Source organism: Lampetra planeri, chromosome 1 (assembly GCF_965212315.1).
Source record: "Lampetra planeri chromosome 1, kcLamPlan1.2.h2, whole genome shotgun sequence".
In the NCBI taxonomy this organism is placed as follows: domain Eukaryota; kingdom Metazoa; phylum Chordata; class Hyperoartia; order Petromyzontiformes; family Petromyzontidae; genus Lampetra; species Lampetra planeri.
In genome coordinates this window covers 32,494,141-32,558,414 of record NC_136107.1, presented here as the reverse complement: position 1 = coordinate 32,558,414, position 64,274 = coordinate 32,494,141, and the positions used below count along the sequence as shown (strand labels likewise).

Here is a 64,274-nt window from a genome sequence, read left to right as displayed (position 1 = left end):
TTATATTTGGTCAAACATTTAATTAACTCGCCCCTAATGTGATGGCTGGAACTGCTTCTCTTTGGCGGGACGTGTGATGTTAGCTGGTATTGATGATGTTGCTACTCGCAACTGCTTTTCCAGGTTTGCTCCTAGATTCATTGAATTTCGAGTCCCGCCTGCGGTTGCCTTGGCAGGGCCACTCCAAATGATTTCGCGGGCCCATACGGCCCGCGGGCCGGACGTTCCCCACCCCTGGGCTCAACTGTGGATATTTGGTGCGTGCGTTAAACTGCCAATGGGCAATTTGCCAATACAAAAAAACACATTGATGTCATGCCCCGAGGCTCGCCTGTTGTTGTGATGTTGTTCACGGGCGCGAGTCTCCTCAATGCGGCTTCACCTTCCCAGCTGAGCCGGCTCTGACCACGGGCGATCCACAGTTCTGCAATGACCTCTGACCCAGCAGGCCGTTTGAGAGTACAAATGAATGAACTTCATGGCGGTACCCCGGGGTTCCATAGTACTCCTGCTCTCGTATAATGTCCGTGATGCAGTCATTTTTAGTCTGTTGATGGTCGGCGATGCGGCAATCGACTCATCTCGACGAGCTCGACACCATGCACGTTTCAAAGTGTTTTTCGATAAGGCAATTTTAATGCTAATGTTTAGCGTTTCGACATCGCGGAGTGGCACTGTTGTCGGATTGATTGTTACCCCAGTCGCGGAGTTAAGTACACCCCTGGGAAAAATAGTGTCCCAGAAATAAAATATTTAATTGCCTCGGCCATTTTGTATTATTTGGTACCCCGGGGTACCGCCATAAGGATCAAACAACGAATACAATCCCCTGCCCCTCAACACATTCATTCCCAACCCCGTGGCCTTCAAAGGTAACGTATACATATATATTTATAGCATAGGCGATGTTTCAGGCAACGGCCCTTCATCGTGCACAGATGAACGTTTTACAAGTACAGTATTTACCGTGCAATGGCTTGCAATGTTATGACGCTATAAAATTCGCGTTATTTTTAAAGCGATTCAGCTGCAACAGTTGCGCAAGTGATGGCGCCCAGGGACCCAGCTTCAAACGGAACGTGCGGGTGGCGTTTGCGCCTAAAACACTTTGCTTTGAAACCCGGCGACCTTGGCACGAGTGGCCACGTACGGTGCGAAAAAAGTTCAATAAACAGACGACCCGAGATCGATTTGTGGCCACGGCTAAGATCAGTTGGCGAGTGACGTGAACCGGTACTTAGCCACGTGCTTTCAAACAACCCGACTGACTGACAAAGCATCCCAGCAGTGGCTTTGCCGATGGATGTAATTATTTACGATTGTGCATGCATTTGAATGGCACTCACGGATTAAAAGCAAATTAAATGGCCGCATTAGGGCGTACGTGTGTGTGTGTTTAAGTGCGATCATTTAGGAATGATTGCGTTCTGACATCACAGTCAACCTCCCGATGCAGGATGTGAACTTGTAATCTGTGCGAGTTGACGTGGCGTAGCGTGGCTGGCCTGATCCGCGGTACAGGGAATGGAAATAGGCTCCCCTCCCCGATCCGTGTTGCTGTTCGTAGCCCAGGGTCAAGGTCCCTCTGGCTCGTGAGCCTCGGGGCAGTTGCACCGCCTGCACACTCGATAGCTTCGCCACTGGTGAGTTGAAGTGGGGGGGGGGAAATTACAACCCAGTCGGGACAAGTGTAACAATGTATCTGTGACTAATGCGCATACCGTCATGTGGACATACACAGAACATCATCATCCATGCGTCATCACCACCATAATCATCCAGGGATGTCTGCCATTAACGTTCGTGACGTCACTCCACATCGAACAGCCCCCCCCCTCATTAATATTCATGAGCAGGTGACGTCCTCCAAATAGATATCCCCACCCCTCATGAATAATCATGTTCAAGTGACGCCACTCCACATCAAACAGCCCCCCTCATGAATAATCATGAGCAGGTGACGTCACTCCACATGGAGCACCCTCCCCCCTCATTAATAATCATGAGCAGGTGACGTCACTCCACATGGGGGGCGAGGCGCCTCCTCCCCCCTCCTCGGCGTCAACTCACAACCCTCACTACAAAGGCAGATCCCTCACGTCACGCGATCTCCGTAACGCTGTCGAGACATTAAAGTAAAAAGGACGTCATGATGAACAAGGGATTATAACCTTAAAAGGAATAGGTCTGTGTCACCGCGCCCTTACAAATTGCACACGCATTGATGCAATGAATATCACGTCGCGGTCTGCTTTTCGCTTGCAAGTTTCAGATTTACTGCAAAACACCCGTCCTTGGACGGGCAAAAGGCTCGTTATTAATATTCCTCATCATCATCAATGCAAAACATCATGCATGCTTCATTATCACGATGATCGTCATGAATTCACAAGTCATTATCCAGGCATCAAGTCCAGTGCGTTAATAATCGCATGCATCATTACTGCATAATATTAATCACCCATGCACAATCATCGTTATGCAAAGGTTACTCATGCAAAAACGAGAGCTAATGAGCCTCGGTGGATTTTCACCCAATTAAATAAGGTCTTTGCAGTGGTGTTAAGGTTCATGACCTTTAGTATAAAAAAATCCAAAGGTCAGACGTTACCATTTCACAGATCACATTAGCTGGGGCCAGAGTATGATCCCTCTTATAAAATCGCAACTTAATAAAAATTAAATATTGGAGGAAAATCGTGAAGCCAAATTGCTTTTACAATACAAAGGCACCGGGTTCCACAATGCCCCATGGTATTCTAAAGCCATATTGTCAGCAATCAGCCTTGCATGGCACAAATATAATGTACAGCTGTGATAAAGGAAACAGGTAGAGAGATTTCGATTTAAAGCTTTCGTGACTGCAGGGATTCATCTTCTTGGTTCTTTCGGTAAAGTCACGTAGAAGGGAAATAATAAAATAAAAATAATAAAAGATAATAGAATACAATTCTCACGACGCTGTCTTTCCGACAGACCTGTTCTTCACCTGCGGACGGCTGCTTGCGTTGTGGCCGAAACGTCGTGAGAATTGTATTTTATTATGTTTTATTTTTATTATTTTATTATTTCCCTTCTACGTGACTTTACCGAAAGAAGCAAGAAGAGGTAGAGAGATGTGCAGTACTTGCTCATGCCACTTATGGCAGACGGGCCTCCACTCGAGTGAGCTCTAGAGAGCTGCTTCAGAGGGCATATAACCATGGCAGAACATCTTGGAATAAGTGGACGTACCTACACTTTACCCCACCACGCAACACCTGCTGATTGACTGTGGTGTATCCCGACCACGAAGGTGGCCAGGAAGTAAACAAACTCGCTGATGATTTTAAGCGGCGCGCCGGGAGGTAGACTCGAACTGGTGGCATCTGGGTTGCAAGTCCGGTGTGTGAACCATTTCACGACGGCAGTGTCGGATGACGAAGGAGCTATATTTGTGAATTGTTGGCGCCCTACAATTTTCTTTGTGGGCCTTGCGGCTTTTGTGTCGGGTGTTAGGTTGAGTCATACAAAGCTTGTTCGGCATTCATGAATACATTAATGCCTCCACCCACCTAAACACAAAGCCGAGAGACAGACTCTGCTCTTATGTACACACATATCTCACTTGATTTTTTTTGCGCAATAAAAACCATGCAGACGCCGATTAAGAAAAAGTTATTTTGTTTCGACAGATGCAGAGCATATCAATGCATTAATTTAAACTAACAAAAAATCGTTAACTTTTCTGTACACATATCAAATGAGATAAAAACGCATCAACCTTGCAATTACAGCAAACGTGACTTTTTTTTATCGACGGACCAAAGTAAAAAAAGAAAGCTCAGCTGTTCACGTGGTCGTGTGGGGTGGTGCTCATCTCTTGGCAGGCCCAAGCGAGTGTTGGAAATTCCACATTCACATGTCGTGGCTCAACGAAAGCAATACACACAGCCTCCACGGCCCAACTCACCCTGAATGTGGGCAACATCGTCAGATCTTGGATTTCAGAAGCTAATCAGGGTTAACCCTTATTCTTTGGGTCTTTCGGTAAAGTCACGTAGATGATTAAAAGAAAATAACAAAAAACTATGTTTCGATCACAACACAAGTGGTCGTCATCTGGACGATGGCTTGTGTTATGAGCGAAACGTCGTAGTTTTTTGTTCTTTTATTTGAACCATCTACGTGACTTTATCAAAGGACCCAAAGAATATGAATTCCTGCAGTCACGAAAGCTTTAAGTCAAGGATTAGCCCTTGTTAGTACTTCGAAGGGAGACTCGGGGAATACCAGGTGTTGTAGGCTTGAGCCAGGAAGTCGCCATCAGATGGTAGTACAACAATGGTTTCTTGAACCTGGCGGAGTTTTGAGTGTTATCCCCTCATACGTTTGGATTTTTTCCAGTTACTCCAATTTCTTCCCACAAGGCAAATATTCATGTTGTAACACGCACAGCTTGTATTCGTAGTATATGTTGAACTTCTTTCGCACCATACGTAGCCAACCGTGCTGATCGGAGGTACAGAGAGAGGCCAACATTCACTCAAAGAGATAGATAATTATTAAGAGAAGGCAGCATGAACCAGAGGAGCTAACAATTGCCCAAGCTCTGCAATACTATACTGGGATATTGGGCCTACTCCATGATTAGTGTTTTATACATTTGAGAGGATACAGGAGTATGAAAATGGGGGGAGGGGTAACACTCAATTCCCATACTGATGGAATACAGATGGAAGTTAATCCGCTTTCTGTGCTGCCACATCCTGGCGAGTCAGTATACTGTGTGACCTTGAGACTCATTCACCAACCCTCATCGCCACAGGGCTGGATTGCAGGCGTGCATAGCCACCAACGCCAAGCATACATCAAACACTGAATAATGGCAACATTCCAATGCATGACTCTTCTGAAAAAAAGAAGTATTGAGGTTCAATGATGGGTTACACCAATTAAATACATTTTGTCCACTGCCCCATCTCACCAGTTGGTAGACTTTTTCACATCATCTAAGCACCCCTTTTGCTTTATAATCCCATACAGAACCTCTATTACCCAACACACCACACTTGCCCTTTGACACAGAGTCATGGGGGTCATTCGAAGCAGAATCATTGCCATCCCATACAGAACCCTTATACTAATCTGATATAAAACCCTGAATGTGCCCAAATAAAGATCACTTAAATGAATTCATACAAAATCCACATCTCGTGTGATACAAAACCATTGCTAAATTCGGTACACACCTGAACACATCAACTGTATAACCATTATCTCATTCAATATAGAACTCGCATGAATTAGAACCCTTGATGCAACGATGACAGTACCTGATAAATCCAAAATATAACCTTATTCTTATCCGATACAGACACCCTGACACACTCAATATAAAATCCTTGTCCCATTACGGCAATTCAAGTTTGACCGTTCAGTTTTTGGATCATCCCACTCGGACAGAGCCCTCCTTTGATACCTCAACAATTCAGTTCCCGAAGCAGATCGCAGGAATTGAATTGCGGCGAAATTTCAGACAGCGCTGAACAATACCCCGGTACAACAAGAACACACATCGGAGAATCTCAACACATTTTTTCAAAAACTCATTTTGTGATAATTACCTTTAAAAAAAATGTACACGCCATCAATTGTCATGAATTAATCATTCGCAATGGGCTGGGGGTAAACGCTTAACAAATTCACAATTAGTTGTAACCTATATTACCGTAGCTCAAACGCACGGGGCATTGCCGACAGAGTTACTATCCAAAGGTAATTGTGGCAGATCACGGATTTCAACAGAAGTATAGCTTTTGGTAAGCCGAAGAACACCAGACTATACAAAAATAAATCGTCTGTTTGAACATTTTGGAGATAAAGCACCAACTGGCTGAAGAAATGATTACACGTTAAACAAACTGCCAAGGACAGCACCATGTGCAGGGCGTGCGGTGTGTTTGCATGTTAAACAAGACTTTTGGCCCTGCCAGTTCTGCATTTGTTTCATGCGGGAAGGCGCCACGGTTTTGTTGAAATGGATGCCCGCTGTTATGCGACAGCTGCATTCGCATTCCTCGGTTTATGGGAGAACTCTATAAATGTGTGTGAAATGCAGCAGTTTGTAAAACGCAGTGTGCACAGCTTCAAGGCTTCTCAATTCGACGAGTCTCCCAGCTGCAATGAGTGTGGGGTGGCACTTGTATTTTGTTAACGGCCCCGATGGCAATGTTATCTCTCTCTCGCCAGATATGCACGAGGTCGTGGGTTCGATTCGGACCCCGACGCCTGTATATTTAGAGTTTGAATGTATTTCTCCTGGTCCTCCGGTTTTTCCTTCCACATTTAGAAACATGAGTTTAGAACGAACGTTCAGAGTATTTTGGCTGCTATAAATTTCCACGTGATAAGCCACTTCGCTGAGATATCATTTGTGGCCAGGTCGCTTCTGAAAAAGAGCGATATACCTGTGGGCCTTACCTGGTAAAATAAATAATAAAAAATTGCCAAAAAAACACAAACAACTTCAATATTCCTATGGCCAATGCCAGAACGTCTATAGGACAACTACAGTCTGCTTCCCACAAAGTGGAACACATTCATTTTATCAAATTATGGGCGGAGCTGACCGTGACCTTGCTTTTAACGTGCACATTTCTAAATGCTGGTCGAAAACTCTGACCTCAGCGCAACACAGATGGCTTCAACAGTCATGTATTCGGACAGAAACAAGCTATTATTGACAAACCTATGATCTCAAAATATCCAGACCGACCATTCCAAGGTTATAGGATGATACAGTTTTAGCTGCTCACAACCGCCAATCACAAAGGGAATGCTTTAAAAATGTTCGTGCAAAAACGGATGGCCTTTGCTAACGTCAAAGATTAAAACGCAGAACTTTGCTCCCGATAGTATCACAAATGTAGTTGCATTGTTTTTCAGTGAAATAAATGGCCGTAAAATTTCATCATCGTCATATTAAAACATAAACAGTTGTCTCCGCATGTTTAGTGGGATTAAACAATTGTCTGCATGCACAGAATGATTAATTTCCCCCCAAGTTAGACATTTGTCTCTGGTACAGTCATTGGTGCAGTTCACCACAGTGTGGATCGGCTGTCATTCACACGTTAGGGGCACACTGAGATTCAGAGCTTCGGAGAGATGGGAACTTGGCAGTCCTTGCAAATCCAGGCTTCACACAGCAATCCCAAAAACTTTAGACCACCCCGCCCCCCCCCCAGTGTCTATGAAGCAAAGTCATCACCATCAGCTTCGTTACCACCACCACCGTCACCATCTTCCATCACCTCCACGGAACATTGGATTCAACCACACCCTGCATCAAAACACAGCAAAGACAAGAAACACAATTACGAGTGCTGTAGCATCGGTTGCTGTGGTGTATAGGTGAGCATGCTGGACTCGTAATCCAGAGGTCCCGGCAGGACAGCTGACACATTGGTGCATGATTCTTAAATCTCCGTGGCACTATCCGCCCAGCAGCGTAAATAGTTAGTTTACGGGCAGGTCCGTGTGTAGTGGGGTGGATGAGAAGGCCACAACACCTTCTGGTGCTTTCCACCAGCAGTAGTGTGAACGAGAACTTGCAGGGCTGCACCACGTTCAGTCTTTGTTGAGTTGGCTATATTCGCCTGTTATGGTCAGCATCATGTAGTCACACTTTTTATGATTTTGAGCAGAGTAATTTATTACTGTGCCATGGATTGGCGGCGCAGTGATTATAACGCACTGCACGATCAACGTTGTTGTGGACATCATAAATAACAAAAAGATAAGTAGCAATATGTGTATCCTATATATACTTTTGTCCAGATAAAAGATAAAAAAGTATTTTTTTTACAAATAGTAGTCCCACGGTTCTTTGGGAGTGCATCATTTCAGCAGAATGTATTAAAAACAATCAAACTGGCCCAGTGTCTCATCAGCAGTCACGCTTTGCTTTAATACATTCTGCTGAGATGCCAGATGTTATAGACAATGTCACTCTCTTCAAGACATGGGTCTAATTTGATGTAAAATTATGTTACACCAAACGTATGATTTTTAGTATATTGTGCTATGTTATGTAATTTTGTGTCAAACTGGGACCCATATATTAAAGAGTGACTATGCCTCTAACGACAACATCTGGTATTTCATCACCATTGATTCAAGCGAGCCCAACGCTGCTGCTGAGACACAGTATGTCGTGACCGGTCCAGAGTTTGCAAGGTTTGAATGCGGCCGAAATTCACATGAATGTAGACAGACCATATAAAGTAGACGTTTTGTCTGCTTATCCGTTGTATAAAGTGTGAGTTACAATTGCTGGCCACCGCTAACATCGGTGAACAATGACTTAACCCGTTGCAACCTCCACTTCCCCACCACCCCCACATACCCAACACTTTCACCAACCAAAATGACAGCACGGTGAAGTATGGTCACACAACTCCCATGCCTGGCAAAGACTTGAATCAGCGGCGAATTGATAAAGGGCTCTGAAATATTATCTCCATTCTTGTACTATTGTCGATATTGCATTTTCTAAAAGAATGTTCATGTAAGCTTTAGCATAATTTGCTGTTGGGATTAGTGATCTTTACAAGTTAATGTATGGCAGGTATGGCACACGAGGGGGTGGTGTAGGCAGTGAGATGCAGACCAGGCCACCTTCATCTCTCCATTGCCAACGTGAAACATCTGGCACCAGGTGCTCATTTTAGTTTGAGTCACACTAATGGAGGCTCAGACCAAGTACAGGGGGGGGAGGGGAACAACCTCACTGGTTTTGCAATAGATTGTGGCCAGGAAATGAACCCACTTCCTGGAGATTGTGGGTTACTGTCCTGATGCATGCGAATCTTTAAAATGTACAAACCCATAAAATCATTCATATTTACAAACACATGGAAAACCAAACATACATATAAACCTATGCACAAATACCAACAAAAACAAAGATCCCCCCAGAAAACTTTTAACAGCCGATTGGGGTAAGTGATGTTCAAGAACACCGACTATAAGGTCAGCACAGTATATGAGGGGGTGGATAGCCAGCACTACGCCGAGCCGCCTTTGTCTCCCTCGTGGCAATGTTTACACATCACACAGGGCATCTTTTAAGGCTCAAGGCCCAGTTCAGATAATCGTCACCGATTTTGTCTGAGAGCAAAAACTGAACTCGGGTTGCCAGGTTCATCGCACAGAGCGTGCTGACCAGATAATCGTCACCGATTTTGTCTGAGAGCAAAAACTGAACTCGGGTTGCCAGGTTCATCGCACAGAGCGTGCTGACCACCGAGTCATCGCTCCCCCCACGTAAGAAGAACCCCCACATCTCACACACACAACCCACACAACCCACACGCATACGTAAAAAAAAACCACAAACACGTATGCTGATAAGAACACAACTGCAGTACAGTAGAATGGAAACAATACAAATAATAAAATAAAACATAATAAAATAATTCTCACGACGTTTCGGCCACAACGCAAGCAGCCGTCCTCAGGCGAAGACCAGGTCTGTCGGGGAGACAGCGTCTGAATGTCTCCCCGACAGACCTGGTCTTCACCTGATGACGGCTGCTTGCGTTGTGGCCGAAACGTCGTGAGAATTATTTTATTATGTTTTATTTTATTATTTTTATTGTTTCCATTCTACGTGACTTTACCGAAAGAACCAAGAAGATGAATCCCTGCAGTCACGAAAGCTTTAAATCGAAATGCAGTACAGTAATTCACAAAAACAGGATACTTTTTTTTTTATCCTGTGTGGTTAGGCGCTTTTGTGCCAATTCACTTTCCCCGGCATTTGTATGGGCCGTCACATTTCTGCGCAGCGATTCCACTCACTAAAATTTGATTCTTTACCGTCTCATTTTTTTGCCATCTCATTTGTATTGCTTCTGAACTTCCTCTTTCTCTGTTCATTCCATTAGCCCTGAACGCAAGCTTCGAGTGTAATTCCCACGTAATAATAATTCTAACTATGCATGATTCTCTGCATGAAACATAAGCATCCGTTTTAACAATTGAATCGATGCATCATCGCACGCCTACTGTGTAGGAACCATGTAGACTGCTCTACTGCACACACTACAGATGTGTTTCCAATCTTTGGATTCATCTGAAATATCCAAAAATCGGGCATTAGATCAAATACATTCAAATGATCGGGAAACATTTTGGTTTCGGATGGATCTGAAAATGTCACAGAAAGTGCCGTTTTTTCAGTGGCATCACGCCAACACTTTTCACGTCAAAATTGCCATCAGTGTTGCTTAAACTGTTTAAATTTAAAAAATCCAGTATACACAATTATTGTTTCACTGATGTAATTGTAAGCATAATAAGTTGTCAATACTTAATACTCTATTCAACACTAAAGTCCGAAATTTTGCCTAAACATAAAATATATAAAATAAAATATTTGATCCTAAGCTCATCTCTAGCACGTACAGAGTTGGCTTAACATCTGTATGCGGAGGCGGTTTGCTTTACAACAGCACTGTCGCAGCCCTGCAGGTACCATCCTGAGATGTAGCCAAATGTGGACCTTAAACTGGTGTAAAGTCTACTCCCCTCTGGCTATTTCCAACAACGCGATAAGATAGCAGTGTCTCATTTATAAGCCGAACTCATTCAATGGGATATTTCACTCCACCAACTTACTTCCCACATGGCAATAATGTTTTAGTTATAGCGCCATAAGTTTATAAATATCATGGTCGAATGCAGTAAAGCAAGCCGGCTGATGATTTGACTACACATACATTTTCATTTTATTTATTTGTGTGTTTGTTCTCAGGGAAACTGTAATCTCACACGGAAAAAAAATTGTAAGAGAATTGCCAAAACATGGCAATTCAGACCCTCTTGCAGAAAACCCATGAGATTTGGGCAATGGCAGAGCCAGGATTTTTAGGTAGGGGGGGGCAACCCCTCCAGCAATGAAAATAGATAGGAGTTGTTAGTAAGTAAGGACTTGTCCCTTGCTTTTTATTCGATGCGTGTGCGGCATCGCGCTCGCTGAAGGTGAATGTCTTTAGGGAAGTCGTGTACTGTATACGCAACTGCGCACAATTCTGAGTCAGTTATAACTGCTTTGCCGTTACTTATTGCCAATTATGGACTCAGACTATTGTCCTATCATCTCAGAGTCCCTGGCACGTAATAATATGCTACACAGTGGCAGTGGGAGTCGCAAAATGCCGATGTATTACTAATAAACCCCAATGATCCGATCGAAATTAGGGATTTTGATCGGATCATTGGGGGGGGGGGGGGGGCACGTGCCACCCCACCCCCTCCACGGGCCCCGCCAGTGGATTTGGGAAAGACTTTTCTGGATGAATAAAGGGACGTTTCATTTTTAATACCCGTGGGTCACATGACACTTGGCAGGGCATTCACTTGACCCTCATCCAAAATCCACCACGCCCCTGATGCTCACCATTCACAAATCATTAACTCACTTGACCCTCACCACTCACCAGTATAAAACGGTGGGGAGCCTTTTGAGATTCAATGATTCCGACTGCATAAACCCCCATCCCCCAACCACGCAGGATTTTGAAGACGCATACTGGGCCTAATAAGCAGCACCTGGGACAATACGCCCAATTATCACGGCAAATGTTAATTTAGTGGTCGTTCGCATTAATTACGTATCATACTCTCTCAGATGACACCTGATTAAGTGAACGTGCTGAAGCCCGATGACAGTGATGAGGTATGTAGATCTTGAATGACCTTTAACCCACATAAAACCAATTGTAGCAGAATTGGTTCACAACGGCAGTATTGTTGAGTTTTTAGAAAGTCTGTAACACTATTACCATTATTCCATTTTGTTTTACGTTACAGTTGGGATTAGTTGTAAAAGGACGGAAAAGAAATCCAATAAAATCATGAGCCACCTCATTCCGCCAATATCTTTCCCTCCTCGTAATAAGAATGGAACTATATGACCATATGTCTCTATCGAGCCGATAGGGTGACATGTGCAATTTCACAGGCGTTTTGCTAGTCATGTAATGACTGTGCAGCACTCACTCATCACAACGTAGATATGTCCACAAAGGTGCTCGGTGCTCCAGAGCCCCTGGGAGTGATGGGGCGAATTTGAAAACTGACTCCTCTCTTCTTGGAGCTTGGCGCGATCATGGGCTTCATCTCCATGGACGAGGCTGCTCCAGCAGGTGATGCTGCAGCTGCTGACGACGACGACGACGACACTGCCGATGCTGCCCCCGGTACTGCAGAGTATTTTAACAATCGGGCACTCTGAGTGCCGCGAGTGCCACGAGTGCGAGCCTGCGGAGGATTTTGCCGGCCGGCCATCGACGACGGCAACGTCGAGGCCCCGTGAGCCCTTTCCGCCGCTCCCCTCTGGCTGCCGAATCGGTTCGACAGCCGCCGCGACACGGTTCGCGCGAGCCGCTCAAAGCCGCCAGGCTTGCGATCGTCATCGAACTCCGAGAGGGGCACCTCGATGTTGCCCGTGTACCAGAAGATCCACCACACGAGGCTCAGGAAGACCAGGATGGCGCCGCAGTAGATGAGCAGGTCGAAGTAGATCACATCGCCGAAGAGGCCCCACGTGAGCAGCGCCACGCCGGCCACGTCGAAGCTGATGGCGAGCACGAAGGCGTAAGCACAGCGGCCGATGCCTCGCTTGGGCACCGCCATGCCAGGCTGTGGGCACAACGAGACACGCAACTCGGTCAGGGAGCGAGTGGGAATGGGTAGGTGTGCGGGTGAGAGGGTGAAGTGGGTTTGGGCGAGTTGGTGCGTGTGGATGGGTGGGAAGTGGTCGTAAACGGTCAGTGCACTGCACTACGAAACCGGCGACCCGGGTTCAATTCCCGCTCAAGGCCAATAATTACGACAAATATCTGAACCAATTGTGGCCATCCCTTAGCTCAGGGGCGGGGAACCTTTTTTTCTGCCAAGGGCCATTTGGATATGTATAACATCATTCGCGGGCCATACAAAATTATCAACTTAAAAGTTAGCCCGTTATATTTGGTCAAACATTTAATTAACTCGCCCCTAATGTGATGGCTGGAATTGCTTCTCTTGGGCGAGGCGTGTGATGTTATCTGGTATTGATGATGTTGCTACTCGCAACTGCTTTTCCAGGTTTGCTCCGAGATTTATTGAATTTCGAGTCCCGCCTGCGGTTGCCTTGGCAGGGCCACACCAAATTATTTCGCGGGGCTCATACGGCCCGCGGGCCGGACGTTTCCCACCCCTGCCTTAGCTCGACTGTATGGTGTGTAAGCATCAGCACTGGGGAGACAAAGGTGGCCAGGCGTGTTGTTGGACTTCCATCCCTTTGTGTGCTGTGCAGCACCTTAATAGGTGCTCGCTAACGGCCCTTGACCCCAACAGTCTGTTAAAGCCTATCTCGGAGATCATTTTCTTTGTGTCTGAGAGTTGGAAGATAGTTGCGTGGGGTATGCAGGTGTATGTGCAGGTGGTTGGGTATGTGCGTTGGCAGGTGTGTTGGTTAGCACGGAGGCGTTTTTAGTGATGAGAGTTGGCAGTACTGTGTGCATCCATTGTGCACACCACACCATTCTGTTTCGCCGTTTTGGTCTTAAAATAGGGGCTCGCTAACAGTAATTTTCCCAGCAGACTAAAAAGCTAAACGGAGTGACCTTTGTGATCAGTCTGTGTGCGCCGTGTATTGTCATCGTCAGCTATGATCCATCTACTGCTGGATGAGAGGTCATTCCCAAGCCGTCGTCGGTGTCTGTCACCCTCCAGCCAGTGACACGTCTCACCAAAGCCCCCTTTGTTTCCCTCGACAGTCAACATACTCCCTTTAACCCACCACTCACCCACCAATTACCAACCACACTGCAGGGCACCTCACTTGTCTCTCTGCTTCTTCTCTGGCACGGTTCCACTGTTTGAATTCCCTCCTCCATCATCATCTCTTTCACCTAAAGCCCTTACTACAACAACCTCGCTCAAATCAAGAAACGTGGTACACTCCTATCTCTTACAGCGTTGTTGACTGTGCTAGTTGTTTGTTGCTGACCATTTAAACTCATTGGGTCTTGGGGCCTGTACTCAGCTGCTATGTAAAAAAAGCATAATAACTCTAATTTTATTCAACATACTCCCTTTAACCTGTCCATGTTTCATCATCAACGCGTCCCTCGTTCTGACTCTCAGTGTCATCCCCCCACCGTGCTTGCTTGCACACTTTCAAGACTTTGCACCATTATTCTACATCATTGTACTCCAAGCTTCTGTCATCTGTGCCATGGCAGGTAATACCGTACGCGTTTATAAACACGCTCTCACAAACCGAGGCGGAAATAGAGAATTTAAAAACACCATTGTCTACATAGTTATAAACAAGAACTTGTTTTTCATAAAAATGGAAGTTATATAAATAAACGTAATCATATGACAAGGGGTCAGACAAGGCGACTCTTTCGATAAAGTTACTCAAAGCGAGAATTATAAGATGTTTAAAAAAAACATAATTATAATTGGAGAAATACTTATTAACCACTTCAGATTTTCCGACAACAATGTTATTATGAAGTCCAACGGGGAATAAACCGCAGGAAATGCTTGAAGTTGATAAGAGAAAGCTGAAAAAGCTGGACTCAAGGGGTAGATGTCAGAAAACTAAAATTGCGTTCGACCAGCTGAGCTAAACAATGATCTGATGGAGGGATACAACAGCTAACAACAGATAAACCTATCACATGGTATAAGCATTTCACAGACTATGTTTACCTGGCGTAGTTATTAGCGTCAAACCAACACCAAAAATCTGAACTTGATAATAGTAAACAACATTAAATCTTTGATCTTGATTTGAAGCTTTCGTCACTGCAGGAATCCATACTCTGGTTATTTCGGTAAAGTCACGTAGTCAGGCGAGACAACTACACCAAGAGAACTGCTGAAGCAGCAGTTGAGTAGTTTTCTTGCTGTAGTTTGTCTCACCTGATGACGATTGCTTGTGTTGCGATCGAAACGTCGTGATCTATTTATTTTTCTACCTACGTGACTTTACCGAAAGAACCAAAGAGTATTAATTATTTGGTATGGTCAAGTACAGATTTTTTTAACGCTTCTTGTTTTTCCAACAACCGCATTTAACGACGACACAGTAATGCTGTGCGTACACGTGTTTAAATAGGTGCAGCGTATGTGTGAAAGGGGTACGTGTCTTACACATGTAGTACATTTATGGGAAAGTGCGTCTTGTTGGTATATTTGTATACAAAGGTGTCTCCATGCATGAAGAAGGTACGTGTGAAAGTTCCGATGGCGATAAATACTATAAACCTTTAAATGCACGTTGGCGTGGAGTGTGCACATGCATTTGAATATATATTTTTAAATCCAGTTAAGTTTACTTTAGTTCATTCCGTTTAGCCAGGTTAAGAAACTCAAGAGCACGTTCAACAGGTAATAGTGCACGTGTAGAGGCAAGAATTTGCATGTGGGTACATATCAATCTATGTATTATGCAAGTAAGTATGTCCAAGTAGGTTAGTGACTGTATGCATATATGTGGCTTTGTTCTGAAACACATTAAAACATGTGTGATTACACTACGTGTATAATTCACCATCACTGTCATCAATGAGTACTGCATCAGCATACATGCTTGCGTGCATCTACATAGGCGTGTATATGCATGTGTGTGCACACACCTGCCCAAGTACAGACCACGAGGCCCAGTTGAAACGGTGGCAGGAAACAGTCGACAATCAATCCCCCAAACTCGAAAACCACACGTGGCACTCACTCACGAACTCACCTACCCACTGCAAGTAACGCAACACAAGTTAAACTATCCAACCACTCCTCTGTATGGATAACATTCCATAAACTTGTTCTAGGGCAGCGTAGACGTTATCTATGTAGCATGAGCCACACCGATCGGGGTGAGCTATCGGACGGGAGTTGACGATTGTGTAACTTCGAGGGGGCTGAGAAGCAAACAAGGCGTGGTGCTGACACCTGGGCTGCTTGTCTGAACCCGCACAGGTAAGAGGAGGGGGCGTGGTCAGAGCGACGAAACCACGCCCTGCTAATTAGCATTAGCCAATGGAGTAGGGGGAGTATCACCCCCCCCTCAACACTCTACCTGTACCCACCCACTTATCTGGGCGAGTCCAAGTTGATTGGCGGTTGGGGGGGGTGTGGACTGGCCCAAGTTTCAAATATTCGTGCCTCTCCGGTAACGGAAAATGTCCGGCTTTCCTCAAATAATTAAACAATACTCGATAAAGTTACATTAGGTTTAACATTACAGTATACAATTGTTGACAATAAACAATGTTGTATTGCACTTTAATAACTGAAACCATATACTGTAAGGGGCCGTCCATAAATGACGTCACGCGATTTTGGACGATTTTTGACCCCCCCCCTCGTCACACGGCGTCACAAAAAGTCAGGCCCCCCCCCCCCTAAAATATGACGTCACAAAGCTCTGTTCCCCCCCCCTAAAATATGACGTCACAAAGCTCTGTTCCCCCCCTAAACCATATTTCCATTTTGAAAATAAAACATGCTCCAAATCGCTTTAAACTATTGTCATTGTAGTGCGTATTTAATGTGGTGCTGTACTCTGATGTTGTAGGAGTGTTATTATAACAATTAGTGTTGTTATAACAATTATAGATTTATTTAAAATTGCGCATTTTGATGTCATATCACATTTCTCAACCCCCCCCCCCCTCGTCACACATCATCACAAATGTCTGACCCCCCCCCCCCCTTAGGTGTGTGACATCATTTATGGACGGCCCCTAGGTTGCACTCACCACTGTTATTATACTTTACAGAAGACACTCACCGTTCACATAAATCCTCACCTAAAACTCACGGCGGTAAGTCCTCTATTTACGTTGGGGATGCGTTCCTGGAAAACACGACGGTGAGGCGAAAACAACGTAACTGGAATGTACAGACGCCTGTAATTCGCGAATACCACGCACCACTCACAGCGGCTGACACTCAACTCTCCAGACACCCCACATGATCCATAATATAGTTATTTTGTTGGGTTATGTCGCGTAAATATATCAATGTGTCGTTAAACCCTCCACCACCCGACACAGCCAACTAGTAAGGGTTGTCACGTAAACAGAACGTGCCAATTCGTCACTAGTACAGCACTAGCCGGTGTGTCGGAGAGCAAATTGACAACATTTACAATCTGAGTACGACGTTTTGCCAATAATTACAACTAGCTTCGTCAGGCGACAGCCAGATTTGGGGAGAAATGTTCCTTTTTCGTTCCTTAGAGGAATAGATGTGATGACATCACTTGTGAGCCCTTCACATGCGAATTGGGGGGTGATTAATTAATGCAGAAACATTTTAATGGCTTTCCATTACCGGTTGGGTTATTCATATGGTAACACTATGCAACACGATTTTTGTTCCTGGGTAGTAAGTGTTATTTTCTAATTGCTTATGCCTCAAAGGTATAGAAAATGGCTATTATTCCCGACAAACTTTGCTTTTGTGACCAGGACTTTACGTGAGGGAATGACACAAATGCAAACCGCGTTTTCTCATTGAAAATAGGTACATTTCAAAATATCACTGTCCTGGTCACAAAAGCAAAGTTTGTGGGGAATAATAGCCATTTCGTGAACTTTTGAGGCATAAGCAATTTGAAAGTAACACTTACTACCCAGGAACAAAATTTTTTTTTTTTTAATCCTTTATATTAAGTTCGCTTGCTTGCTTACGACCGTGCAAATCTTTCGGTCGTTTTTTAACCCACTTCCCGTGATCCAATCGAGCTGACATTTTCCACACAGACTCGTTGTGCGTGACAATTAATGTTCGTGAAAATTTTTTTCCTACATTTTACACTTTTTACGACAAAAATATTATATTTAATTACCAATTGCTTAATGGTGCAATGCAATCATCTGACCCATAGGTGGCAGCCATCTCAAGCCAGAGGACGAGAGGACTCTAGCCGCCACGCATATAAAGGATTTATAGTGAAAAACTTTGTTTTTACGGGTTATACTTGTTACACAGTAATTATAAAATCAACGTACATTACGCATGCACTACGTGTTAAACCTCACGAAATACCAAACACGATACATTCAGCTCATACACACTCACACTCAACACACACTGTATACACACTCACCACAGACTCACCATTCATTACACCCATCACGATACACTTCAAAACTCACACTATCCACCACTCGCCACCATCAGCTATGCCTACTTAAGACCGAGGCGTGTTCCTTCGTGATTCGAGCAAAGCTAGGCATGTTTCCCGAAGACAAGTATCTATGGTATTGTAGGTTTGATGTATTTATGGCCACCGCACACAACACCAGTAGTCAATGCATGCCAGCGACATTACTGGGCCTGGGCCACACCGACTGCGTTCACTCGGCATTTAACACATTCCTGCGGAGGGAGCTGGTAGGAACGTTGGGCTGCTCGGTCAATGGCCAGGGTCAACGGCGGCGTGGTGTATTCCGCAAATATGCCCGACTGTGAGGGCGGGCACAAGTCGGCGTGAGTAGGTTAAACGTTGAGTTTTATAAGGGCACCACGGGGTGACCAGCCCCTCCCCACCCAGCCCCATCCCTCCCAGCCCCTCCCCACCCTCCCCTCCCCTCCCCACCCAGCCTCATCCTCCCCACCCAGCCCCTCCCCACCCTCCCATCCCCACCCAGCCCTTCCCTGCACGACGGACAGACACAATAATCCCCTGTGGGCTGGTGTAACCAGGAGGTTCCTACCAGTAACAAAACATAAAAGTTCCTGACCAATTTAACAATGCTGCCGCTCATTTGAACACCACCTCCTGGCCGTATCACGCACGGCCTACTTCTCCCTAATAGCTGCTCGCTGACACCAGCACATCACTCGGAACGTGAAACGGATCGCAGTCACCCGTGACCTCCCATTCCCACAACTTGTTTCACCCATAGTTCACAACAACGCGGGAAGGCAACCGTGCAATTCCTCGCTCGTGCCACTGCTGACGGAAGGGGGCCCTCTCCACTTGAGCAATCTCTACAGGGGCCACGTGCAGCATCGGGTATTGGAGCCTACTGCTGGCTCTCGAAGTCCCGATCGATCGTGGTTGAAGCCATGTATACTGCTGCACGGGCAGAGATGATGGCGGGATTTGAGAAACTTAGCCAAGACTGTATTTATATATGAAACATTTCAAGCGCCACGCAGGGAAAATCGTAATGGCAACTGCGGGATCAATTCAAGTCCAGTGTGAGCCAACCATGAGCACGTTGTCATGAAAATAATATACCGTATTAATCTGTCCACCACAGAGACCCTGCTCAAATTAGAACACGAAGACACAGTATGCCCAGATGTTACAAACTTGACATTCTACGACAAGAAAACTAACCGATTTCTCAATCTTTAAAGCAACTGGCGGCGTGAGAAATGCGCGCAGTGAATTAAAACGCTGCACGCTACCTTCACATGTCCTCGTCCAGTGTTCGTCGGCGGTTCTTATCGACGCCTCGTCTTTCGCCAAGACGTCTCGGGTTTGCGGTCATGTTCACGTTGCTCGTGTTCGCTCGCCGCTTTCTTTCACCCTCTCCGCCCCGTGGTAAACTCCCCAAGCCCGGCATGGCCCCCCCACCCGCTCCTTATCGGAGAGTTGCGCATTTCCCACCGTTTCGCAAGAAAACGCAAGTTCCGTTCTCCTTTTTTGGTTGTGAACATCACGCGGAGTGGTGACCGAACAAAACTGAAAAAAATTTAAAACCGGGAACAGCTGAATCGGTGGTGAAGCGCCGCACGTGCAGCAGAGGTTGCAACCGGGTACCCGATACCCGTACCCTACCCGATACCCGTACCCTACCCGATACCCGTACCCTACCCGATACCCGATACCCGTACCCTACCCGATACCCGTACCCTACCCGATACCCGTACCCTACCCGATACCCGGCCAGGTACGGGTACGGGTAGCCGTTTGCGACCCTGATGCGGCCGGGTACGGGTACGGAATCAAAACCCGTTTGCGACCTCTGACGTGCAGATCCACGGCTCGGGGTCAACGTGGCAGGGGGGTGAGGGGCATCACGACACAAGTGGCCGGTCGACATGTCGGGTCGGTTCACCGACGAAGGCTGTGGAATCAGATGTTGGTTGGCGCGTCGAGTCGTGTATTTGTTCGGGAGACTACTTGTAGGTTGGATCGTTTAGGGCTAGGGACAAGTTTTATGGGGTAGGGAAAGCTTTTTGTCGGGTAGTTAGTTATACTGGTAGGAACCGCTTGGTTACACCAGCCCACAGGGGATTATTGTGTCCCTCCGTCGTGCAGGGAGGGGAGGTTGGGGAGGGTGGGGCTGGGTGGGGAGGGTGGGCTGGGTGGGGAGAGGCTGGTCACCCCGTGGTGTCCTTATAAAACTCAACGTTTAACCTACTCACGCCGGCTTGTGCCCGCCCTCACAGTCGGGCATATTTGCGGAATACACCACGCCGCCGTTGACCCTGGCCATTGACCGAGCAACCCAACGTTCCTACCAGCTCCCTCCGCAGGAATGTGTTTGTTAAGGTCAGTGGGAGGGCTAATACAGGACTAGGTGATTAGCAGCTCCGATGAGCACGGTTGGCAACGTGAAGTGTGGACGAAATTCCAGTTCTATACACATGTAGAGGAGTAGAGGAGAGTGGTGGCGTCATGTGCGCTGTCCGGTGCGATGACGTCACGGGACGTGGGGTCACGCGCGCTGGACAGCGCACATGACGACACAGCTCCTCGAGGGTAAAGGGGGGACCCCGTGACGTAAGCGGGCTCGTAGCTGGAGTCAAGGGTCGAGAGAGGGTGAAACGGGGAGCCAGGGGCAAGAGGGTAGGGACAGCGGAGATAGCACAGCGCCAGGGATGAACGTGTCTGTGCTCCTCAGTCGGCCGTGTTGGCTGATCCCACGACCGGCGCAGAGGAGACGGCACGGGGCAGCCAGCTGTGATCGGGACACAGTGAGACCCCTAACCCCTGGGAAGCGGTTCACCCCCCCCCCCCCCCCGTGTGTTGTGTAGCCCTTAATACACGGCGAAAGCCCTTAACCTCACCTCCGTCTCTGAATGAGTCGTCGCCAACTTCTCTATAGATACATTAGGAATGGGGGGGGGGGGGTAGCGTTTGGCTGGCAGGATGTGCTGTGGCCAAACTGCGTTCATGGGAAAGTCTGACCAATTCCTTTTTAAGGGCAAGTTTGTGCGTGGGAGAAAACCAATTCGTGAGATCATCACATTTCAAGGACTGTAGAGAGATGGGTGCAACGAACTCTCTTTACTGCCACTTTATAACCCAGTGGGTTTGGAAGTTCTTCAAATCTTCGTCTGAGCCACCAACCATTTGCTTCCCAAAAAGTGCTCGGTCACAGGTGTGCACCACAATTGAAAATGTGAAGGTTCAAATCCCAGAGAGGTTGACAATCCACCACGGTTTGGTACTTGTCACTTTGCGAAACAAAGTCAACAAATCATGTCCCGAGCATCAACTTCACCCTGCCAAAGGAATGTAGAATGTCCACCATTTCAAACGAGGCAGGTTAACAAATGTAATACCAATGTGAGTTTTATTAGTTCTTGTTCGTAATGATTTACAAAACAAAAGTTTAGATAAGCAATACAAAACTGTGATCTTTTTCTGCAAACAGTACTATCCTCAAGGACACCTTAATGGAGTCTCAAGACTTTCAGGAGTGTCCTGTTCGGCTAATGTTTTCCTTACAAGGTATCGATGCATATGCAGTGGGCGGAAATCAGAACGCCCGGAAATAAACGCACGCACTCAAGAACATAACGCTGAATAAAATGTACAGGTTAGTAGGCCTGTTGCCTACTTGCTGTACCGCTTGATGGAAACTCGTAGTCCAGTCAGCCAGGGGGATTTCTCTGCGTGCTACACAAACCTCATCACTTCTACAGCGTTAGATAGTAGGCATGCAACTAATACTCCAGGCAAGCGACAAACGTACGGGGCATTTTACACTTAAAAAAAATACTAATTACGTTGCATTTGAATTGAATGAATGCGAATATGCAGATATTTTAGTGCACAGCTTGAGTTTCGCGTGACTGAAAAACAAGATGCATGCTGGATGGTTAAGGGCAGGTCAACGTAATCCTCGGGGCTCTGAAGGGCTGTTCAGTTGTGCACCGCTCAACTCGTGGCATCGGCAAACACCAATGACTCCTGAGGAGTCCCGAGGATGAAACTCGTCGAGTTGCCAGTTTCACTGCTGCTTGTAGGGATGGCCACATTTTCTCTACTCCTTGAGTTGGTCGTATGAACAAAATGGCAACACATTCAGTTCCTTGAGCTCGTGGTCTGGATAAGGCCGAGGTACATGCACAACTGCACACTTGCTTGTCAAATCTGTTTCCTGTCAGAAATCATTGTTCCTTTATTTTTTCTCATAATTACAGATCTGAATTAAACTACACTATCGCGTTTAATTTTACCTTCACCGATAATTGCAGGGTTTTTTCCCTTGTTTTTATATCGTAAGACCACCATACATTAACATTAAAGACTGGACCATAATCTATTGATGTTCCTCGTGATTTCAAAGTGAAATAGCATTTTCACCCCTTTAAAATACATTTGACTAACAAGGTGTCCAATTTTCAGAGTAACATTACTCAGATCCAAAACCTTAACGTCAACACTTGGCATCTGCAAATATTAAGATGGTATATTAAAACACTTGCGGCCACCACAGCAGGGATTATACATTTTGCTCTGCCCATGTAAACACGGCATTTCCACAAACAGCTCAAGGCCCTAAGGGCAATGCGCAATATCCAAATGTTGATTTGAGCAGAGAGACGCTACATCTTAACTTGAAGATGAACTACATTTATGCGGCAGATACAATTACAAAGATGTGGTCAGATGGCTCAGGGGTTCAAGCAATGGGCTGCCAGAGCCAAATTCGAACCCAGGGTTCAGCAGGCTTTGGATTAAAGTAGGTGATGAAGTTAAGAGGGTTTATGGTTCGATTCTGGTCGGCAATGACTGCATGGAAATTTTTTTATATTCGGGTGTTTTTTTTTATTTGGTTAAATATGCAGTGCCCCCTAGCGTGTGGAGGAAATGTGTCACTTCCGAAGGGCATTCTGACACGGGGTAATGCACACCCGTGAGAGTTCCAAATGGATTCCATGTGTATAATGCACATGGAGCAACAAGATTCAACAAGGTAACCATTTTAGAACGGTTAAGGCCACAACCTTGGTGGTCTAACCCATTAGACACAGGGTATGGTGATGAAACATAGCATAAAAGACATGATGGGAGGACCAATTCGATGAAACTAAGGTCCCGATTGTGGATTTTGCAGTATAGCAATCACTTTTCTGTCTGACGAGTTTCTCATCATTTACAGCCAAGTGCGAGAATTGGTTTAGGGAGACACCCAATACCAACAACTTTGCACTGGCAGATCAGAGCCAGTCCAGCACGGGGGGCCCTTACTGCACGGGTAGTTTTCCACAGCCACAACCAAACCAGGCTATGTTGGCCTCACATGTGCATCTGGCTTAGGGCCAAGCAGGGCCAGGGGGTACGGTTAATGACACTTTTTACTACATCAGTCAATACAACTCAAACACAGCCGTCATCATCTACACGAGTCTTGGTACACTTATATTATGCATATAACGTCAGCGGCACAGTTCAGTTTTCAAAGTGAAAATAAAACAACCTGGTGCCTCCCGAACCGCGGCGGGCTGACTCGGCACGACCCGGGCGCGGCAAGGATCTACACCCCTAACTCCAGAGCTGTGCTCTCGGCACTATCGCCTACGCCGCCCTCCCTCCCCGCGCCGAGCCGCCCACTCCCCCACGGCCACGCCATCCTCCAGGCCCGAGCCCACGTCGCTGCCGCACTCGCTCCCCGTCTCGGATGCCGACGCGTCGCTGGCCCTCGACCTCCTCCCTCCGCCTCGTTTCTTCTCGTTCAGGACGATGATGGCCTCGTTAGCGGCGAGAGCCGCCTTGCGGCGCGGCGTGCGAGCCGGGAGTTCCATCACGACATCGTCCTCCTCCTGTGCAGGGCCACTACTCGCAGCATTCCCGGACTCCACTGCCTGCCCCGTGCGGGGCGCCGTGCTCACGCTCCCCTCTCCGACCGTTATTACCGTCGACGAGGAAAGATCAGGGCGTAGTGCGGCAACGGATCGCTTTGCGGGAGTCTTGGCACGGGTGACTTTTGCCGTTTTAGCCGGTGTCTTCGATGTCGTTTCTTCAGAATCAGACAACTCGATTACAACTCGAGCTTTACAAATGTCCACATCAACTGCAGAAACTCCCTCCTTGTCGTTACCTCTCGCAGCCTCCGGCTTGGAAGGTGTCTTTGTTTTCTTTTGTTTCGGTGTTTTATTCGGTGTCTTTGTGGACGTAATTTCTTCAGTATCGGTCAACTCGATGACTTGTGGAACCTCACCGTGGTCGGCACCAGCCGCAGAAACCCCCTCTTCGAACCCATTGCTCCCTTTGGCAACAGTGGGCATTGAAGGGGTCTTCGGTTGTTTTTGTTTGGGCGTTTTAGCTGGAGTCTTCACAGACTTCGTCGCCGGCGTTTCAGACAAGGGGGCCATGACGGGAATTGCATCGACGCCCATCGATTCTGGAATGTTCTCTTCCTCTTGAACGTCATCAGATGCCGGCTTTGAAGGGGTCTTCGCTCTCTTCTGTGTTGGCGTCTTAGCCGGCGTCTTCACGGTGGACTTCCCAGGGGTTGCAGATAAGACATTAATCACAGGAGATGCAGGGACATTGCTCGCTGTCACAATGTCCTCTTTCTCTGCCTCCTGCTTCGTGTCAGCAGTTGGCTTTTGGGGAGTCTTGACGCCTTTTCGTTTCGGTGTCTTCACCAAAACCTTCTCAGCAAGGCCACAGAGTGGTTGGGCAGGAGACGCGCATCCTTCCACCACGATGGCAGAGACTTTCTTTTTCTCCCTCTTCGCAGCGCTGTCACACTGCGCGGAAGATGGGGTCTGCTCTTCCTTCTGTGTCTTTTTCTTGGTGGGGGTCTTCAGCGGAGTGTTCTTCCGAATCTCTGACAAGAAGCTGACAACGGCCGCTTCTTCTTCCATGTCCGCCGTCACCTCTGCGTCATCTTCTGTCACCTGAGCAGCTGGCGCCTCCGTAGTCGGAGTAGAATTTTTCTTTTTCCTGCGGTTGCGTTTCGCCTTCTTAGACGGAGTCTCCTCGGGGGTCTTTGCCAGGGTCCCGATTAAAGTTTCAACGGCCGCCGCCACCACCGCCACCTCATCTTCCTCCACAGCTTTAACTTCCTTCTCTACGCAAACGCTAGACTCCTTGGCCTCAGCTCGTTTCTTCTTCTTGGCCGACGACTTTGTCGAAGCCTCCGTCATGGGGAACTCTCCCAGCTCCTCCTCGGCCTGCAGCACAAACACGAGAGAGAGATCTGGGTCAATTCTCTGCTAAAAGTCTCCCCCCCCCCACCACCCATGCCTGTGTGGGGCATGCAGGTTATTTGATGATATGTCACTGCAAGTGATCAGGCTGGTGGAAGCAGGGAGCAAGGAAAGTTATCACCAAGTACAAAAACATGTACAGTAAAACCTTCGATTGCGAGTAACTTGGTCTGCGAGTGTTTTGCAAGAAGAGCAAATTTTTTAAATAAATATTAATTTGATAAACGAGCGCGGTCTTGCAATACGAGTAGTACGTGTATACGCTTCGTCTGCCGAGCGTCACATGATCACAACTGCGAGTGCTTTGGATTACAAACACGTTTTCGGAGCGAATTATGCTCGCAATCCAAGGTTTTCCTGTATTTTACTGCACTGCCCCCTGCTGACCATGTCGAGGCCTGCAAACCCTGCAATGGCCAAGCGGTGGCCAATTCGCCGCGTATTGGTTCAAGGTTTGAATTCCAGCTGCCGACCTGGTTATTTTACTGCAGGTGTTTAAACCGCAACAAAACAGTACGGCGCCATCGGCTTCATTCATATTACGTCATTTGTTAAAGTAGGCCATTGCGTGCTGGAGTCATGGTCAAAATTTGGCAGTAAAAAAACAATGAACGACAAATTCTGAAATTGGGATTATACACAGCAATCATCGCCACCTACTGCAAACATAACTTGGAAGGATCCTCCTCAAAAAGTCTTGGGACTTAAGCGTTTGCTTTCCTCGATAAATATTATTTAATGATGCGATATAAAAACAGCATTATTACTCTTGTGATTGCGATCTTACGAGATGCTCAATAAGAGCGACGGTCGACACATCTGAACAGGGGAACGTTTGTGGCCGGATAAATTTCCACCACTTTCTTAAGACTACCTACCAATGGAAGTGAGCACTGCCCCAATCCCCATTTGAACATTAACTCATTTGACTCGACAACAATTCCATGTTTCAAAGGGCCCTTTTAGAGAGCAGAGGGTTACATGCACAAATGTAGTGTGCGAGCACGTACATCCCTTGCTCACGCCCACTGCTATAGGAGTGCCTCCCACAGCCGCTTCGTTCGTGGGGGATGAATGACCATACTTTGGCAGGAATGCTAGTCGAGTTAAAAGGAGGGCACAGGACCGATTCAGTTATCTAATCGCCACCCGTGTTAGCCGTGGCCGGGAATCAAACTCGGGTATATACGGGTGTAGAGAGTAGCACGCCAGCCACAACGCCACCACCGCAGTTCCAAACCAGAGAGGAAGCCACAGCAAAATTACCACGCACCTGCAGCTTGGCCTTCTTGGCCGGTGAGACTTCGCCGGGAGACGTCAGCTTCTTGCGCTTTTTCTTTTTCTTCTTCTCCTCCCCGTTTGTCTTCTCCTGCAATCGAAGCCGGGGGGGGGGGGGGGGTCTGTTAACGCGGCGTTCACGTTGGCGGTTCGCATCGACTCGCTGCAGTGCCGACAAGCGTAGGACTTTCACCCCGGCACCGCACCAGTTAAACACATTTTTTTAGGCTTTGTGTCAAATCAAGTCGGTTTTGTTAAACCAGGTGGTGGTGATAACTCACATGACGAGGATAGTCTCATTCATCACCAAACTGATGGAAGCTAAAATTAAGTTCAGCAATGAAATGTTCATGAAAACAAAAAAAGACGATAGCAGAACGAATTTTAATTGTTGCACAAACACATCTGAATATTAAATTCCCTGCAGCGCTATTCAGCTCGGGCAGATTACCTCCTGATTGATCGCGGAACGAATTCTAAAACTAAGCTACAGAGACATGAAACAGATATAGCTCGACTATAATGCTCATGTCAAATTGCAATCGTAAGTGATGTTATCATAGTAGCATCAAATTGTGAAATATCGTCAAAATATACACATCATGGCTACTAACTAGGGGGTACAATAAACTCTCAAACCACAGGTCTTTTAACTCTTTTTCAACTTCAAACAAGTGTGGGGTGGTGCTCACATCTGAGCCAGCAGTGGCAATTCCTCATTATCAAGGAAGGAGCCAGTCCCCCTCCCCCCCCAACCATAATATTCTGCTAGAATTGCATCATCCGTCGACTGGGACGCAAACTAGCAAGTCGAGGACCCTAGCTCCTGCAAACTACGTCGGAATCAGAACTCCTACTGGAGGGATCTGATGAGCTATGAAGCTCTTTTCACAGATTTCCAGTACGGGCCACGGGGTCAGAATGTGACAACAACAATATAAAAACACGATAGGAGTGCAAAGCCTAGGAAAGGTAAACAAATCAAAGAAAGTCCATTGACCAATTCACTTATTTTTCAGAAGAGACCCGACCACAAATGACAGCTCAACAAAGTGGCTAATCGTGTTGAAATGTCGAGCAGCAAAACACTCCAAGCAATTGCCTCGTCAGCGGTAGACTTGAAGAGGTCCTTGCGGTTGAGCACGGTGGCAATGGCGTCGAGGCTCGATGTGTACACCGGGAGGGCCACGGACACTTGCGTCTTCACGTGCAGAACCTTCACGTTGCCCCATCCCTGGAGGGTGTCGCATGCGCGCACACACAGACAAAAGATCACCCATATAGCCTAAACAGACTGTTGGGGCAAGTGCTATTAACGAGTACCTATGAAGGCCGGGAACGCCTTTGTCTTCCCAGTGGTGATGTTTATACACCGCACCAGGTACTCATTTGAGGCCGAGTCGACCTAGGGGAGCCTCAGGAACGGTTCAAATAAACGTCACCGTTGTCGGCCGTGAACGGGAATCGAACTCAAGGGAGTATGCCAAGGGAGTGGTAACGTACTTATCCCTATAATGTGTGTGGACCCAAGGTCATTTGAAAAAGGGACCTCAGAGGTAGCTTCTGTTGGTCGTTCTCTACCACCAAGGGCTGCAGCGCCCTATGAGATTCCCTAATGGATCCTTTGATTCTCATGGAACGACGGTCGTTTGATCAGGTTACAATTGGGAAAGAAATTACTGAGAAACAATAAAAAAACGGCACGGAAACTATTGCCGTTGATGGCTGCCTCCCACCCCCTCTCTTGCCCGGGTGCATCATGGTCTGTGGGAAAAGGACTCACCCCTGGACACTTTTTGGCCATCGTGGAGGCAACAGTCATGATGTTTTCCACGATACCGTTCAACTCCATGTTCGTGTTGCCCACCAACACCGTACTGAGAGACAAACATCACCAACAATATGCATCAACATCCGCAATCAACAACGTCGTCATTGTGAATCAAAATCACCATCACAATTATCGTCGTCCATCGCGGTTATAAACATCGTCGTCCATCTTGTCGCGCCTCCGATTAGCACGGTTGGCCAAGCACAGTGCGAAAGTCCAACATACATACAAACATACAATCTTCACCAATCGTCATCATCCATCACAATTACGGTCATCACCAATCATCATCGCAGTGTGCAAACTACTGCACCACCAGTGCCATCGCACACGCAGGCAAACGCACGAACACGTACTTGCAGTTCCCCTTGCTGGAGACATGCAGGGCGGTCCCCGAGATGAACCTGCCCAACTCTCGGTCTAGATGCTTGTGCAGCAAATTCACAGAAAGGGGGGCCCTTGATACGGACGCGGACAAGGCACATGCACACACAACAACCCCGATTAGCGAGCCGAGCGCGGGGACAGACGCCCGTAATGGATCGTTACGAGATCAAAATGTATTTCACGATTACACCTCTCCTCCCCCCCCCCCAAAGCCTTAACAGACTGTTGGGGCAAGTGCTGTTAGCGAGCACCTATGAAGACCGGCATGACACACGAGGGGGGTGAGTCGCCAACACCACCCTCGACTGCCTTCGTCTCCCCAGTGGCAATGTTTACACAGCACCACACCAGGTACTCATTTGAAGCCGAGTCGACCACCTAGGCGAGGCCCAGGACAAGTTCAGATAATCGTCATTGGTGTTGGCCGTGAGCGGAAATCGAACTTGGGTTGCCAGGTTCGTAGCGCAGCGCGCCAACCATTTCACCACGATTGTAATCCAGCACTATGGAGGCGAGGGTTGGTGGATCATCAATTCTCGCACGCAAACACCAAAATGCACGAATCGCCCGCAAAGCAACAGATTAGGATTAATCGGTGAGAATACGCCAAGCACCGACGCACGACGGTGTTAGCGCCGCACGCCGCCGCACCGCAGTGGAGCGCTCACTTCTTGGCCGCGTAGAAGTGTCGGCCCAGGTGCGAGGGCAGCAGGCGGCGGATGCGGGAGTCTGCGAGGAAGATGTCGTAGCTGCGCAGGAGCTTCAGCTTCGCCTCGTACGGCTTGTACTCCTTCTTGAGCGTCTGGTAGGGGATCACCTGCGCGTGACGAGCGGGGTGCCAGAGACAATCATCACAGTTAAGGTCACGAGGTGTCAGTGGCCACTCGTTATGGTTGTTTGTCATTATCTCCGTCGTATTACGATTGTTTACCAATTTCCTCATCATACTTCTGTTGATGCCATATATTGTACAGGTGGTCCTCGGACCTACATGAGGTGATGTTCCGAGAAATGGCAAAGCAAGTCGAAACCACGCAAGTCGAGACCGATTTTCCAAGAGAAACAATGACATAATAGGGGGTTATGTTCCTGACCAAGGGTCCGAAATGCAGCTTTTTATAGGTAAGAATACAAATATTATATTTAATCAACTGTCAATCATATATCAGCAGACAATAATGGTGTTTTGAAAGATTGTCGAAAGTCAGACTTAATTCGAGGACCGCGTGTATAATGTACATCCCCCCTTTATCCATCTACTGCTGAAGGTCTCATCATGTGGTGTCAAGCACAGGGGTAGTTTGACCATGCTTCACCATGCCGGTCAGTGCGGGTTAACATAGTTGGTGGCGGGGGCAGGACCGGTTCAGATATCACTCGCCACGGATGTTAGCCGTGGTGGGGAATCCAAATCAAGTCACCGGGCTCACAGTGCGCATCAGCTGCAGATGTCGCCGGGAGAATGAGAGCAGTACACACCCGAGTGATGGATTTGATGTTGCTCTTCTGCAGCAGCTTGTTGTAGAAGCTGCACGTCTGCTCGGGGCTCATCTTCGGCTCGTCCTTGGTGAACAGACACACTTCCGCATCGTCGGAGCACACCGAGTGCGGCAGCCCTCTACGGGAGAGAGAGAGACGCGATCGTGCAAATCACATTCAGGTCACAGTGGGAACTGCCGAGGTGGGTGTGGTGGTGGCGCACGTCTGTGACCCCAGCACTCTGGAGAGTTGTTGAGGGATGGTGTTCATCTTTATTGGGATAATTCACCTTCGAGTTATCACATAGACGTGTCTATTTTCACAGCCGGGTGGGGGGCACTTTGGTGAGGGCACTACACTCACAACAGTCCATGAGTCAGATATTTCTACTTTTATAATCATGTCAAGACAACTATGGAAAGGAGCATATTGTCTGTAACCGTTTTTGTAATTTGTTTTTATTGAATGTGGTGTGCCAGATGCCTGGTGACAGACAGGGCCTGTGCTTTGTGTTTAAGAGGGTGGAGGTGGAGGCATCACGTACATCTTGATGACACAGTCTTCGGGTGGGATGCGCCACACCGTCACCATCAGCTGGATTCTGCTGGCCACGTCGAAGAGCGGCTGTTTCTTCTCCGCTTTCACCGGCCTCTTGTTGTGATGCTCGATCAGAGCCTTGATGGCCAAGCTCACCTGCAGCCAGGGGACACGAGGCAACCGGCGTCAGCACCACCACCACCACCACTACAGTGCTACCATCCACGCAGCAGCGCCTTTTGGCTGGCCATCGAACAAAGACGGTCACCGCATTGGATGCGCTTCTGCGGCCGTCTGGAACGCTCTTCCCATATTAGGAAGCCACTGGAGCTATGCAATTCTAAATATAGATTGAAAACTCATTTCTTTAGAAATGTTTTTGTTTAGTTTGTTGTCCTCCCCCGACACCTCCGATTCGCGCGGTTGGCTATGTACGGTGCGAAAGAAGTTCAACGTACATACATAACCATCATCATAGGCTGCGTTCTATCCCCAGCTGAATGAAGGGCAACCCCTCGACCTCCACGTCGTCATTATCCATTTCAGTCACGCGATGCCTTAAACTAACTCAACTCCTGTGCATGATCATTCATTGTATATGCACATCCCTTCGTGTCAATCCACTGCTAGATCAGGGCTTCCCACATGCAGTGCGGGGCATGGGGATTATTAGGACACTTTACTTTCATAGCACTGCTTAGTGTGGGTTGAAGGTTGGGTGTGCAGGTGAACTGTGACAATGGATTTTGCTACACTACTCCCTGCTGGCCACAATGTAGCACCACATCTGTAACACCTGTTGCACAAGGTAGTTACCCAGCCAACTCTCCAGGCTAAAACAAATTTACTTTTCGAAATCGTGCTCATGCAAGGGTGAAAGTCACAGATTAAGTTATTGTAAAAGATTTACACAAATTATATTTTATATAATTTTCCCAAGAATCCCTAATTTTGTTTTTACACAAGTTGGCTTCGTGCAACCGATTTGGCTTCATTCAATAATGTAGCACTGAGTTTAACACGGAGGCTTTATGAATTTAACACTGAGTTTAACACGTAGGCTTTATGAATGCAACATACGAGTTTAACACGTAGGCTTTATGAATTTAACACTGAGTTTAACACGTAGGCTTTATGAATGTAACACTGGGTAATATTTTTTCAAAACATTTCTAAATATAATCAACTTCGGTGAGGTGGTAAATTTGATTAAAAAAAACTGTTAGCCAAACGGTTGCTGCAAGCCAGTTTATATTATTTAATGCAACACGTTACCAAGACTCAAGAAGAAGAAAATGTTATACTGTATGTCGAAAATAAAACCGGTGGCTACCACTAAAATAATTCTAAAATCACAGAACGGTATTTAATAGTGAAATTTTAATCATCCATTTGAGACCATGATACGTTAGTGTTAAAGTAATGGTGAACGAGCCACTTTAGACGCAACTAAATTATAAGTGCAGCAAGAGAACTATTAAATAAATAAACAGCTACGTTGAACGCTGCCCACGTGTTCAATGGCTATGCTCGGTTTGCTGCACGGATTACGCGTTACACGTCTTTGTACTCCGGGCCTCCTTTGGGAATGAAAACCAATGGTTTGTAAATATCTCAAATACAGTATCGTACGCATGCATACAGTCCTTAATTCTAGATTTGAAGCTTTCGTGACTGCAAGGATACTCTTAGATCTTTCGGTAAAGTCACGTAGGTAAAAAATGAAACACTGCTGGTTATTTCACGAGATCGATGCCCTCCCCTCATCCAGCAGTGGATTAACGAAAAAAGGGCCGTACATCCGATAGTCGTAGAATGGATAACGCCAGAACACGACCGTCAAACATACATTTTAAACGCATTAAGCCGCGAGTTAATGGCTATGTTGAACTCAGAAGCGTGGGCTTTGTTTAATGTACCCAGCCTGCGTGCATTATATTCCGTACAGTACACGTGTTTGTGCTGTTAAGACAAAATATATTCTGGCTTTTCTCGCCACATGCAGCTCACGTCTGGCTCTCGCCGTGCAGGTCGCGCCGCAAGCGGCCACGATAATAGGCGCTGGGATTAGTAGGCCACGAAGTCGCATCGCAACACCGTTAGGGATGGCGAGCGCTTGTGCAGGCCTTCATCCAGCAGCGGATTGATCACGGCCGCCAATTGATTGTGAACGGCGATGGTTACCGAAGAAGCGCGTTAAAGACGACGCGGTTCATGGGACTCACACGAGGGCCCAGCCAACAACCATCGCAGGGCCTAAACCCAGCGCGGCCACCACGTGCCGCCATTCGCATACGGACCCACCCACGCACCCCGCTCGTCCCGCATCAGCTCTCAGCTGCGAGCGAGGAGGCATCTCGTCCTCCATCACCACCACCATCATCATCATCATCACAAACCTGAGACTTGTTCAGCCCCGGGGTCCGGCACACGTGCTCCTCCACAGTCGCCATCTCTGCTCGCTGCTGCTGCTGCTCCTCCTCCTCCACGTGGTTGATAGCCCTCGTCACGCTTTACGGCGAGAGAACTTTTACGACGCCGACGTAAAAGGGGGGTTTAGTTGGTTTACGGCAGTGACGTCACGTTCGGTTTTGCGAGAGTGACGTCACTTCCGTGCACCGCCGCGCGCGCAGGCGCCCGTTACGCTTTACGGTAAAGGGGCGTGTGCTGTTTTTACGACACGCGCAGTGTAAATTTAAACGACGGTGACGTCATTGCCCAATGTTTGGGGTTGGTCCGGTAACGATTCAGAGTTCAGAAACTCGAGATTCGATTTTAGATAAAAAAAATATTCGATTTGAGATAGAATCATTGCATTTTTTAAAATTAATCACAAAACAGTTCGTCAGTTACACTTTTTTAATACACTGTGATCTATTGTATAACGCCTCCACTAACTAATTACAACTAATAACAAACGTTCGTTTCTCTAACACGCGATTGCTTGCGTGCATTGTGAGCAATCGAATTGCTTTAATCGATTAGTCCTTTCGATGTTTTACGGCAGATCGTTTTACAATGATCGCGCCATGGGTTTTACGATAGTGACGTCACCGTCTCGCGGACCAATGGGGAGAGAGGATTCTGGTTCATTGAACCCAATGCAGGAATCGTTGACGCAGTTCGATGATGTCGATTAATTCCAGCTCCGTCGATTCCAATCATCACGCCGCGCAAAAACACAAAAAAACCCCGTGTTTAAATAATCGATTATTTGCGAAACACGTGAGTGTTGGACGCTATTTGGCGCGCGGGTCATTTTGCATACTCCACGGGCCGCGAGGGTTAAATTAAACACAAACGATTCACGAATTGATGTAATCGAGAGTTGGAATCGTTTGTCGATTTGGTGTAATCGATCCAAGCTGCACGGTGGTCGTGGGTGAGTTGCAAGCGGCTCGCGGTCCACCCCACCGACTCGTAACAACAACAACTACAACTATTTATTTATAACAACTACAACTATTTATTTATAACAACAACAATACTAATTCATAACGTGCCATACGATCTACCCGTATTCTTGTACAGGGACGTTGAGTTCTCAGGTCCATACGGCGTACAGCCCTTTCAATCCGGGTAAAAAATTAAACTTTTCTCGATGTAAAATTTCGATTTAAAGCTTTCGTGACTGCAGGGATTAATTTTCTTGCTTCTTTCGGTAAAGTCACGTAGAAGGGAAGTAATAAAATAATAAAGAAATTGTTTGATATTGTTATTATTTTATTATTTCCCTTCTACGTGACTTTACCGAAAGAACCAAGAATATTTTCTCGATGCGTTTGTGTTTCTCCGCTTGCCATGGGACTTTGTGGGATGAACTTTGAGATGTATAAGAGTTACACGGGGTGACCAAAGAGGTCTGAATCGATCCCTAATAAGCTCGGGCACTGATAGCAGTGGCAATCATTTGCAATCGTTGGATTTGCTGCTCGCGTTTCCAGAGGCAACCTGTTCGATTTCTTTAAATTCGTAAAATTATCTTTGCTATTTAACGCTTCTGAGTTTAATTCGGGCCCTCTTCTCGGCTACGTGGTTAGACCACGGGGATGTGTTACTCCACGGGCCCACGGGTTTGTGTTGCGTGGCCACCACGCCAGCGGCGCTTCGCCTGTGAGGCATTTGACCTCCTTTGACCTCCGAATGTCCCTCAGTGTGCGCAGAACGGCACGCAGTTGCATCAGTAAGTGGCAGCATACCGCGTCAAACATAACGCAGGCTGGCTTGGTTCGTGCGCAGTACAAAGGTCCCCCCACCCCCCCACCCCTCAAATAACCTCCGATTGGCTCGGTAGGCTACGTACGGTGCGAAAGAAGTTCAATGTACCGTACAGTTCAGCTTATATTGGTAGGAACCTCCTGGTTACACCAGCCCACAGGGGATTAGTGTGTCCGTCCGTCCGTCGTACAGGGAGGGGCTGCTGGGTGGGGAGGGGCTGGGTGGGGAGGGTGGGGCTGGGTGAGGGGTGGGGCTGGGTGGGGAGGGGCTGGTCACCCCGTGGTGCCCTTATAAAACTCAACGTTTAACCTACTCACGCCGGCTTGTGCCCGCCCTCACAGTCGGGCATATTTGCGAAATACACCACGCCGCCGTTGATCCTGGCCATTGACCGAGCAACCCGACGTTCCTACCAGCTCCCTCCGCAGGAATATGTTAAAGTTGAGGTAAGTGCTGTTAGCGAGTATGAAGGCCAGCAACGGCACACGAGGGGTGGGGGGCCAACACCACGCCCGGCCGCCTTTGCCTTCCCAGTGGCGATGCTTACACACCGCACTAGGGAAGTCATTTGAGGCTGAGTTGACCTAGGGGAGGCCCAGGACCGGTTCAGATAATTGTCACTGGTGCTGGTCATGAGCAGTAATTGATCTCGGGTCTCCGCGACACCACCGCTCTCCATTAGTACGGTATTCATACACATACGCACATGTGTACATGTGGATTTCATGAAAGAGAAATTAAAAGCCATGCGTCTAGTTGAAAACAACCCTTATAACTTTCACATGTGTAATTCTGTATGTGGGTGGATGTTGCTGTGAGTTGGATTGCATCTGTGGTCATGTATGTGTAGTGACGCACTCCGACACTAGGAGTAGGAGGCACTACGTATGTATGTAGATGGATTGGTGTGTGTATCTGCGTGCTGCTATGTGAGTGTTCAGTATATGAACTTTGTTTAGGCATTCCCTAGATGGACTTAGCCTTAAATTAGGAGCTGGTGCCGTGTGTAAACATCAGCACTCGGGAGACAAGGTCAACCAATCGTGGTACTGGCCCTACCGCCCCCTCATGCTCCGTGCTGATCTTCATAGGTGCTCACTAATATCACTTGCCCCAACAGTCTGAAGGCTATACCGGGTGGTCTTTGCCTTTGTACGTGTAGTTGGCCATACATCAAAGTGTAATAAAGGTCGTGGAAGCGACTTCTGAAATCCGGTCTTTATTTGTCTTTCTTTTACAACACTCCTTCACGCTGCTGACAGACAGTGTGAGAGGGATAGAGAGAGACACGCGCGGCCACGTGGCAGCCTGGACCCCGCTCCCGCGTGGCCTCACCCTCCGTTCGTGCCAGATCTGACCACCTGTTGTTCGTCTCCACCCCTATTTAATGCTCGGGTCACGTGGTACCTTTCCACCAATCCTGGTTAACCTCTATGGAATCTTCTAGACTCCATCGTACGCTCCCGGGACCACGCCCCTGACTCGTCCCCCCATTGGCTGTGGCTAAAGCCAGCAGAACCAATCCTCTACTTACAGATGTCACCTTCCCATTACGTCAGGGCCACGCCCCTAGACTTCACCCCATTGGCTATGGGCCAGGACCGGCAGAGCCAATCATCGTAACGGGTTGTGATCCATCAGCAACCCGGGTATATCCTCACATTACACAAGTAATGGATCACAGCGCTTGAGAATTTTTGGCGCCAGCTCTGGCCGCCTTCCCGCATGTCTGTGGTTGCCTGTGCCTCCGTGCCAAAATTGCTCGTGTTTTTCTGAAGGCTACACGGTGACATCCCGTGTGCGTGTCGGCGTGCGATCGGACACGATGCTGCGTCTGGGGAAGCTGGTGCCGGCGCGCACCATGCTGCTGCTGTGCGACATGCAGGAGAGGTTCCGCAATAGGGTCATCTATTTCCCCGAGATCGTGCAAACGTCCGCGCGACTATTGCAAGTGAACGTCGCCAAAGCACTGCTCATTACGCACGCACAACACCCGAACGCACAACACACGCACAACACACGCACGCACAACACACGCACAACACACGCACCACACACGCACAACACACGCACGCACAATACACGCACGCACAATACACGCACAACACACGCACAACACACGCACAACACACGCACGCACAACACGCACAACACACGCACGCACAACACACGCACAACACACACAACACACGCACAACGCACGCACAACACACGCACGCACGCACAACACACGCACAACGCACGCACAACACACGCACAACACACGCACGCACAACACACGCACGCACAAAATTCACACGCAGACGAAGGTCTCGATAGCGCAATACGTCGATAGCGCAATCGGTGATAAAAAAAAAACTACGACGAATCAAATTGTAAAGGAAAAAAAGACCACGACGATAAACACAATCACCGAACGGCCCGTTGCAGGCATCGCGGCTGCTGGGGGTGGGTGCCGTCGTGACGGAGCAGTACCCGGATGGCCTGGGCCCCACGGTGTCCGAGCTGGGAGCGTCGGACCTGCCCACCTTCCCCAAGACGTCGCTCAGCATGGTCATGCCGGAAGTCCTGACGCTGCTGGAGACGTTGCCGGCGCCGCGCTCCGTGGTGCTGTGCGGAATCGAGGCGCAGGCGTGCATCATGGTGAGGGGGCAGCCGATGTAGATGCAGGGCATCGACTACAATTTCAAGTGCAGGTGGTCAAGCCAGACAATCGCGTCAGGAGCGGCGGAGTGTATCGCTGCGATGTCTCCTTCCTATTTGCGAATCGGGCATTGCGTCGTTATGCGTTGTACGGTCTGTGCTAGATGACCACAGTCGCACACTATTGGAGAGTTTTTTTACGTTTCATTTGTGCATCAGGTATCCGCATCTGCTGCCACGATTTCTGCGGATATGGTTTAGGGTGGACCGTGAGCTTCATGGAAGATTAAACCCAGCGATCTTCTGTGTTGGGTCTTTCATAAACTCGGTCGTCGTGGGTAGCGAGCGTGACGACGATTCGTGTCAACTCTTAAGCCTCGGGGTTTTCTCGTAGAGTTGCGTGCGTGAGGTTCGACATGTTTCCACTTGTGGATGCTGAAATTGGAATTCATTGCCCACGAGTGAATCACCTGGAATGCGCCTGATATCGTTAGACCGCATCGTGGGGGCATCGTGTGGTTGAGCCTGAATAAGGCCTTGGATGGGCAATTGTTGGTGCCGGTTCACTGCCTGGCTGCCTTCCTGCTCGACTGCTGCCTCCGTGATTGTGAGATAAAATTTACATGAATGATGCTCCATATACAACTTAAACAACACATCATTACTATCGTGGGTGCTAATTTCAACAGTAGCACAACCGCTGATGGCTTTTTACAAATTGATACATATTGTACGTGGTAACAACATGACCTGCGTAGTATTGAATGGCTTGCGCGTGCCAATGTTACGTCGTGTTAAGTTATTTGCGTGTGTTCCTGTATCGACCCTATTTCCCGCACACCCTCTCACTTTATGGTGATCACGGGTTGCCGTGGCGATGGTTGCCCTGGTGATGGCTGCCAGGCGACTGCGCTGGACCTGCTGGAGCGAGGCGTGGATGTACACCTGATCGCCGACGCCTGTTCCGCTCGCAGGTTGATTACCTTCAGCATAATATGCTCATTCATCAAGAGTCCAATACGGTGGTTGTGTAACTTAGATAGAATTTTCAAATGTCATGCACACTACCCCTTTATGATAATTATAACTTTGTTGATCCACCGCTGGATGACAGCCTCTCCAGGTCTTATTGGTTCTGGGGCTTGTTTGACCATACCTCAGGCTGGTCAGGGCATGTTGGTGAAGGGTAGGGTGCACAGTACAGGTGTATGTGGGTTTCATGAACAGCAAAAATGACGTTCGAGTGTGCCGAGGATTTCAGAACAACGGAGATGTGACGGATTTGTCAGATGCAGATGAATAACAAAAGTGGCTTTTTTGCACATACGATGAGAGCCTTTGTTTCTAGAGGGGAGAGTGAGTGACGTTAGCAGAGAGGTGAGATTCAGGAGATTGTGTGGAGAAAAGTAGAATTGAATGACGGGGAAGGTATGAGAGTGCTTGCAGAGGAGTGGAGAGAGATGAGAAGGAAGATGTAGGAGAGTGTGTGGAGGGGAGTAGAGTGAGATGAGAGGGGAGAGGCAGGAGAGTGCGTGGAGGGGAGTGGAGTGAGATGAGAGGGGAGAGGCAGGAGAGTGCGTGGAGGGGAGTAGAGTGAGATGAGAAGGGAGAGGCAGGAGAGTGCGTGGAGGGGATTGGAGTGAGATGAGAGGGGAGAGGCAGGAGAGTGTGGGGATGGGAGTAGAGTGAGATGAGAGGGGAGAGGCAGGAGAGTGCGTGGAGGGGAGTGGAGTGAGATGAGAGGGGAGAGGCAGGATAGTGCGTGGAGGGGAGCAGAGTGAGATGAGAGGGGAGAGGCAGGAGAGTGCGTGGAGGGGAGTAGAGTGAGATGAGAGGGGAGAGGCAGGAGAGTGCGTGGAGAGGAGTAGACTGAGATGAGAGGGGAGAGGTAGGAGAGTGCGTGGAGGGGAGTAGAGTGAGATGAGAGGGGAGAGGCAGGAGAGTGCGTGGAGAGGAGTAGACTGAGATGAGAGGGGAGAGGTAGGAGAGTGCGTGGAGGGGAGTAGAGTGAGATGAGAGGGGAGAGGCAGGAGAGTGCGTGGAGGGGAGTAGAGTGAGATGAGAGAAGTAGACAGGATTCATAGAGGATCGATCTTGCCATTGAATCATAATCTGAATTTGTAGTTATTCTGGAGGAATCCTGTGAGCTATGAAGCTCTTTTTCACAGATGTCCTGTAGATCCAGGATTGATCCAGGATTCATCCAGGATTGGATCGGGAAGTAGTGAAGGGATCGGAGTATTGGGGTAACGTGGTCTTGTTTACGGGTGAGGAGTCTTGGAGTGGTATTTTGGATCATCTGAAGTTGGGGGATGAGGGATACGGGGAGGCTGTTTAACTAGCTGTGTATTACCAAATATCTACAATGCATCACAATCCAAGATAATACATTGAGCAAAATAGATATTTTATTGTGCCTTAGGATATCAGGGGTGACTTACTAATTTTATATTTACAGGAATTACAGATATTAGAACTTCTTCTGAGATGACTTCAGGCTAACTTTTTCATTCACACTCGGGCATAAACGTCTCACATACCCTGCTGCAGATAATTTTTCACTGTATGGCATTCAAACTGATAATTTACTTTTGCCATATTAACTCAAAATCCCAGTTTCACATGATGTGTTTGTGTGCAGTCGTTGGTGACCACACTGAGAAAATGAATTCTCCACATTTTAGAATCGTCTTGACCTCTTGACCATTGCTGAATGAATTGGAGTATCCACTCATTCAGCGGCATTTGTGAAAACATCACACCTCGGTATAAGTGGTGGTGCGTGTGATGCCTTCACAGCCAGGTGGACCGGCTGATGGCGTTTGAGCGTATGAAGCAGAGTGGCGTCTTCATCACGACCAGCGAGTGCATCATCCTGCAGCTCCTGTGCGATGCCAAGCACCCCAAGTTCCGGGAGGCACGTCACACGCAGACACACACAGTCATGCACAGACACACAGTCATGCACAGACAACAACAACCGCCATTCGCCACTAAGTGGCGTTGACGTCACCATGACGCTTGTGCCAGGCCAAGTGCACCTTGAGGCCACGTGAAGTGTCGAACGCCCGCTGGCAGGAGGTCACGGGGCAGACCCAGCAGGTGCCACGGGTCGACTGACCGAGATGACCGAGATGACTGGCTGATGCACCACCTGTGCCCCCTACTGTACCAACTTGCTGTGCTTTAGCCACCCGGCGCTCCGCTCGTTGTTGTGAGCGTCGCTCCTCCGCCCTCCGTTGTTGTTGGAGGGCGACTGCCTCCAACTGCCCAGTAGCGTCCTTCACGAGCCTCCTCCACTGAGGCCGATCTTGACACCGCTGGTACCAGTCATCGGCAAGTCCACTCAGCTCCACGTCCTCCTGTACCACATCACTCCATCTCTGCTCTAGCCCGTGCCGCGCCCGTTTAGCCCCCTCGATCCGGCCGAACAAAAGCTGTTTAGGCATGCGGTAGCTGGGCATGCGGGCTACATGACCCAGCCAACGCAGCCTTGCCTGCCGGAGGAGCTCACCGATGGGACTTTGCCCAGATCTTTCAAGGATTTGTGAGCTCCTCACACAATCCAGCCTGGTTAAACCCAGGATGGATCGTAGGCAGGCCAGCCTAAATGTTTCCAACCGACGAAGATGCTCTATTAGGGGGGTCCACATTTCGCAAGCGTAGAGAAGGGAGGGAATGACCGTGGCCGAGAAGACCTGAAGCTTCGTGCGGAGCGACAGACCAGGTAGCTTCCACACAGCGTTACGCAACCGATGAAAAGATATTGCCGCTCGACTGATTCGGAGTGAGACCTCTGCTGATAAACTGGAGCCGGTCATAAGCACACTGCCCAGGTATGGGAAACTCTCCACTTTCTCCACAACTGCCCCATCACCGATTGGGAGTTGTGGGGGTGGAGTGTCCGATGGTACAACATACCCAGGCAGGTGCTTAGTTTTGGTGGGGCTGATGGTAAGGCCCCACCTCTTAGTGGCACGCTCCAGTCTCAGCAGCAGCGTCTCCAACTCCTCTTCTGAATGAGCAGCTATTACCAAATCATCGGCATACATAACGTGGTTGACCAATAGGGAGCCATCCCTTGATCGCACCCGGGCGTCGATCAGCCTCCCATTATATCTGTACCAAATGGAAATTCCCCCGGTACAGCTATTGAAGGCTTCACGAACTACGCAGTCGAAGTAGATGTTAAATAATGTGGGAGCCAGAGGACATCCCTGTCGCACCCCAAGGTGTACAGGGAAAGGCTCCGACTCCCGGCCACGTAGTTTTACGTGGCCGGGCTCCTGTGGTACCCGTCCAGCGGTCCAGACAGACACACAGTCATGCACAGACACACGCAGTCATGCACAGACACACACAGTCATGCACAGACGCACACAGTCATGCACAGACACACGTAGTCATGCACAGACACACACAGTCATGCACAGACACACACACATGTACGAAGACAAAGATCCTCCGTATAGCCTCAACAGACTGTTGGGGCAAGTGCTGATGCGGCACACGAGGGTTGTGGGTGGCCAGCGCTGTTCCCGGCTACCTTTGTCTCCCCAGTGCTGATGTTTACACACTTCACAATTCAAGGCTGAGTCGACCTAGGAGAGGCCCAGGACCAGTTCAGATATTCGTCACCGATGTTAGCGATGATCGGAAATCAAACTCGGGTCGCCAGGTTCTTAGCGCAGTGTGCCACCACTTCCCACCAGACAGACACGTCCAGTCGTTTGGTATTCACGAGTAGTGACTGACTCGGAGACACGAAGAGTTGGAGGCACTCTGTTTATTAACACGGCCTTACGAGTTAACACTTCCAATAATCCGTCTATAGCCGACTACGGTTCCCTGTCAGGACAGCTGGTAGACTGTCCGACTGGCGACGCTGAGATGGTGAAGACGAAGACGACGAGAGAAGAACGGCGAAGACTCCAGCAGCACGACGGGGATCCCACTCCACACGACAGCCCCGAGCTCCCCTCCTGGGGCCCCTCTTTTACTGTCAGCGTGGCCTGGCTCCGCCCCCGGCCACGCCCCCTTTCTAGAACCTACCCGTGGGTTCTTTGTGTGCCCCTTCCGTGACCTTTCCCCTAGATCCCTCTCTGGTCTATCACGTGGCCTGCTGCTGTCGTGAGGGCTGCTGTAAGCTGCAGATCCCCTTCCCCGCCAGCAGCCAGCACTATCCTGCTACATGACCAATTCTATGTCACTACACACACACATACACACATGCAGTCGTATGCCCTGACTCAATTCAACACTATTCTTCCATTTCTGTTACAGGTACAGAAGATATTAGCCCTACCAGTTCCAGACACGGGGCTTCTGGGAATGTTTGGAGGAGCTCCCATTCCTTAAAAACGTTAAACTAAAGCGGCGGAACGACTCGCAACACGAGCAGCGGTCGACTGGGATGTCAGAAAAAAAAGAGCTGTCATCTAAATTAGCGATGCTCACATGCACACGTTATTAACTGTTTCCTAATGCAGAAATACAATCTGCAATGTACATGCATGTATGATTGCATGTATAATTCCATGTATGTATGCATATATACGTTTCAAATAGAGGGCTGATTCTGTGGCTAGAGAGCTCCATTCACACTCCTATCCGAGAGATGGAATCTCATTTGAAGGTCAAATCAACACGCTATCGTTTTAGTGGGCTTATGTATATGAGTAACATTTTTTGGAAAGCCAGCAGCGGATCTACTTTCCAGGGACTGGTACCAGCATATTGGGATGTGTAATTTCTTCCGCTGGCATGCCGCGGCATTCTAATGTTTTCTTATTTCTTTTGGTTTATTAAAGCCCTAAACATTAACATTTTCACATATTAACACTGTAGCAACTATTCGGACCAAACCAATCAGACGTTTGTTAACTCGCAATACCACACAGATCTTTTGAAAAATACTTGTTGACTTTGCCAGGCTCTCTCCTTTACATGGGTTAACACCAGCCATCTGTAATTACATTGTAAGTTGATTATTTCTGCCTGGCCATCAATGGCCACGCCAATAACTCGTCACTTAAAAGGGGCAGTACATAAAGTAAATTGTTGGAGCATTTTGTCCTTGTGTGTGTGTGTGTGTGGATTTTCTCCGAGCAAAATAATAGCTAACAAATTGGCCAATCAATCTAACATGGACTGTCGTGAAAATTATGGTCTTACTTGAGAATCGGTGAAGCATTCATGACTAAATGGCAATTAGTGTTAACAGTATTTTTGGCGTCCCCTATCATGAACCCCCACATGTTGAATAGTTGCTGCGGTCAATATAAAGGGTGTTCATTGTTTCGGCCAGCATTACCGTGGTAAACGAAGCAATAAAATAAAATATATTTTAGATTTAAATTCACGTCACTGGTTGTCTGTCTTTCGATCCCTCGTGAAAAGCGCGTGTTGTGTAAATGTGCTTGCACCAGGCAATATTGGCAGAGCGCCCACCAGCATTCATAAGGTACACATACGAATACAGTAAATACCAGGGATACCGTGTGTATTTCCTTCTAGATTTGAAGCGTTCATGACTGCAATAATTCATACTCTTTGTTCTTTCGGTAAAGTCACGTAGGTAAAAAATGAAATTAATATAAAATAAAATTACGACGTTTCGGAGGCAACACAAGTCTCCGTCATCAGGTGGGACCGTCACAGCCAGATTTGCTGCATCACTTGATATCAAGTGATGTTGCCCCCGAAACGTGATTTTATTTTTATTAATTTTAATTTAATTTTTTACCTACGTGACTTTACCGAAAGAACTAAGAGTATATACAATGTGTAGGTTGTTGCGATTTGTGCTGTATACCTCCGTGATGTGTTTTCGGGTTGTACCGTGCGTTCGTCATGGTGTCCGACGTTTTGCTCCACACGCTTTGATCTTCCTGAGGCCTCCACTCGAGCGAACTCTAAAGACCATTTGGTCTTCTCTTCCACATTGGCCGGATGCGTTGTGAGAGATGCGCGTGCCCGCACTTTACCCCACCACACGCCATCCGCCGATCGACTAGACCAGGGGTCGGCAACCAAAACAACAAGAAGAGCCATTTCTTTCCAATTCGGTACAAAATTCAGTATTTCAAGAGCCGCAATGCATCTATGTACATACGTACATATCGTCAAGAAGCAGCCCGTAAAGAGCCGCATGCGGCTCCGGAGCCGTAGGTTGCCGACCCCTGGACTAGACTGTAGCATTCCCATTAATACTGCTGGCTGGACAGAGGTGGGGTCAGAGGACGGGGGAGGGGGGCGGCACTTGAAAACCAGCACGGTTTCAATGGCCACGTTGGGTTATAGAATCGAGCGAGTGACCTCTCGAGATCGATTCCCAGCTAACGTTAGTGGCGAGTGACGTAAACACCGGTCCTGGGACTCCCATAGGTCAGCTTAACCTGAAATGAGTACCCGTTGTCAGTGTAAAACATCAGAACCGGGGAGACAAAGGTGGCTGGGCACGGTACTGGCCACACCGCAGCCTCATGGACAATCCTGCCCTCATGTGGTGCCAGTTAACAATCCTTGCTCCAACAATCTGTGAAGGCTGCACGGAGCGGGGTCGTTGTGTGTGTATGTGGGTGGATGCGCAGGTGGTTAGCGCACTGCGCTACGAACCCGGCGACCCGAGTTCGATTCCCGCTCACGACCAACCCCGGTGACGATTATCTGAACCGGTCCTAGGCCTCCCCTAGGTCGACTCAGCCTCAACTGAGTTCCTGGTGCAACGTGTAAAACATCACGAGGGAGACAAAACCGGCTGGGCGTGGTCCACTTGCAGCACTTGCCTCTACAGTCTGTTAACAGCTATACGGGGGATCTTTATCTTTTTATGCGCATGTTGCCCATTTCCATTCCCCAGGCAGCTAGGTTCGATCCGTGGGTGCGGCACGCACGCCCAATGCATCAGCCCGAGGTCCATGTCCTACGTAAGTGGGTGTGCACGTGGGTGCTAATGTATACACATGTGTGTAGTGACATCGCGGGATGTCACTGTGCAGTGCCGGCCTTAGAGGGCCCGGTGAGCACTGGTTGACAGCGCTGGATGGCATCACGCTTGGCGTGCAGTGCCAGCCCCGACAGGACAGGGTGTGTGTGAGTGCCGGCCGAAGGATGAGGTTACTCGAGGCCATGGCTAGGGGTGGTAGCGTGACTGGGACCGAGATCTTTCCCGAGGATTCTAGAAGGTGGACGTGGTCAAGGTCGGAGCCGGCCACGCCGCAGAGAATCTAAGCCGGGTCCCCAGAGGCACCGGCATTGTTGTTGTTCATCCTGAAGAAACCAACGTTCTACGTTCAACGAGTCTCCAACACGTGGACCCGGACCCAAGCTGTTGGTCCCGGTCCGCTACACCAGTCACGTGGTAACTAGTGTAGTTAACCTGGTGGTCACCACCAGGCTAACTACACCAGTCACGTGGTAACTAGTGTAGTTAGCCTGGTGGTCACCACCAGGTTAACTACACCAGTCACGTGGTAACTAGTGTAGTTAGCCTGGTGGTCACCACCCGGCTAACTACACCAGTCACGTGGTAACTAGTGTAGTTAGCCTGGTGGTCACCACCAGGTTAACTACACCAGTCACGTGGTAACTAGTGTAGTTAACCTGGTGGTCACCACCAGGTTAACTACACCAGTCACGTGGTAACTAGTGTAGTTAGCCTGGTGGTCACCACCAGGTTAACTACACCAGTCACGTGGTAACTAGTGTAGTTAACCTGGTGGTCACCACCAGGCTAACTACACCAGTCACGTGGTAACTAGTGTAGTTAACCTGGTGGTCACCACCAGGTTAACTACACCAGTCACGTGGTAACTAGTGTAGTTAGCCTGGTGGTCACCACCCGGCTAACTACACCAGTCACGTGGTAACTAGTGTAGTTAGCCTGGTGGTCACCACCAGGTTAACTACACCAGTCACGTGGTAACTAGTGTAGTTAACCTGGTGGTCACCACCAGGCTAACTACACCAGTCACGTGGTAACTAGTGTAGTTAACCTGGTGGTCACCACCAGGTTAACTACACCAGTCACGTGGTAACTAGTGTAGTTAACCTGGTGGTCACCACCAGGTTAACTACACCAGTCACGTGGTAACTAGTGTAGCTAGCCTGGTGGTCACCACCAGGCTAACTACACCAGTCACGTGGTAACTAGTGTAGTTAACCTGGTGGTCACCACCAGGTTAACTACACCAGTCACGTGGTAACTAGTGTAGCTAGCCTGGTGGTCACCACCAGGTTAACTACACCAGTCACGTGGTAACTAGTGTAGTTAGCCTGGTGGTCACCACCAGGTTAACTACACCAGTCACGTGGTAACTAGTGTAGCTAGCCTGGTGGTCACCACAGGTTAACTACACCAGTCACGTGGTAACTAGTGTAGCTAGCCTGGTGGTCACCACCAGGCTAACTACACCAGTCACGTGGTAACTAGTGTAGTTAGCCTGGTGGTCACCACCAGGTTAACTACACCAGTCACGTGGTAACTAGTGTAGCTAGCCTGGTGGTCACCACAGGTTAACTACACCAGTCACGTGGTAACTAGTGTAGCTAGCCTGGTGGTCACCACCAGGCTAACTACACCAGTCACGTGGTAACTAGTGTAGCTAGCCTGGTGGTCACCACCAGGTTAACTACACCAGTCACGTGGTAACTAGTGTAGTTAGCCTGGTGGTCACCACCGTAGGTTGTTATTCTGTTTAGGGGAAGTTACCCTGTGTGTTGGAGTTGAATAAATGTGTTGTCTCCAAGTCTACGTCTGCGACTCGGTTGAACTCATTACACATGTACACATAGTGAGCCGTGGTGCAGTGGCGAGTGCACTGCATCGACGAAACGTCCGGACAAAAAACTGAGTTTGATTTCTGACCACGGCGAACATGAGTGACGATCCTGAGCCTCCCCTAGGTAAACTCAGCCTTAAACGAGTACCTTGGTACGGCGTAGACATCACCCGCTGGGGGGAGGAACTGAGGCCGGGTGCTTTGCTGCGATATTTCTTCACGCGGCCCGATTGAAGGCGACGCCTGCTGATGCGCCTCCATGAGGTCGAATTCAGGACCAAGGTTGCGATATTGAAACAAATAACTCGAGGGGCAAACATCGATCTGGACGCCACAAGTAGGCCAATGGATTTGTTTTCTCATTCACTATTCACACACACACACATCCCGCTTTGTTCCATTATCTGCACACACATACACAAAGATCCCCCGTATAGCCTTAACAGACTGTTTGCGGCAAGTGCCATGACGTTCTGCAACCCGCTGTTTACCTGCGACTTTAATTGATCATTTTGATCTCGGTCCGACTTTAACAACTATATACTGTGCGAACTCCCTCGTGTTTTCCAGTTGTCCCTCCATTTGTGTCTCTTTGCCCTGTGAACTTCATTTCGTCACGGAGCATGAACCATCACACGAAGCTCCGGTCATCGTCGAAACGCCTTTTGGCTGGCCATCGAACAAAGACGGTCACTCCATCGCGCACTTTCTTCCAGATGCGCTTCTGCGGCCGTATGGAACGCAGTTCCTTCCGATATTAGGAAGCCACTGGAGCTAAGCGCTTTTAAATCTAGGTTGAAAACTCACTTCTTTAGAACTGCTTTTTGCGTTTAGCGCGGTTGGCTACATACGGTGCGAAAGAAGTGCAATATACGCATTGCCTATATACTGTGGTTTATTCAGAGTTTTTTTTACTGGTAGGAACGAAGTGGACCAGACCACCAATAGATTATATCGTCCGTCCGTCCGTCCGTGTATCAACATCGACCCCTACTGCAAACACTTGGCAGGACCCTACAAAAACCTTTTGACTCAGTGGGGCTTTCCTGGCTAAACAAGTGTAATAATACATTATGTTTATATTCTTTGGTTATTCGTTCCTACCAGCCCACCCCGCAGGGTCCTGTTATTAAGTCGTTATGTATAACGTCCTGTGGTACATTTCCATTGGTGATCGTATTGTACATAGGTCTGAGATTGTTTCGTACCCTCTCCGTTTATCTGTGGGCAATTATTTTCTGCAATCCAATTTTGGATTGTAAATGTTTGCACACTATTGCTGTGAATAGCCTCGATTTTAGCATATTTATTCTACCCTCTATTCACCCGTCTCTTCTTTTGATCTGTGTGTTCGTTACTTTCTGCAAGCTCTCTCGGTGAAGCTATACTATCTAAATGCTGTATATTGTTTTAACCATTTGTTTTCATGTACAGCGTTCCCTCGCTTCACGCGGTTTCAGTTAGTGCGATTTTCACGTATTTGCGGCTAACCTCATTCTATTCGTTAGTCGTTATATACTATGCGGGTTGAATTCGCTCACATGCGGCTATGTGGTCGGACATTGTGTGTGTACTGTGTGCTGTGTTGTGTGTACTGTGTGTGTACTGTGGTGTGTGTGTGTACTGTGTGTACTGTGTGTGTGTACAGTGATGTGTGTACCGTGTGTACTGTGGTGTGTGTGTGTACTGTGTGTGATGTGTGTGTACTGTGTGTGCTGTGTGTGTACTGTGATGTGTGTGTACTGTGTGTGTACTGTGTGTGTGCTGTGGTGTGTGTACTGTGTGTGTGCTGTGGTGTGTGTGTACTACTAGCGGGGAGCGGTAGTGAAGTGGTTAGCGCGCTGTACTACAAACCTGGCGTCCTGGGTTCGATTCCCTGCTCACGGCCAACACCAGTGACGATGATTTGAACCGGTCTTGGGTCTCCCCTAGGTTGACTCAGCTTCAAATGAGTACCTGTGTAAACTTCGCCACTAGGGAGACAAAGGCGGCCGGGCGTGGTGTTGGCCACTCACCTCATGTGCCGTGCCGGCCTTGATAGATGCTCGCTAACAGCACTTGCCCCTACAGTCTGTTGAGGCTACACGGGGGATCTTTTTGTGTACTACTAATCAGGCAGCTGTCTCCTCGTGCGGTTTCGCTTTGTGCGCCCTTTTTGGAACGCATCTACTACCGCACAGAGTGATGGCAACCTCTTCCAGTACCTTCCCCCCTTTCAGTGCACGTGAATTCGTGCAAACTGAAGCCATCCGCGTCGTGCATGAACACAGGACAAGATGCCTCACTCGTCAGTACCACCCGGTGTGGCAGACGTTCAGCGGAGTTAATGTCTCCATGTGGCCAATAACAGTGAATTACGTGATCACCATGCGACTTTAGTGGGGTCATAAAGTAATTTTTACTAGACATTTTTTATATTTTACCAAGTAAGACCCACTAAGCTATATCGCTCATTTTCAAAAGCGATGTGACCACACATGACAGCTCAACGAAGTGGCGGCTTATCGTGTTAAAATGCATAGCGGCCAAATACTCTAAACTCACGTTTCTAAATGTGGAGGGCAAAACCGGAGGACCCAGAGAAAAATTCACGCGAGCACGGAGAGAGAAAACATGCAAACTACAAATATACAGCAGCAGGCATCAGGGTTGGGATCGAACCCACGACCTCCTGTATACCAGGCGAGGTAGTTAACATCTCGCCACCGTGGCGCTCCTTGCATTAGCCGTATGTGTGTTCGTGCTGTTGTTCATGGATTAAAGCTCTCACGAGCCAAACCCTTCAGGCTACCCATGTAACTGTGTTCAGTGTCGCATCGATCGAGCGTGTAGGCAGTGAAGCTGCACCATGACCCATGCCAACCACGCTATACGGCACCGACTGCGTGAATGAGAGTGGTACACGTGTTAGAAGTGCGTTGCGCGACTGTCTGACCTTTAGATTGGGGGGGAAGGGCATTGCCTGCCCTGCGGGGGGCATTGACAGGGTGCATTGGGGTCACAGACTGTCGCAGCGAGAGTTGGATGTCTATCTCTCTATATAACAAATCTGGTGTCGTTCTTCAGAGGATTCGTGTGGAGCTGTGAGCCCCGACCATTTTGGATCCGGACCTCAAATCTAACCGTCACCCATCTACATGTCACCCTCCTCCTCCTCTAAACAAAGTGCTGCTCATTCTTCCCATCCAGTGATCGCGTCCTGGTGGTGGTAGCGTCAGCAACGACAACAAACCTTCCAGTCGACGGTGTCGGTGTTGGAAATGATGATGGTGGCGGTGATAGCCACGACGATGATGACGACCACCATCATCCTGAGTCTGGGCGACCTCCAGATCAGCTCGGCCGCATCTTCTGCATCTCGCCGAACCTCAAACAGCAGCAGCAGCAAGGGCATCGGCCCAATCGGCACACTGCACGGAGTCTCACCACCAATACCAGCAGGAGACATGCACAGCAAGATTCATCATGGCCAAGGGATGGAGGAGACACGCGCCGACGAGGAGGCAGCGGTGGTTCCGGCGATCATCAAGGAGCCGGTTGAGACCTGCCGCGGCTACTACGACGTGATGGGTCAGTGGGACGCACCGTTCGACTGCCGCACCAAGCCCTACACGCACTGCTGCGGCACCTGCGGATTTCGCTTCTGCTGCCAGTTCCTGCGCGAGAAGCTGGACCAGCGGTCGTGCAACAACCACGACTCGCCGGGCTGGGCCGACGTGGAGCAGCACCTGGGCGCCGGCGACGCTCCGGGCACCTTCCCGCACGACAAACACCACCCGCAGCAGGCTGTGGTGCTCGCCGCGTGCGGGGTGGGCGCCCTGCTCGTGGTGGCGGCGGTGTTCGCCGGCATCGGGCTGCGCAAGTTGGCGGCGCAGCGGGAGATCGGCAGAGCGAGCAGGTGTCGGAGTGTGAGCGGGTGGTGGTGGTGGTTGCGGTGGTGGTGGTAGCGGTGGTTGCGGTGGTGGTGGTTGCGGTGGTGGTGCTAGCGGTGGTGGTGGTTGCGGTGGTGGTGGTAGCGGTGGTGGTGGTAGCGGTGGTGGTGGTTGCGGTGGTGGTGGTAGCGGTGGTGGTGGTAGCGGTGGTGGTGGTTGCGGGCAGTGCGCCGAGTTATCCCAATAGCATAAGTAGCCACGTGCGTTGACTTAAAGCTTTCGTGACTGCAGGAATTCATATTCTTGTGGGTCTTTCGGTGAAGTCACGTAGATAGGTTTTTTGATTATGAATTCCTGCAGCTACTCAAATGAGTAGCTGGTGCGGTGTGTAAACATCGCCACTGGGCGATCGAGGGTGGTGCTGGCCACCCATCCCCTCGTGTGCCACAGCGCCGGCCTTCATCGGAGCTACTCGCTAGCAGCACTTGCTCCTACAGTCTGGAAAGGCTACACGGGGGATCTTTGTCTCTTGTCGTCGTGGTGATCTCCGTAGCGTCGTGGGGGGTTGGAGGGTGCCCAGCCGCCTTCGTGTTGGGGGTGGGGAGGCAGAAGGATAAGCCACCGAGACCCCCCACGGTTGAATTCTTAAAATCATCTCTAATAAATGTCGATATGAATGTGGATGGATTCGTGGTGGATTAGCGATGGTCGTGCCAGCGGCGCGGTGGCCGGGCCACGGTGAAGAGACAATGGAGCAGGCAGCAGCATTCTGGTGTGGAGGCGTCCGGGTGTCAGCCACTGCTCGTACGTGATGATTAAACCCGCGTCTCGAGTGGAGCCAATTGATCATTCTGGATTTGAAGCTTTCGTGACTGCAAGGATTCATATTCTTAGGTTTTTTCCGGTAAAGTCACGTTGGTAAAAAAATAAAATTAATAAAAGTAAAATAAAATAAAATCACGACGTTTCGGAGGCAACACAAGCTTCCGTCTTATTTTTCTTTCATTAATTAAAATGTTTTACCTACGTGACTTTACCGAAAAAACCTAAGAATATGAATACCAATTGATCATCCCAGAGCGGTGGGCCTGCAAAAAATTAATCACTTAAGATAGTTTTTTTTTCTCTCTTAGTTCGGTAAAATTATTCTAAGCTCTGAGAATTAGAAATCCACATGTGAGTGCCATTGCCACGTGGCGAACGTGTTTAGTTGTGGTTTAAATTTACTTGACGGGATCTCAGAACTTGTCCTATGATATCTCCTATCATGGGCCGTTTTCGAATACGGGGCGATGCACTTCCCTGCATGTGAGGGTTTTCAATCGCACGCCTTGTCCTCTGACCTGATGCCTCGAGCATGCTTGGAATACAATCGACGCAAAAGACAAAAGGACTAATGATACAAATGAGGTGATGGTGATGAAGGTGGTAGTAGCGTGGCGATTGAGATGACATGGTTAGTGATGGAGAGGATGAAGATAGTGATGATGAATCTGATGATGAAAGCAATGAAACTGTTACTGCCGATGATAATCATCATTGTGATGATGATGTGAAGTCGATAATGCTATTGTTTAAGAAGAACATTGGGGGCGTAACTATACATCTGTGCACCGATGACTAATGCACATGGTTACAATCACAATACTTGCATCGATTGTTCATGTACACATTGAGATGCATTATCTATTGATATAGAGTATCTCGTAATGTAATGGGTGTCGTGTACCACCTGAAACGTCTTGTAACCGCTCAAAGAGAATTGATAATGCAATCCAATCACTACCCATTATCAGGAAAGTTAATGGACTCCTCTAGAACAATGGCATTGATGAAGTTACAATGAACCCTCTTTTGTCTCCCCTTGCACCTATCCACCGTACTCTCCCCCCCCCCCAAGGCTCTCGGAGATAGTACAGCGGGAAGGACAAGTGGGGATGCAACGTGCAGGGCCTGAAGAAGAAAGAGCAACATCAGCAGCAGCAACAACAACAACCCCCTCTGCGGAGTTTCCATGTGGTAGGTTCCAGATTCTCTCCACCTCCCCCATCACTGTGCTCATTAGTGCATCACAAATCTTCCCTTACCAATGCCAGAGAGAGAGATCGTTTCAACACGTAGTACGTGGCGTCTGAAATGTCCTATTTGCCTCATCTGCAAAAAAAATATCGTTTCTGGGAGGCTCAACCGGGACACAGGGAGAGGTGGCCGCCCCGATCTGCCTCAACTCCGCAGCCTTTCCAAACAACCATGCCACACAGTGCCACCACGTTTGGCAGAAGGGCGGACGTGACGTCATGAGATCTATAGCTCTCCCCCGGTGACGTCACACGTTCGGATCAAACTGAAACAAAACCTGTGTCGGATCGTTCGAAATCCCGTGTTGGGGTCGGTTTTCACGGATTTTTCGGGTGAATCCTAAAGCAGGGGACACACCCAGCGTGTGCACTTCTCTGCTGCCACCCACTGACCGCACCACTACGCTAACAACAATGATCATGGTAACAGTGATGGTTACGATGATGATCTGGCAATTATTGCTATTTAAAGCTAAAGTGTGGAATTATGCTTATGCTGGTTATCACGATGATATTGATGACGATGATGATAATGCTGCTGGTACTGCTGCTCTTGCTGCTGATGATGCTAAATGAAAGTGCTTCTTCTGCTGCTTCCTCTGATGATAAAGTTGATGCCAATGAATCATCATAAGCCACTGCTTATGATGATTCTGCTGCTTCCTCTGCTTCTGTCGCTGCTCCTTACGATGATGATGGTGACGATGATGATGGTGACGATGATGATGGTGACGATGATGATGTTGGTGACGATGATGATGATGGTGACGATGATGATGATGGTGACGATGATGATGGTAACGATGATGGTGATGATGATGATGATTATGGTGACGATGATGATGATGGTGACGATGATGATGTTGTCCTAGAAACATCGACGCTGGGTGCCGCTGTGTATGGAGGAGCGGCGTTCTTTGTGCAGAATGCATTGGCCGGGCAGCACAGCCCCCACCACCCACCCTCGGCCATGCCCCCCTTGTCCGTGCCCACCATAGAGACCCTGCTCGCCTCCCCCAAGCGACGCAGGCACAGCGTGTCCTCCATAAACTCGCTCGGTGAGTTCGCATCATCCTTGTCGTCAACATCATTATCAGCCGCAGCAACAGCGGCATTAGCAGCATTGTTATCCAAACCATTGCCGTAATCACTATTATCAGCAGTATTATTGTAATTCGCCAAATCTTCATCGTGATAAGCAGCAGCAGCAGCATCAGCATACTCCATCCAATATGTTCGGCGGTGCTAATTTCTCCATGTAGTCGCCAGATATCGGTTTAATGTTGCCGTAACTTAAATCGGAATTGCACCATAATCAGTCTAAAAATAAATCTGCCGGAGCCGAATTAAGCTAACAGCGACTTTATCACTTGACACTGACTCATGTTTATCCAATATCATCTATTTCTCATGCGACGCAGTTGGGTTTGCTCTCATTTCTATTTGCTTCATTGCTGCGCTTTATTTTGTTTGCTTTGCTTTTGAAATTTTAGGTAAAAAATAAAACAACTGAAAAAACAACTAAATTAAATCACGACGTTTCGGGCGCAACACAAGCGTCCTTCTTCAGGTGGGGACAACGTAGCGAAAGCACAACCGCTTAAGTGTGTCTCAGAGATGGCTGTGACGAGGAATTATATAGTCGCGGGGCAGAGCCGGCCCAGCCACTAAGCGACCCTTGCAATTGTAAAGAGCCCCGTGGCCAGCAGAGGGCCCCCTAGAGTCACTGCTAGCTAGTGGTTGAAAAAAAATCATACATCAAAGGGGCCTCCAACCAAATTTTGCTTAGCGCCCCCAAAGGTCTAGGGCCGGTTCTGTCGCGGGGGATGGAGGGAGGAGGAGGGGCCATGGTGAGTGTGGGGGCGAAAAAACCAAAGAGTATGAATCCTTGCAGTCACGAAAACTTCAAATCTAGAATTTGTCATTTTAGTGAACCAAATTAGACTCTCCTGGCCACACGAGCTCTCAGCTGGCTAGACAATATACAGTCAACTTGAAACTTACATCATTTCCTTTCCCATCTCCCTGCCCACCTCTCTCTCCCCCCCCCCCCCTCTCTCGCCACACAAGACGACGACGATGACTCCAGGTGTCGCCATGAGGGCCGCCGCTCAGAGCGAGCAGCAGGAAGGCACCCCGTGATCCAGGCCCTCCCGCGGGCCCCATACCCCCATCGCCACCACCAAGCGGGATGCGGGACCCCTTGCAAACTGCGAATGACCAAGATGTATTCGGATCCCGGCGGGTTTCGGTGGCAGGATTCCTCGGCTGGCGCCCAGCCGCCGCAAGACCCCCGTTGGCAGGGTCGTAGGTCTACAACCGTGGACCACAGCACTCAGCAACTGAACCGTGGGCCGACCCGCACGTATCACTCCACCTACTCAAAGCGAGAGGTCGTCGTGTAGAAGCAGGGGCTCCTACAACTTTAAAACGTTGTTGTAGTTTCCCTCCCCCCCTCCCACCCCGAATTGTTATCCCGTTGGTTGCTATCGGCATCGCGCCGTGAAACGAGGAACCCGTTGGCATCTCTCGAAGAGGTGTGGCGCAACCGGTTGAGTCGGAGGCTGGTCCGCTGAAGTGGACACCACAGAGCTACCTCTGAGATTCCTTCTTCAGGTGTCCCCCGATTCACACAGTAGAGGGCAGCAATCTGCCAAGTTTGAAACATTCCATTATGAGATCTCTTTTACCAGTGCAAAATATAGTAGTAGGTTTTTACCCTTTTAAACTGGATTTATAGTGAAAATTTTTGTTTTTACGGGTTAATTTTTTGTTTGCTTTTTTGACTACTTGTGTTGTGGTTATTGCAAACATGATGCCTTGAATAAAGGTGTCAGTTTTGTACCAGTTTAAAAGGGTAAAAACCTACTACCACATTCCATTAATTCTAGATTTGAAGCTTTCGTGACTGCAAGGAATCATCTTCTTAGGTTTTTTCGGTAAAGTCACGTAGAAAGTAAAATAAAATAAAAAACAAAATTCACGACGTTTCGGAGGCAACACAAGTCTCCGTCATCAGGTGGGACCGTCACAGCCAGATTAGCTGTATCAAGTGACTATAAATCCAGTTTTGATACAGCTAATCTGGCTGTGATGGTCCCACCTGATGACGGAGACTTGTGTTGCCTCCGAAACGTCGTGAATTTTGTTTTTTATTTTATTTTACTTTCTACGTGACTTTACCGAAAAAACCTAAGAAGACACATTCCATTAATTCATTTACCCGACCTGAACCTCAGTTTTTGGGTTTTCCCTTTTGATGCCGTGCGTTGTCCCTCCAGGAACGCGTTATCTGGGTTACTCAAACAAGCGACAGGGTTTCGTTTTTGTTTAACTTGGCCACTTGTTTTTTTTTTGCTGTACAATGAGATCTGTTTTCAGTGCGGTGTATTTTTACTCGACTCGGACGACGTTTCGAGCATTGGCCCTTTTTCATAGAAATTCGGCCAGAGAGAGATGGAATGAATAATACGAGATGGAGACTGCACTTTATTGTATTTGCATTCCTTTGTGACGGTTCTCTGCTAAACTGGCCCCACAGTGTCCGCGTGTTCTTTACCTCCTGTGATCCCAGAAAAACCAACAGCGATTGTTGAACAAGCCACGTCCCTGCTGGTGAGACGTGGAGAAGTTGAAACCTGTACATGGTTCAATCGACGCTGCTGGAAAACACTGGTTCAGAAGACCTAGATAGGCTGATGGACCAAAGTAAAATTGTATTCTATATGTGGGGTAAAAGTGAAGGATTTTTGTCGGCCATGTGGTTAAATCAGATGGACGTGTGTAGATACTGACATGATCTTGTCCCGGTCACCAATAACTGCACAAAAACAACTACTGTGTTTTTACATAGGTGTATATATATGTACGTAGCCTGGCATTTACAGATAAAAATTAAATTAATGTTGCAAAATGTACGGTTGTAGATGAACCCAATTGCTATTTTAACTGCATGGTTGTAAAGTGTTATGGAGTATAATAATTTGATGTACAGGCACATTGGATTTAAAAAAGGTGCATCAAAGAAATAAAGTTTGATTGGCTGAGTGATAAAACACCTCGCTTAACATTTTCCCAATGACGATCTCTGTTCATTTATTAGTATTATTATTCAAAGGGCTGTCGTGTTTTTTGGTTTAATAAAGCATCACATAAATGACTAATCTTTAAACAATGTGTGGATAGTGATGATGATGAAAGGGATTTCCTCCAGCTTCCCCCCCCGGGTAAACCACGATTGAATGACACTGCCAAGCCCTTGACAAAAACAACCCGGATCTTGTGGCCTCCTTGGATCTTGGAAGAAGCTAAACAGCATAGAGCCTTAATTCTAGATTTGACGCTACACGACCTGCCGCATACCCCCCCCCCCCCACGACTCATTGGCTCCTCCCCCCCCCCTAGTACCCTATATAACCACGTGTCTCTAAAAAGCTCGCTTTGTACGCGACAGTAATTTTGCTGGAGCAGTCACACCTGATGACGGATGCTTGTGTTGCTTACGAAACGTCGTGATTTAATTGAGTTGTTTTAATTTCGTTTTAACCTACGTGACTTTAACGAAAAAACCAAAGAGTAAGCATCGAGCCTGGATACCCAGTAAACATTGGCATTGAGGTTGGAACGGTTGGACCAAGGTTGGCCCAACGTTTCCCTGTTTAGTGTGGAGTGCCCGGATGGGTAACCATCATGTATAGCATGTGTGTAGTTTGCTGAGGGGGCTATGATGTTCGGATGAACTTTTGGATGAAATATTTAGCATGGCGTAATTTTATATATTTATTTTTATTTTGAAGGACAACTTTAGATATATACTTTTTCAGGATTTACAGATAATTTCCACGACGTATTCATTCAAACGTGCTTTCGTGCTTACACAAGTGACGTCATCCGATGCCATGTGACACCACTTTTGGCGGGATAAGCACACAAAGTGGAGTAATATAAAATCGGAAACAGGACATTATTTTTTGGACCATCCGAAATGTCGTATGCGGGCCAGATTATTATTCTGATTAATCTTGAAATCTGGAGCACATCCCCGGCATGTTCATAGCAGTGCTGCGATTTCAATGGTTGTACTGTAAATCGATGCTCCCCACCTTCACTCAAATCAGCATCGAGTTCGGTCAAATAACCGCCACGACCCGCACGGCATGGGGATGCCCTCATCCAGCAGTGGATAGAGATGCGGGCTGTGCCCGCTACACGCGAGCATCCACAGGGCAGTGCGGCTTGGGATCGCCCCGTTGGTGAAGGCAGTCGATAGCCGCGTGAAAAATAGACGAAGCCCTGCAGATGAGTTGGGGGGGGGGGGGCGGGGGGGGTTAGTGGGGGGCACACAACGCAGTCACCTCCGATTAGCACGGTTCGCTACGTACGGTGTGAAAGATGGCCACCGTACGTACATACAATGTAAAAAAAACTTCAACCCAAATACCAAGCGCTCAACAGATTTGAGCAGCGATTGGATCTGCCCGTGTCTACCGCATTCTGCTTTTATGGCACTCGCAATCCTCCCTGTGTATGCAGTGTAATCATTTAAATACCGTCATTCACGCAAATTTGCATCTCAAAAATCGTAATTTTTTTTTATCGCCCGCAAAAAAAAACATCATAGAAAAATAATTTTAAAAATAACTGAAAAAAAAATGAACAAACCCGACTAAGAGCACGGGGGTGACCCAATCATGGAGCACGTGGTTCAACATCAAGCACTCACTTACTCAGGCTCCCTACATCCAAGAAAATCCGGGGAACAATGAGAGCGATAATAATAATTGGGTTTCACACGGCGTTACGCATGCACAGAACAACCCTCGCACATATCGGCAATGAGCAGCAGCAGCAGCAGCAAACAAGAGCGTGCATGCGATCTGAATGTTGAAAGGGAGCTGATCTGACGCCCTGTGGCAGGCGAGGTGCAATGGGCTTGCATTCCATGCTGAGCACAAGCACACACATTCACTGATGTTAAATATTTCACCAAATTCTTTTCTTTTACTTGGTCGGTGGGGGCCGCAGGGGAGTGGGTTAACCCTTCGTGGGACGGGGTGGGAGAATTTAACTTAAACCCCTTCTACCTGCGTTGCCAACTCTGAGCTACAATAAAATAAACAAGCGGGACATCGTGCGAGTAAGAATACCTCACAACACCGAGAGAGAGAGAGAGCTGATAGCTGCTTGTGAACGTATCGTTTACAAACGGCGTCTTCGCGATGCACGCGAGAAAAACCGTAACTTATTACGTCCCGGGAATAATTTTATAGATTTCATGATGATCACAGCACTAACACCGCAGCAAGCGGAGGGTCCTGGGAAACCCAGGACAGTTGGCAACCCCTACCCGTGGTGGATATGCAGCCGGATGGATGATGAATAGAAGAGTCAGAAAATTTAGGGGGGTACCAACAAGAACATCAGTATCATCCAACTCACTCTCACCACCGTCGCTCAAACATCGCCATTCGTATCGCGGCATTCCCTCTACCCCGAGCGATTCCGCTCCGTTCCAGCAGAGGTCACAGCAGACTGCGCTATGGCGACGTTGGAGTTTGATCACCGCGGTTTGCGCGTTTAATTCCTCGCGCAGCAACGCGACATTCCGTCCCCAACGCCAAACGATGAAGCAAATGTCAGCCCAACGCGACAGACCAACAACAAACGCGAACTTCACCTAAGAGTTAATCAGCTTTTAAAGTAACAAAAAAACGTAACGACCAAATGTGAACACTGCATATTCTCTCATTGTATTTCGATTTAAAGCTTTCGTGACTGCAGGGATTCATCTTCTTGGTTCTTTCGGTAAAGTCACGTAGAATGGAAATAATAAAATAATAAAAATAAAACATAATAACATATTTTATTTTATTTCGATTTAAAGCTTTCGTGACTGCAGGGATTCATCCTCTTGGTTGTTTCGGTACCGAAAGAACCAAGAAGATATTTTATTTTGCAGCTTCATTTATTAGGTACTATAGCCCTGTGAGCCACGCGGCTCTTGAATCTGGGTGCAACCGCAACAAACAAAAACATGAACAAAGAAACATCTTAAAGTGACTACGCGCAATAGAAAAAATCCAGGAAAAAACAGCAAAGTCTTCCAGCAAAGTCTTTAATAGTGCTGACTGTCGCTGGCTGCTTGGCTGTTTCTGGGCTTGGGGGCTGTGCTGAGCGACCGCGATGAAAGAATAAAAACAATTAATTAGCGCTCAGGTCGTGGGCTGCCTCGATGCCAGGTCGCCTTCTCTGTGTCGGGGAGGGGGGGGGGGTCAGAGACTTTTGTTTTGTGGATGTGCGAGGAGAGAAAGGCACGAGGCACAGGAGAGCTGTAAGCGCACAGGGCCCTTTGGGGGTATTCTTGTGACGCATCCAATGCACGGCGCAGATGTTGGAATCAACCCCGTCAGCAAAGCGTGCAGGTTAATTACTCTCCCGCAAGCACGGCGCATTGCCTACACGCCTCTTCCACCTAATCGTCTGAGGTTTCACCAAAACAAATGGAACGCTGGCGAAAGGTAATGCTCATTAGTGAGCGATTTGTGCAAAATAAGCACCCGCATGTGGTTAAGATATCGCGGATATTTTGTGGCGCATCGAAAAGCCATAAACACGGAGTGATGTCGCAACAGTGAGCAACATCGAACACTGAACGCAGTCGTCAATACCACTGTCGTTAAAGAAACAAATAAACCCAAGAGGCGATATTCCTGGTTCTGTCGGTAAAGTGACGTAGAAGGGAAATAATAAAATAATACCAAATTCAATTCTCACGACTTTTCGCAAGCAATCATCATCAGGTGTGAAACCCACAGCAAGAAAATGTGAAAAAAAGCTTTAAATCGAAAAAAAAAATCCAATAGGCGATGTTGCGAGCAATGGCCATAGCACGGTGCTCTAATACCAACAATGCATAGCCCTTTTAGTTGAGGTGGTGTCACAATGTGTGTCGTAAACCCTCCGCCACCCGACACACAGCCAGTTATTAAAAGTGTCCCGTGAATCAAACGACAGCCAAATTATTTCGGGTTCAGCAGCACCACCGGTGTTTGTTGTTGTTGGAAAGCGATCTCACAACATTCACATGGGTGCGGGCGTTTCGCTGAAGGTGATTACAGCCAGCGTCATCACGATCTCTGGATCTAATGTCGGAGTTGTTTGACCATACTTCACCATGCTGGTCAGTGCGGGCTGGTGAATGTGGTGGGAGGGGGCGCGGGAGAGGTCCGATTCGAAAGTCGTCGAGCGATGCAATGGAGGAAAAAGAGAGAGAGAGAGAGCGGTGAGGTGACCTGCGGTGAGTGAGTGAGTGGGTGAGTTGTTGTGCGGTCGAACACAGTGCGATGATGGCTGAGACAAAACGGTGCTTGGCAGACAGAGTCCTCAACATGGGCGGAGGAATCAACGAGTGAAGTTCACAAGAACAGAAACCACACGGAGTGTGGTAGCGACGAAGGAGTGACAATGAGTCGACTGACCGGCGGAGAGCCAGTGGCTGAAGGTGAATCGGTGCCAGCTGGATAACGCTTCTGGCAATTCAGCTACCTCCCACACCAATAAATGTGATCCAACCTAATAAAAAAGATGATTTGGCCAAATCACCCCGAGCATGACCCTCCTGCAAATGAGTCCTGAAAGCTCAGGATTGTCTTGGCTAAAGGCAGTGCGTGTATGGTGCTGGTACAGTGCAACGCCCTATTGGGAATTCTTACACCGCAGTTCTGTATCACGCTCCGGCGGCGCTCATTACGTAACCTGCCAGCTCACGACCCACGGTGTCGTTGTGTGCGCGGAGTGGTGGCGCATCGGTTAGCGCACTGTCCGACGAGCCCGGCGACCCCCCGAGTTTGGTTCCCGCTTGCGGTCAACGTCAGTGACGAATATCTGAACCGGTCCTGAACCTCCCCTAGGTAGACACAGCCGAAAATGAGTATCTGGTAGCGCCGTGTAGTAATCAGCACTGGGGAGACAAAGGTGGCCGGGCGTGGGGCTGGTCACCCAGCCCCTCGTGTGCCTTGGCAGTCTTCATAGGTGTTCGCTAACAGCACTTGCTCCTACAGCCTGTTAAGGCTATACGGGGGATATTAGTCTTTGTGTACTATGTATGTGAGTTTAACACGTAGGCTTTCGCGACTAATATTATTCATAATAAACGTTTGTTGGTTAGATCGCGTTATTTAGTAAGTATTTAGTAAGTAAAAAAGTGTCACGTTGACAAAAGACAAAGTAGTGAACTATTTGTCTTTTGTCAACATGACACTTTTTACTGAGTGGCCGTGTCGGGTGGTGGAGGGTTATGACACATTTATAAATAACGCGATCTAACCGACAAACGTTTATTATGGATACTATGTATGTGGCCATAGTGCAGTAGTTGTGTGTGTGTGTTGTCTGCACGTGTGTTTGGTGATCGGGGTGCTGTGTACGTATGGGTTAATGTGTAGGTGCAAGCATGGCGTGTGTTCGTGTAGATAGGCGTCGATGTTTGCGGTATGCATATCTAGGTGTGCACATCGAGATGTATGCCACAATCTTGATCGAATAATAACCTCGAGGTATTATTTACGATAATAGCCAACGTGCTCATAACATTGCTGACCAACGAAGCTTTGCGTGACTGAATTCACCAACGGAGGACGCTTCGCTCAAACTGCTTTGAGCGACATCGGGTAGCGATGATCTGCTCACCACACTCACACAATGATCTCCCCAGACGATTGGAGCAAAAGACGGCACGGCACACGAGGGAGGGCCATCACCCACGCCCGGCCGAATTTGTCTCCTCAATGCTGATGTTTACACACCGAACCGCCGGCTACTGAGTCGAAAAGGTCCGGGAGCGTTTCAGATCGTCACCGGTGTTGGCCGTGAGCGAGAACCGATTCATAGCGCAGCGCGCTGACCGCTGCACCACCGCTCCCCTTCATATCTCTACCAAGGGTGTAAAAAAACCCGATTTTTTCAGCGGCAGGCATCTGTTTTTTCCTTTAATACAATTAAACCCGATTTCGGGGAATTACAACCTGGTTTAATGAATACGAAACTCTGATCCAAGGCTTAGGCTGCTTCCTCGTCGGTGCTGCTATCGTACTCGGGGGGGCCATCGGGCACGGGGTAGTCGTAGAATGCGGCGGGCAGGTTGGTCTTGATGAACACGAGCTTCTCCTCCACAATCGTGGGCACCGCCAGTGAGTTTCTTCGCTTGGAATGGATGAAGCCCATCGTTGAGAAGTTGGCGAAGTGCGGTTCTGCAATTAGAACCAATTAAACCGGATTTCTCCCAATCTCAGATGATCGGGTTTAATATAAAAAGACAATTAAACCCGATTGTCGAAAACCCGACTGTGCCACCCTTGATCTCTACCCGCTCACACCGATGCTGCACGCCAGCTCTCCGCACACAGACCATTGCATCTCCACACGTTGCATTGCAGACCATTGGCGAATGATGTATGTGCGGGGTGTCTGCTAAACTGCACGCAAGCATAGCTCGCAGTAAAGCCTGAAATAAGAACTCACTTGCCTAATCAAGAGGGGTTAACGTAGCGTGGTCGGGGCGGTCGTTAAACTCTCCGAGCGAGGACGCTGAACTGGAGATGCCAAACTACGTGGCGGGACATTTTTAGTGGGGACCCGTGTGGTCTTCGTGGCGGTCACACGCGGACGCAGTCGTGAATCGCACGAGACGAGCGCTTATCACGAGGGCTCG

At 48.3% G+C, this 64,274-nt stretch overlaps 4 protein-coding genes across 8 annotated transcripts; 2 read left to right on the top strand and 2 right to left on the bottom strand.

The window, feature by feature from the left end:
• Positions 1-3,646: 3,646 nt before the first annotated feature.
• TMEM238 (transmembrane protein 238) lies at positions 3,647-19,622 on the bottom strand. 4 transcript variants are annotated; one of them, XM_078598927.1, is made up of 4 exons: positions 19,474-19,622; positions 16,838-16,903; positions 12,049-12,690; positions 3,647-7,324 (listed from the first exon to the last, which is right to left on the bottom strand). In XM_078598927.1, exon 3 carries the CDS (start codon positions 12,682-12,684, stop codon positions 12,052-12,054), a length of 633 nt encoding a protein of 210 aa, XP_078455053.1. In that variant the 5' UTR covers positions 12,685-12,690; positions 16,838-16,903; positions 19,474-19,622; the 3' UTR covers positions 3,647-7,324; positions 12,049-12,051. The 4 variants fall into 4 exon arrangements, with proteins under 4 accessions (XP_078455053.1, XP_078455046.1, XP_078455062.1 ...); XM_078598920.1 differs by having other exon boundaries at positions 16,857-16,903; XM_078598936.1 differs by lacking the exon at positions 16,838-16,903.
• Positions 19,623-21,573: 1,951 nt separating this feature from the next.
• LOC144721337 (uncharacterized) lies at positions 21,574-33,508 on the bottom strand. The gene is made up of 9 exons (XM_078598889.1): positions 33,373-33,508; positions 30,981-31,129; positions 30,437-30,575; positions 29,626-29,774; positions 28,927-29,028; positions 28,523-28,616; positions 27,842-27,973; positions 26,735-26,830; positions 21,574-25,425 (listed from the first exon to the last, which is right to left on the bottom strand). Exons 1-9 carry the CDS (start codon positions 33,424-33,426, stop codon positions 23,815-23,817), a joined length of 2,526 nt encoding a protein of 841 aa, XP_078455015.1. The 5' UTR covers positions 33,427-33,508; the 3' UTR covers positions 21,574-23,814.
• Positions 33,509-34,296: 788 nt separating this feature from the next.
• ISOC2 (isochorismatase domain containing 2) lies at positions 34,297-44,191 on the top strand. Of its 2 annotated transcripts, none has more exons than XM_078598866.1 (6): positions 34,297-34,355; positions 36,970-37,142; positions 37,622-37,834; positions 38,738-38,808; positions 40,634-40,751; positions 43,118-44,191. In XM_078598866.1, exons 2-6 carry the CDS (start codon positions 37,017-37,019, stop codon positions 43,190-43,192), a joined length of 603 nt encoding a protein of 200 aa, XP_078454992.1. In that variant the 5' UTR covers positions 34,297-34,355; positions 36,970-37,016; the 3' UTR covers positions 43,193-44,191. The 2 variants fall into 2 exon arrangements, with proteins under 2 accessions (XP_078454992.1, XP_078455001.1); XM_078598875.1 differs by lacking the exon at positions 34,297-34,355 and adding an exon at positions 34,424-34,552.
• A 6,430-nt stretch (positions 44,192-50,621) lies between these two features.
• On the top strand, positions 50,622-51,563 carry LOC144717319 (protein shisa-9-like). The gene has a single exon (XM_078592825.1). It carries the CDS (start codon positions 50,877-50,879, stop codon positions 51,561-51,563), a length of 687 nt encoding a protein of 228 aa, XP_078448951.1. The 5' UTR covers positions 50,622-50,876.
• Positions 51,564-64,274: the final 12,711 nt, after the last annotated feature.

Bases quoted from the DNA above. Each gene is read 5' to 3' on its own strand.
- TMEM238 (XM_078598927.1), bottom strand. From the start codon at position 12,684: ATGGCGGTGCCCAAGCGAGGCATCGGCCGCTGTGCTTACGCCTTCGTG.
- LOC144721337 (XM_078598889.1), bottom strand. From the start codon at position 33,426: ATGGCGACTGTGGAGGAGCACGTGTGCCGGACCCCGGGGCTGAACAAG. The intron at 26,831-27,841 runs GCAATTGCTTGG...CTTCGATTGCAG, and splicing joins TCAAGTCTACCGCTGACGAG to GAGAAGACAAACGGGGAGGA. The intron at 25,426-26,734 runs GTGCGTGGTAAT...TTTGTGCTGCAG, and splicing joins CCAAGAAGGCCAAGCTGCAG to GCCGAGGAGGAGCTGGGAGA.
- ISOC2 (XM_078598866.1), top strand. From the start codon at position 37,017: ATGCTGCGTCTGGGGAAGCTGGTGCCGGCGCGCACCATGCTGCTGCTG. The intron at 37,835-38,737 runs GTGAGGGGGCAG...GATGGCTGCCAG, and splicing joins AGGCGCAGGCGTGCATCATG to GCGACTGCGCTGGACCTGCT. The intron at 40,752-43,117 runs GCACGTCACACG...TTTCTGTTACAG, and splicing joins AGCACCCCAAGTTCCGGGAG to GTACAGAAGATATTAGCCCT.
- LOC144717319 (XM_078592825.1), top strand. From the start codon at position 50,877: ATGATGATGGTGGCGGTGATAGCCACGACGATGATGACGACCACCATC.